This window comes from Melospiza georgiana, chromosome 9, assembly GCF_028018845.1.
Source record: "Melospiza georgiana isolate bMelGeo1 chromosome 9, bMelGeo1.pri, whole genome shotgun sequence".
NCBI classification, from domain to species: Eukaryota; Metazoa; Chordata; class Aves; order Passeriformes; family Passerellidae; genus Melospiza; species Melospiza georgiana.
Genome location: NC_080438.1, coordinates 19,810,065 through 19,882,153, shown reverse-complemented (window position 1 = coordinate 19,882,153; position 72,089 = coordinate 19,810,065). Strand labels below are relative to the sequence as shown.

Sequence of the window (72,089 nt, the reverse complement as noted above, 5' to 3'; positions counted from 1 at the left end):
TCTGTTTTAGCTGCAGGCACAGATCAGAGATAAGTTACAGACTGAAGCTGGAGAGAGTGAACCTGGCAGGATTGGCATCCCCAAAACCTCAGCACTCAAATTCGTTGCTAGAAAGGAGGGAAAGACTTGCAGTTTCTTTTCTTGCCTTGTGAAATAGAGAGGTCGTAAAGATTGTCCCCACAGTGTGGAATTAGAAACAACAAAACATTCTCTAGTGAAATTTATAATGGTTTCTTTCTTTTTTTTTTTCAACTGTTCAACTGTTGTCACCATTTTGGAGCACTGGATGCCCACAGGAAACAGACACACCTGACTAATATGTGAACCATAAGTTGTAGCTACTCTTTTGTTCAAGAGACACATTTGAAGTGTGGTTGCTACCCTGTCCAATTCTGTGACATCCCTGTGCTTTACCAAATCAGCATCACATCATCCTGAGGTTATCCCAGCTCAGCTGGGATAGCCCTGAGACAGGGCTGTCCTTCATCCTGCTGGCACTCCTTGTTGTAGCATTTTACAATTTTGAACACTTTCAGTCAGGAAACTAGTAGGTTTATAGGTGGGAGGATATATATAATTCCTTGTCCTGCTTTGAATTGTCTTGATCTAACCTTTCAGGAAGTTCTCTTATGGAAACTTCCCAATTCTAGACCAGCAGAAACTTAAAAAGAGCTATTCCTGAGCCCTGTCAACACAGCTGGAGGCTCAGAAGGTCCCATGGAAGCCAGAGACTGAAAGAAACAATTTTGTTTCCTTGCTTGACATCACTGAGCCTGATCATGTGGCTTTTGGGCAGAAAACACAGGAAATTAAACAATGCCAGGTCAAATATGCCTGCAGAAGCAATACCAAGAATCCTTGAGAAAACATGACAAGCAAGAGATGCAAAACCTCATGATGGGAGAACAAGGAGGAGCTGTGCTTACCTGGCATCTCACCTGGGGGCAGCCAGCCCTTGTGGTGGGGAAAGGACTTTTCTCCAGGTCTGTCTCCCAGGGGCCAGGGATGTGCAGCAGCTGCACTGAGGGGTGTGTGGCCATGGGGAGGTGGCAGTGTGGGGTGACACCGTGTGCTTGGGGCTGTGCTGGGGCTGGGGTGCTGGGACAGCACAGCCACAAACTCGGTCTGGCTGCCCCAGAGCCTGTGAATTAATCTTACAGATTCAGGATTTTTGCTTTGTCTTCTGCTAACAGAAGGCAGCAGGGAGAAATAGACTATATCCATACATAAATAAAGTGAAATTAGAGTACTGCAAGCTATGCATCATGAATAAGGCAAGGATATTGTATAGCTCAGCACAGACAATATACCATGAGGGCCATCTTGTGGTCAGAGAAAGTTTATTCTCTGTGAGTGTAGGAAAAAAACAACCTATTCCCAGGTTTTTCATTATGTACCTGAAGATACTGGCAGCTACATTGTGATTCTTAGAACCATGGAATGGTTTGGGTTGGGACCTTAAAGATCACCTAGCTCCAACCTCCCTGCCATGGAAAGGGACACCTTCTGCTAGACCAGGGTGCTCAAAGCCCCATCCAGCCTGGCCTCGAACACTTCCAGGGATGGGGCATCCAGAGCTTGTCTGGACAAACAATTCCAGTGCCTCATCACCCTCACGGTAATGAATTTCTAATCTCTAAATCCACTCTTTCCGTTTAAAGCCATCCCCCTTTGTTCCATCACTGCAGGCCCTTGTGAAAAGTCCCTTTCCAGCTCTCTTGTGCTCCCTTTATGAGCTGGAAGCTGGTGTTAAGGTCTCTTCAGCCCCTCCTTCTCTCCAGGCTGAACAACCCCATCTCTCTCAGCCTGTCTTCCTAGGAGTGGTGTTCCAGCCCTCTGAGCATCTTTGTGGGCTCCTCTGGACTGGCTCCAGCAGGTCCCTGTCCTTGTGCTGGGCCCCCAGAGCCAGGTGCAGCCCAGGTGAGGTCTCAGTAGGGCAGGGCAGAGAGGTGCAATCTGCTCCCTCAGCCTGCTGCCCACGCTGCCCTTGGGGCAGCCTGGACACAGCTGGCTTTCTGGGCTGCACATGCACACTGATGGATCATGTGGAGCTTCTCATCTGCCAACAACTCCAAGTTCTTTTCCCAAGGGTGTGCCTGGCCCATTGTCTGCCCCACCGGTATTTGGGCTTGACGTTGCCCGGTCCCAGATGCAGCACCTGGTACTTGGCCTTGCTGAACTTCTTGAAGGTTGCACAGGCTCACCTCTCCAGCTTGTCAGGGTCCCTCTGGATGGCATCCCTTCCCTCCAGTGTCAAAATTAGAAATTCATTCTGATATGCTGTAATGAATGGAGCTGCTCTGCTGCTGGTCATTAATCCTCAAGTGACACGCAGCAGGATTAGCTGTGATCCCATGCCAATAAAAAAAATAAGGTGTTCCATGGGTTGGGAATGGTGTTGTAGATCAATAACTAGAGTCAGAGTTTTCCCCTGATGAATTTTTTATGCCTATTTGCTTTGGAAATTTCTTTCATCCTCTACCTTGTAAGAAAGCTCTTTGAAATCCATGGATTAAATGCCATAACACTGCTAGAGTAAAGAATGCTATTATTTATTGTCAAATAACAGTTCAAACTGAGAATCAACATTCTTTTCATGACTATCATACAATGAACCCACTCTGTGAATCTGAGTTCTCAGCTGCATCCCTCTTTAGTTCTGTACCCCTGTGTTCTTGATGACAGACTAAAAATACTGAATTGAAAGGAGGACTGTCCATTCAAATTAAATGTATTATCCAACACAGATATGGAAAATTGAATAAGATCTTCTCTCTATTACCTGATCTATTCAGCATTACTCAGTTTCCCTTTTTTTGTGTGCTTCCCAGTGAATCCAGATGCCTCCCAAAGAACCCAGAAACTTTTCTTTACTGCTTTCCTAATGGGAACCTTCTGCCAATGGTGCTGGACAGGCACAGCTTTGCTTGGTTTATGGGACCATGATCCATGGTCGATTAACCAGGCTTTTTTGGTTCTAGAAGAGGTGTGTTTACAAAAATCCAGCCCCACCATCTGGTGCCATTGGCTGTGGGTCTGCTGTAGATCACTCACAGTGAACAAATATTTTTCTCATTTGTCAGTCAGCCTTTGTCCACACACAACTGACTTTTCTAATAACATTAAGTGTTCCTTATTGTACTGTTTTACTGCTACTTATGGATTATTTAATTCTTTTAATGGCTCTGCAATGGTTCATTTGCTTTCTAAAATTATTCTTTAAAGTACTTGTGCAGATGGGGATAGATGAAGTTGATTCCTCTTGCAAGGAGCTGTTGATAGATTCAGAGATGCTGGCTGCTGAGCACTGCTGCAAATATTCACTATCTCAGCTCTGCAGGCTCAGCCTCTTTGTAGGGTGTTTGGGAATATCTGACAGCACAGACTATAAAAGCAGAGCAGTGGAGAGCTGCCTTCAGCTTCCAAATGAAAATGACTGATTATAAAACCCCTATTTTAATGGCATTGTCTCTCCCAGGAACATTTGAAAGCCAAGCCAGCAAAGTCTCAAACAGATTTTATGGGCCAGGCATGTCTGTGGGTTGTGCAGGCACGTGTCACTCGCTGGTGGGATGAGTACCAATGCCCGGAGTCACAGATTGACCTGCTCTGCCATCCCTGCCTGGTCTGCAGAGACAAGGAACCAGCCCAGCAGGGACCTCACCTGTGAGCAGCTTTGCCCAGCAGCAGCTCCTCAGTGCAGGCGCAGATGGCCTTGGTGTGAGCATGGTGTGACAGCACAGCCTTGGTGTGAGCGTGGTGTGACAGCACAGCCGTGGTGTGACAGCACAGCCTTGGTGTGAGTGTGGTGTGACAGCACAGCCTTGGTGTGACAGCACAGCCGTGGTGTGACAGCACAGCCTGGCTCCTGGACACGCTCAGGGGAGCAATCCCCACCTGTCCAGCAGGGAAATGAGAGCAGCACCAAGGCACAGAGTCCCTGTGGGGATGTCCCCATCCCTTGCCGGCTCTGCCTGTGCAGGGCTGCAGCTCCGCTGCTTTCACACTGCCCTCTGCTGCAGGAATCGCAGCAGAGCCCTCGGGCTGGCAAAGAAGGCGCAGCTCAGGAAGGCAGACCCCAGCACCGAAATGTGCCCATCTGCAAAGAAATCCCTGACACAGCAGAGGGGTTGTGTGGCATTTAAGTGTATTTAAGAATTTTTGTTTTTTAAAAATGCAGAAAGATTTTTTGCGTCTACTTGTTAGATTACACAAGTATAGAATACTTACTAGAGATATTGTTATTTTTCTCGTAATGCTGAAACACTAAGCGTCTAAGAGAAGGACAACAGACTTATGTAGGAAGTGCCCTGGATGTATGCATATTATTTGTGTGCACAGCAAGCTTTCTTATGTTCTTGAATGGTTTAGTAAGGAATAAAAAAAAAAAAACAAAACCAAAAAACTTTTAAGAAATTCATATTAGAATTGGTTCAAATAAATTAGATTTTTCTTCAGCTGAAAGCACAAATATTGAGATAGATATGCATATATGCAAAGTTGATGGGTTCTCTCTTTACCCCTGTAACAATCAAGATCCTTCAATTGCAAAACACCTGGATCCAAACTTGTTTGGGGCTCTGCCAGCACAGGCATGTGTGAGGAATTGAGGGGGCATTTTGACACATTTCTGCAGCTTTTGGAGGGGTAAAGGTAATTGGCTCCAAGGTCAATTTGCACAACCTGGCTTCAGGATTTTTTTCTATCTAGTTGAGGTTTTCCCCAGAAGATGGAGAAACATGATTTCAGTTTTCTGAGGGAACCTGTGCAGAGGAATGGGGAATCCATGACCCTGCTTAGGGCAGCAGCCACATCTGACACCATTTGTGTTTGGGGGGCTTATTGTGAATGGACTGTGCTGCTGGGCTCTGTGTCCTGGCCAGGAGAGAGTCAAAGCAAGAGTCTGAGGCCCCTTTCTGACCACATCAACAGGATTATTAATTCCCTTCTGCTTCTTCACTGCACTGGAAGGGTGGCAGCACGTGAGTACTTCTCCCACTTGTTCTTTTCAATTTCTGAGAGCATTTGTAGTAAGTGTTGAGCACACAAAATTATAGCTCTGTAGTGGGTGAGAAAGCTGCTTGCTGCAATCAAAGTGAGACAGACTCTTGACAGCAGACTTTGGTGCTTGCACAGAAGTGCAGAATAAATGAGAAATGTCAGGAATTATTCTGGTGACATGCCCAAAGCTTTTGGGTGAATCTTGGCAGAACTCAGACCAGATGTTTAACCCTCCCATCTTCTTATGACATTGCCTCTTGTTAAGAAAGTGTCCCCACATAAAAAATATACAGGGTTTTTCCATCTGGGACTGTGCTGAGACATTTCAGTGTTTGGTCTGTTCTTTGTAGTTGCATTTCCTTCCTCCTTGTAGGGAATAATTGCCCCTTTGCAAAAAAATACAGCTGAACATCTCTGTACTACTATGTGCTACACCCTCTAATGAAAGCCTCAAAATATTTTCATATCAGTAGTAAAGAACAATGAGCATGGACATGTTCCTTCGTATTGAAATGTTGGCAAAGTTAGGAAAAATCAAGACAGTCCAAGTCATGAATGAGGCCTCATCAAATTAATTGCTGAAATCTGGTTAACACTCATTGATATTTTTGATTATGCCACAGCTGGCTCATGTTTTACATAAGGATATTGTTCAGAAAGGGTTAGTGCAACTGATTAATTATTAATAGTTACTTTTGCAAAAGCAGACCATAATGTTATTTGTTACAAATAACATACAGGCAAGCAAATCAGTATTAGCAGTGTATACCTGTACCTGGTGTTTCATATTGGCTTACTTTCAGCTCTCTGGAACTCAAGAGCATTCATGTGTAAAACCTGCTCTTGATATTTTAATTAATTAGTTTATCTAAACCAGTAATAGAAAGTGGAACCCATGGCTTTGGTGCTGTCTGGTTTATTATTATCCTGCTACCTTTTTGGCAAACAAAGCACAAATTTCATGCTGTAATAACTCCCCTTGGATTAGCTAAGGAGCAGAAGGAAGGGAAACAAGAAAAGGTATAGAATGAGTGCTATGTTTGCAATTTGTGTTCACTTTTTTGTCCCCTGTGACAGTACAGATTTGATATAATATTTAAATACAAGCAAAGCAAAGTCATTGATACAATTTCTTTCTTGTGCCATGATCTATTTAGGCTGAATTCTGTTGACAGCTGAGTAACACTGTTACCTGCCAGTGTGATTACAGCAGTGTCCGCCTTCATTTTCAAACCCAATTTGCATTTAATAAAATGAAAGATGAAAGCAACCTGGCTGAAAGTGCATCATCAGCACCAGCTTGCTGAATAATGGATTTGAAAGACTGGAAAGAAGTCACCAAACTAGTTACAACGTTGGAGCGAATCTAGGTCAGAGAAACTTCAGCATGACTTATTGCAAGCCCATGGCATAAATCATCCAGGAGAGGCCAGGGAAGACCAGCTCCTGGGCTTATTTATTGTAGGAAAGATTGGCATTAATGAGCTGGAGGAGCAGGACGCATCCATCTGGGCTCAAAACACCAGCACGTCCTTCAAGGGAGTGTTGGCTGTCCAGAAAACTCTGTAGCCAGCGTGTGCAGCAGGACCCTGAGCTGCAAACCAAGGGGGAGTCTCCTGCTGGCTGCAGTGTCATCCCAAGGTGACACATGCCTGTCCCTCCTGTGCAGCCCTGGAGAGCACCCATGGAGCTGGAGGGGCTGAGCTGTGGCTCAGCTGCTGCCCTGGCTGGGGCTGGTGCCTCAGCTGCTGTCACAGCTGGGCTCCTCTGGCTTCAGCTGCCTTCACCCAGCCTGTCCTGGCTCTGATGGTGGTGCTGTGGAAGCTGGTGTGGCTACAGCTCACTGCCCGTGGCAGTGTTACACATTGTGGTGAACCAAAAACCAGCCCTTTGTGTGGATCAGCCCCTTCTCCTACTGTCGTTCTTCTTTTTGGGCAGAAAAAACCTTTTAGCTTTGGTTGCGTGGGTTGAATTATTGCTGCTTGCTGCCTTTGAGCAGAGAGGATTGAAAGTTTTTGGCCTTGGGACTAGCCTTGACTAAGGCCTTTTTTCTCCTCTGGGTATAAATATTTAGTGCTCAGTTGGACAGGGATGTTTTCCAGTGCAGTTCTGTTTTCAGCATGATTTCCATTTTAGCTTCCATTTCTAAATCACAAAATTTTGCACTAATGATTCTGGATGCACGAGAATGGAACTAGTTGGATTGTGGGAAGATTGGATATCATGACAACATACATATGTTATTTTCTTTCCTTTATCTGCTTTGCTTGTAAGGGCTGTTATCTAACTGTCATTTTCCTGGCTGGATTTCCTGTTTTATGTTCTTGTCCCAGAGTATTTATTTCTCTTTTGTCTGCACCCAGTACTTGTAAGTGTCTTAATTTTGTTTTTTCTTGACATGCTCCTGTGATGCTTTATTTCATAAAAAAGTACACCTGGCAGGGAAGCCTTGTTTAGCCCATCAGTTCTCAAGAGTGTTTGTAGAATAAAAAACTTCCTGATGTTTCTGAAGGCGTAAATGTGTTCAGCCACACCTAACATTCACAATTGCAAGTTATTTTGGTGTTTTTTATTCCAGGAAATGATAATTATACAACAGTAATTTCTTTCAAGTTTTGCTATTACATGTATTGCAAGGCATGGAGGAAACTCTTTGCTTTCAAAAATTTATGTATCTTAAAAGGGCTATGACTTTGCTTGGTTATTATACAGACTGCTGGCATAGTCTGTATAATGCCTGTCATTTTAATAAGATTTTAAAAGTTAAGCTGTATAAAACATTCTTCTGAAGCAAGGAAAGAGGACTTGAATATACCTAACCAGTGAAGATGGGCAGAAAACCTGCATAAATCTTACTGGGGAGCTGATGTAACTGGAACCAGGATGTCAAAACTTTCAAGGGCCTGACAGCTATCAGCAGGACCTAAAGTGAGGAGAAGCTTTTGTTCAGTAGAGCTGATGAACAGCTCACTGATGTTAATAGGACACTTTTCAAGTAGTTTGAATTTTTGGACTTTGAATCAGGTCTAACATTCTCATTGAAAGTGTGATATTGCAATCCTTCTGTTGTCATCAGAATGACACCTTCTTCAGAGGAGATTATTTTCTTTTGGAAAGGGAGGGAGCCATGAAGGAAATAATTGATAGTCTTAAATGCCGTACTTTGAAAATTCAGGTTCTCTTTATAATCCTCACAGAATGAAAAAAATTACTAGCAACTGCACAATACTTACAGCAGACCTGATAATAGAGTAATTATTTTACAGAAGAGCACATTCTTTATTGCAAAGATGAGCATTTAATTCTACCTATACACAGCTTTGCAATAAAGGTAATAATTTCCACCAGAACATGTATGATTAAATGAGCAACCTGGTATAGAGTTGTCAATCTTGAATGTTCTGGTAGCAAGGAAAGAACAAGGACACCTTGTCTGTGATTATTGTTATTGGGGTGGGGGTGGACAGAACGATCTCACAAACAGTGTCTCAACTCACCTTAGGTGTATCCTTTAGATCCACAAAAGAGAATGGGGGATAAAGCGAATAAAAAAGCTAAAATGACTGCCTGCTGCTGAACAAACCAGTCCCTAGGAAAAATGAAGTAGAAGCATAAGATGGGCAAAATGCATTATCTGTGCCTGAGGAGAATAATATGGAAGTAGAGAGAAAAAAATTAGTACAACTTAAAAGTTTAGGAGAATAACATTATCTAAAATTACAGTGCCTTGAAGGAAATAAAAATATTTTAATATATTAATTAATTTTGATATCTTTATTTTCTCCATTTTTAATCTGTGGGATTTTTTTAAATTAGTAAAATTGGAAGAGTGAAGTTCTAATTAATTTTTTTAAATATGCAGGAAATTATGTTGTTATTTCTAAAGGTACGTATGCGTGGATTAGTAACTTAAAATGATTTTATTTTTTGCTTAAACTGATAATTGCATTAGTGGTTCATAATCTATTAATGGGAATGCAACTTTCATGTACTTTGGTTAAAAGACATGCTGCAAAGCAGAAAAAAAGCATTAGAGATGTGCAGTACAATCCTCAGCGTGCTTGCAAAATACGTGAATGTAATGCTGTGGAAGTGAAAGCAAATTTTTAGGAACAATTTGAACTTCACAATTTATACCAAAGCTGTGTCTCTGGAGGGCTGTGGGTCACAGCAGCAGGAACTGCAGACCTGGGAGCACTGGGAAGGTGACCAGGGCAGTGCTTCAGGGTGAGCAGCATTCGTGTGCCCAGCACTGCACCCATCACACACCACAGAGGGGAAAGGAAGCTCATCTTCTCATCCCTTAGATTTACATTGTGTGGCATGAATTCTGATGCACTTTTGCCTGTATGTTGTGTAAGCAGTGGAACTATCTGCAACGTTTCAGTTTGCTGATGTCCTGTGGCATTGAATCCCTTGAATTCCAGAGACTGCTTTTGCATGAATTTTTGGCTTCTAACTTTCCTGTTATTTCTCACCTTGAACATTGCTTTGGGAAGACAAAGGAGTGTGATGTCTGTTTTCTGAGCCTTGTTGCAGCAAGAGTTGTTTTATGGCAACAAAGCACCTGCAGAGGACTAGGACAGGAATGTATTTGTTGGTGAGCACACAACTCCAGGTAGCAAAACACCAGGGGCTGTGAGCACTTTGAATTTGCTCATTTGTTGATCAGTTGTTGTCCATGTGCTGTCCTCTGCTGGGAGAGATGGAGCCTGAAAGAATGAGGCTTTCCATACTCCTGAGGGTCTCTTGACTTTTGAGGGGTTTGTACTTTGCTGTTTATGCTTACCCAGCTACTTACTTGTAAGTGAGGTGCCAATGGACGTGTGAAGGGACTCTGTGATCTGTATATATTGAGTAAGATGATGTTTCTTAGTATCAGGTGTTCTTATGTAAGAACATGTTCTTCTGTTCTTTTCTTGTACAACCTGAGAACATTTGCTGTGATAAAATATGCAATTTTGAGTATTTTATTATAAAATGACTGCACAGATAGTACTGATCTCTACTGAAAAGAACCCAAGCTATGCAATAGCATTGGGCTGGACTGGGCTGTGTGTAAATGTATTATCTCCCAACTACCAAACTGGTGAACCCACGTAATGAATACCTTTGTTCTTTCTTTGCAACTGGTATCAGTGAAAGCCACCTCATTTTGGCATCCTGCTATTCATCCTGTTATTTTCTGCCCCTTAAAGATGCTGGTGTTTTCATTTCTGTATTGAAACTTACAGACCACAGGGAAGTCCAGGATAGAGCCCAGCCCACTCTGACTCCCTCCTGTTCATAGAAATGTATAGATAAATGCTATAGAGCTGTGGATTTGAGGTTTAAGGAGATCTAAGTCTCCACAGTGCAAAAAGTAGCCTCTAACAAGAATATTTACCCCAAATCAGAGTCCAAAACTGCAGACCAGATTGAGAGTGTTCACCCTTAGATGTGTAAATTTTTTTTCAGCACAGAGATGAAAGAAAACAAGTGGCACCCAGAGGAACTTCACAATCCTCTTTTTAATGGGGACTGCAAGGTACATGTGAGAAGAAAGACAAGGGAGTCTCAACAAACCTGATGTCTTTAAAAACAAATTGGGTGAGCCAAGTCTATATAGATGTTATATAGATGTGGAAAGGGTTGCATTTAAATTTCATACTGGCTACGAACCCTTGAATTTTGTTATTTCAGAATCTACTTACATGTTTTAGTGTGTATAAATGCAAAGAATTGGTGATTGGGTCATTAACGTTACTGCTAGACACTTGCAGCCATCTCAGCTTTTCTGCATCCCATTTTCTGATCAGCCAAAATCGTAGTGAAAATCCCATCCTTTCTCCAGTGATGGTTTTAAGAAGTGATGGAACATAATGAAACTGACATCTCCCAGTTTGTGCAGAGTGGGTGAAGACGCTTCTTTAGAAGCAAATATTGCATGAAGAAATACAATTTTCCAAAGAAGTACACCTTATAAGGAACATTTTCAAGAAACACACGATGAGGTCTGTCACTGAATAGCTGAACCCAGTGCTTGTGTTTATGAAATCATGCTTTGTTTGTGAGCACCACAGTGATGGGTTTCAGACAGAGAGCAGGCACAAATCTCCGTGGGGAACACTGGTGAGAGTGTAACCCCAGCCCTTTCTCTCCATCTCTGGGCTAGGGGACACACTTTCAAGTGACAGTAACACAAGAAATTAAAACATTCCCTTGACATCAGAGACAATAATTCAGTCTTTGTTTCCAGATGAAAGCACAGGCACTTGCTTGCCACTGCGACAGAAGTAATTTCAAAACAACAAGTGTTAGGGAGCACTCCGTGGGCTATGATGAACTACAGGTTTATTGCCTTTTATATATTTAGTATCATTTTTATTCTGCCTGGATTTAGGTTACTCAGGGAGTATTGGAAAGATTCTTTTAAACTATCTGGGCCTGAGAGGAGATAATGTTGTATATATTTGATATAAAGTATAAGCATCCCAGCACATGAAGATTTATTTTTAGCATACAGGTAGATGTATTCAAAGAGGCCTTTTGGTAATACAGAGTAAGAGATGTGAAAACAGCCTGACCCACTGGTCAGGATTTAGAAATCTGGGCTGTGCATACCTGGCCAAAAAAGAACAATAACCTTGTTTGTGAGATGTTTTCTTGTATGGCTGAACAGCAAAGATTTATTCTGGCAAAGCTGTCAGTATGGAAAAGAGCAAAGGGCAAATGCAGGATGTGATAGAAAAATAATTCAAACAAGAAAACCAACACCTGGTTTGAGTTGGGTCAACCCATATTCTAGTTTTGACACTCATGCACAAAGAGGAAAAGGCAAGTTGGCTTGAAAAATGCACAGATAAAACTGATGAGCTCCCTAAGGATGAGATTTGCTGAAATTCCACAATTAAAGAGGTTTTTGTAGACATAAAAATGTCAGTGCAACAGTCTGCTGTATGATCAGTCTTTACAGAAACCGTTATTTAAAACATGTCTATAAAATTTTATAAATAACGCAAAATATTAGTGAGGATGTAGATATGATTTTACTCATTCAGGGCTGACTAGTCTAGCAGTTTTTGATGCCTTTTTAATGCTTAATAGATGCAGAAAAAGTCATTCCAAAGAGGAAAAAATCCTTGAGACTAGCTAAAGATTTGTCTTGTGTTTCTTTTCTTTAATCATAAAAACAGAGATAAAGCCAAATGAGTTTCTTTTACTCATTTGCCTTGTTTTTTCCAACTCTGGGCCTTGAATTTCAAGGACCAAGATTTCTTCTCAGGCATCTCCCTGACCTCAGTAGCCCTGACCTCAGGCTGGTGTTTCCAAGCACTGCAGCTAAAATGATAACAATATTAATGTTACTAGTAACAGGCATGGTATCTGACGTAGGAATAGATCTGTAAATATTTTTTTCACTTTCCTGTTCAAGAGAAAAGAAGTATTTCTGAATTACTGGAATGTAATTTTTTATTTCTTCTTAATAAGAACAGTGTCCATGGTTACCCCACTGCTGCCAATCAAGTCAAGTGTTGTTATCAAGGTCTGACTCTTAGCAGTCCTACATAATAAAACTGATGCTGTTTATAGATGTTTTATTAGTCAAAATTATATTCCAGCTGAAAGGTTTGCTAAAGATGAAATTCCATTTCATTTTACATTAAACAGGAAAGAGTGCAAAGGAAAAAATATCCTATTAGAGACAATGCACTGTATGCAGGTTTATAAATTTGACCCTCATTTTGGAAAGGAGTCTCTAATCTTGCTGTGCAAGCAGCACATGCTGCACAATAATAGCACAGCCATAACATCAGGCTTTAAAGCCTGCACATTCAGTGTGACAGACTTCCTTGGAAATGATCTAAATCTTGTGGAATGTGAGTCAAAGGCAGGTTAATGTTAGAAAGCTCTGGTGACCCACTTTGAATGTTGCCCTGCTCTGTCTCCTGGCAGGTGTCTGACATGGACACAAACTGCATGGCAGGGAATCCTTGCAGCAGCTGCTCTGGACTGTGGCTGGGAAAGTGGCTTCTCTTGGGAACTCACTAAAGTAGATCCATGTTCTCTTAGGAAGTCATTTAATTGTCTTTGGTGCTGGAATTTTAGGTTCTTCCCCATTCCGAAGAAGTTCCAAGTGCCTCAAAGGCCCAGTGCATCTATGCCCAAACTGCTACAGTCAGATGGGAAGTTCCATCAGTTAGATGGGATATTGCACAGGCTGAAATGGGGGCTAATTCTCTAAGTTTTGTGCCTCCAGTCAAGGCAGGCAACTCCTGGTTGTCTCTTGGTTGATACCCCAGAAGATCAGTAGGGCTCATGGGTGGGACTCCTGGAAGCTGGTGTGCCCAGAGGTGCTTCAGAAAGCCAGGGGGAAATGTCCTTTCCCCCAGACAGGCATTTGGGTGGGAGGCAGAAAGCTTTGCACACCTTAAACTGCACCCAGGGAGGAAGAATGAAGCAGTGCCTCTTGCATACTCCCTGATTTTGTGGTGCTGGCCTGGAAATGCAGCTCTCCAGAAAATCTCATCCCTGTTCTAGAGAGGGTAAGTGTGTTGGAAGGGACAAGGGCAGATGAATTATAACATCCTATTCCTTTTCAAATCATCTTTACTCTAAAATCCTCAAGGATATTTTTTCTAAAATCCTTTAGGTTATTCACTCCTGGATAGGGGATTCTCAATTTTGCTTTCTTTTTACTACAACTTAATTAAATATTACTTGAAACAGGGGGTATGATGCCCCAATTAAATGGATGACTGCTATAATCACAGAACACATTTGAAATTAAATGGAAAGGTTTCCTGTTCCAGGTGCAGGCAGTGCCATGGATACTAAGGATGTGTACAGTCCCAAGGACTAATGCATAAGGGCAGTGCAGCTGCAGTAGTTACAGCAATGTTACTGTTATGCCTAACTTCTCTCTGACCCAGGGAATGCAATAGCTTGTACTTCAGTGAAAGAGAGAAAGCATGTCTGCACTGTGCCATGGAGGGGCAATGCAGAGACGTCCAAGCTGCTGCAGAACTGAAATAATATCATTGCACTAGCACGTTGCAAATAAGGTCTGCCAAGAGGACTGGCATCATTATCTAACCTAGTGATTATGGAGCTTGGCCAAGAGTGATGTATTCCTGCTCCCAGTCTCACTGTCCTTGATTATTTCTGGCTTGTATTTGTTTTTTAATCCAGATGCCATCTGACATTGGATATTTCAACATCCCAGGGCGCAGAAGCTGAGTCCCAGGTCTCTTCTACTCAAATCCAGATTTGTCCTCCTTTGCAGGCTCTGCATTTTCCCCCAGGAAGCAGAAGCCATAGTTTCAGCCCTCCTCAGCAGGGAAAAGCCTGGAATTCAGGTCTACCACTTCCTGAGCAAATACTCTGTTCGGGTATTATGCAAAAGGCCGTGTCTGTGAATAAAAACTTGGCATACATTAAGATTACTCAAAGCATACCAAATAAATCAGGCTCTTCAGGAGGGACAGCTAGTTTGTAAATCCCAATCAGCCTTTGTTGACAGAGAAGTGCTTAGATTGTCAGCTCAGCTTGGATTTTTCAGAAATCTAGTGCAAAATCCCTTTGTGTCTTCAGTTTTCATTACCCCCTGAGCTGTGAGGCTCAGGGTTCGTGTTTGGCATTCAGGATGAGGTGCTTTGCCTGTCCTGTGCACCTCTAGCAGCTGCACCCAGAGCCCCTTTCCTGTAAAAGGATTTGTGGCCAGAGAGCAGCAGTGCAGTGAGAGCAGGAGCAGAGCTGTTTGAGGGGAAGGCCCCCAGTGCATCAAAATTCAGAACAGGAGACTGGTCAATGTATCAAGAGGGAAAGCACAAACACATGTTCAAAAGCTGCTTTTTTTAAAAAAAAAAAAAAAGAGAAAAAAGGTTATAGATGGAACAAAGAGGTTAATTTAAAAAGAACTGTATAAGCCCAAATTTTAATTCAGTTTTGAAAGGAAACAGCCTTTTACTACACACTTGAGCAGTTAAAGTCTCACCCTTGTTAGCTTCCCAGAAAGTGATGCTTATTGCTTTCAGACTGAGCACTCAGAACAACTGTCCAGAGGCTGTGGGCCATACCTGAGCAGCCAGATAGCTTAATAACAAGAGACAGCAAGTTCTTTTGTGCAGCTATGCTGCACTTGGCTAACTGCTCAGGATGTCCTGGAAGATGATGTCTAATTTCAACAACATTTGTGTCTTGGTTCTTGTCTCAGACATGTGAAATTAGAAAGCCTGAAATGTCTGTCCTGGGTGCTCAGAAACTTCTTACTGCTCTGGCATCTTTTCCCAGACAGGATTCATTCTCCAACTGAGTCACACAATGGTTTATACATACTAAATCTATTTATGTGCTCATAGTATAAGGATTGCCAGGGCTTATTTGCATTTGTGGTTTATAAAACCTGAACATGATTTCCTGAAGGCGTGACAGTGCCCTGTATTGTCTCCTGATATGCTCTGAAAAACAACTTTTAGCCTATTCCTAAGGCTGCTTACATTAAGTTGTTGAGTTACCTCTAACAGAGCCAGCAGCTCACTACTGATTTTTCATTCCCTTGTGAGATGCTAAAGCAACTCTTATTCTCAGTTGTCTCCCTGCAGATAACTCGGCCCAGATTTACATAGGTGTTGGATGTCACAGCTGCACGTCCCAGTGGCAGCAAAAGGCACCCAGGAGTGCTCAGTGCTTGCTGAAAAATGACACTATTCACATTTCAAATTTACCACTGCAAATTAGAGGAGTGGAAAGCATGAGGCAATGAAGGATGGGATTTATTTGCATTCTCCTGATTCCTGTATGCTGGGGTGACTACTAAATATATTTTGAGATCCCCTGAGTCTTAGTGAGAATGTATTTTTTTTTTCTTTGGTCTTAACAAGGAAAGGAAGAAAATGATGGATGAAATTGGATGTCACAAATTTTATTTAAACATGCTGTCATTGATTTGCATTTTATTTCTTGGTCCAACTGAAGCAGGAAAATCCTGCTTTTTCAGCTCTCCAGGTTCTCCAGGAGTACCCCCTAAAGAGCTGATAAAACAAGTGTGACAACTCAAGATAAATAATTGCTCCTGGATAATTGTTTCCAAACTACAGATGCAGTCACATAGTCAAAAATCATCATGGCCAGTTCATGGAACAGCTGTTTCATGTAGAAATGCTGTGATTCATTTTGTATTCCTGTCCATTATGTGCTCTTGGTGAATTTAGTGCAATTATGTGTAGAAAAAGGTTATTACTTTTTTTGAGGAAGGCACTGTAAGCTGCCATTTTCCAGAGCTGTATTTCTGTGCTCTGTATTATTCCTCTCTATGAGAAGCAGCCAGAAGGTGTGTCAGAAAGACATTATCTTCAAAAACACATGAAAGGTGTCAGTCTGATTTTAACACAGCTTTGTGCAATTTATATTTATTTTCTGTCACATTAACTGTTAACTGCCCTGTTTGGTAAAGATGCATGCTGATAGGAAAAAAATCCAAATGAGATATGGCAGAATTTTCTACAGAAAAATGCTTGTGAGAAATTTTGCTGGGCTGTTCCTTCTGTTGCAACAAACAAACAAACTGCCACACCAATAGAAGGGGTTCTGCCCAAATTTGGCTCTCCACCCATGGGAATGGATGTGGAACTGAAGCCACAGTGATCCTGTCTGCTAATTTTCCTGGGTGTTTGCTCTGTTATCTCACTTTCCTTCCTATAAAATGGGATATTAATCCTTCTTTCATTCAGAGAATTAGTTGGGTTTTTGTGCAGTCCTTTGGTACTATTAATGAAGGATTTCCCCTGCAATTTAACTCATCTCTCCCTCTTTGCACAGACAATCCTCACTACACCAGGAACCTTTCTTTGCAGAGTCAGATTTGATGTTTTTCATTAGGAGCTGATGAACGTAAAGCTGAGATTTTCCCTGAGAATCTGGAAGTGAAGCCGAAATCACTTCAGTGAAAAGTGAGCCAGCATGGTGAGTTTTATATTCCTAAATTAGCACTGAAGAGAAGGAAAACTTAAGAAGTAATTTCACAGAAAAGCCTCAGTGTGTTGGTGAGTAGGAAAATAAAGTATTCTTCACCCATGAATCATGCTCACTCCTGGGGAGGAGAGATAGATACTTATTGCTCTTGCCATTTACCCTCTAGCCAGCTGTCTGAGGAAGAGTCATGCACCTATAGCCACATGTTGAAAATATCTTCTCTGCTCTCTCGAGTTGTTACAGTGGTTAGAACAGAGAGGAATTGTGAAGGACTTCATTATTCTTCCCATTTAATTTTGCAGGATGCCCTTTGGTGCTTCTGCTCTGCGGTAGAGCAGAGTCATTCTGATTGATGTGTACATCTGGTGGACACCAAAATAAGGCTACCATTACTAAGAAATACAGACTTTGAAGTCATGAATTACAAAAAGAAGAAAGAAAGCAGTAAGAGCATTTTGAAAATATGAAGTAGCAATGCTTACTAATTTAGCAGACAGAGCACAGAAGGAGAACACCTAAAAGCAAATAACGCCCCCTTAAAGTATGGGACTCTAGTGCTGGCAAGCACCAGTTCAGCCTTATCTCCCATGGATACAGTTGGATGCAGCAGCAGGAGTGTTATTTTCTCCCTGCATGATACGAGTCACTTCCACAGGAGACAATATGCAACCCTGAGAGCCAAGCACTAGGTGTTTCATATTTGCCGAATCTCTTGCTTTGAGTCATTGATTTCTTCACATCGAATCTCATCTCTGGCCCAGTTAGTGAGCCATTAAGTGGGGACTCTACTGCGTTGATGAAATAATAATTCTGTTTACAGAGTGCCTTCTCACCAAGGCACTGTAGGTGCAGCACACTGTCTGCTTAATTCACACTCTTTTAATAATTAAAGCTTTTGTACCTAATGCCTTTGTGAAAAACTGAATTCTTGTGTGAGCTTCAACCAGAAGCAATTGCAGAGAGACTTCCTGGGGAGCAGTTCCTAGGAGGCCGCCCATTTGTTTGGTGCCAGAGCAGACTTTCTTCTAGAATGAGGAAAACATTTCCTTCTTTTGAGGAAGGTGGTCAGGCCTTGTACTCAAGCACATCAGCTGAGGAGAACGCAGATGTACTCAATTTCTGCCATGCTTTTGTCCCATTAGGGATCACCATACTCTGAATGCATAAGTTGTGTGACAACTCAAAGTCTTTTTTCACCTTCTAAGAAGTTAAGATATGCTGAAATGATATTCATATTCATCAAAGAATAAGTTGTCTTCTGTTAGCAGACAGAAAGGCAAACTTAGAAAAAATAAGGGCTAACATGACTTGTTGCATTGAGCCCAATCCAGAACAGCAGAAGTTTACCCACCCAGCTGAGGAGAAGGAAAAAAATCTTGTTCATATGTTTTTGGGCAATCACCTCCTACAAAATTCCCTCTATTTTATTTTTCTTTAATTCTTATGCATAATTAGAGGAAGAAGAAGACAGGAGTGAGGTATGCTGGCTGTTAGATGATGTGCTGTCTCACTCCCTAACACCTGCACACTGCTGGCTTAAATGTGAACAGTTCTACTTAAGATTTCACAGGGGAACTTGCAAAACCTGTCCAGAGCTTTTCTTTCCTGGGCCACAAAAGCACATCTTTGTATGCTTGGTGAATCTAATCCAGGAGGGAATAAGGTTTAGTTACAAAGACAAAAATTTTGCTTTAACCTTAAGCGCTTGTGTCTCCTTTTTTTCCCTACTGTGGACATTCATGAAGTTTTTGTAAAAAGAGCCTTTAGGGCTCTGTACATACCTTGTGTGGGTGTAAAATGACACACAAAAAGAAGGATGTCAAGGATCACAGGTCATAATCCTAAAGTGGCAGTATTTGTGATTTGCATCTGTAGGCCTGCTCTTGGGCTAATGCTGGCTGATTTATTAGATGTAATGGCTGGATATAACTCTGAAGTGACCATCCACAGGGGAATAGTTGAGAAACCAGCCATGAAACATGGTGACTCACACCTGGCTGAAGTGACTTCCCTTAACCTGCGGAAAGGGCTCCCAGAAGCTGGAGCTCTTGTAGCAAAATTTAGACTTCAGGTCACATTACTGCTTGTTTTTGAAGTATGCTTTGAACATGAAGGAAACCTAGCAGGGAACAGATGATAGCCCATGTTGGCAGGAATAAATTAATTTGTTTCTTACACTTGTGTGAACATTGGCTTCAGGAAGCAGTGTCTGTTCCACTGCCATGGCATGTCCTTGGTGGGCGTGTGAGGGAACCACTGACATGCTGAATAGGTTAAGCTCATCAAGCTGAAGCATATTGAAAGTGCCCAGCTTTTTTTTTTTTTTTTTTTTTTTTTTTTTTAATGTTCTTGCATTTCTGTTCTCTCTCCCTATATTTGGGAGGTCTCTGGCTTAGGGATGGTGCAGAGAGAGTAATTTCAATTCCCATTGTGTTGTCCCAAACACTTTCTCTGAAGGCAATAGGCTGCAGCAGTGGATGAGTAGTTCTGGTGGCATTAGCCCACCTGTGAGCTGTTTCCCTGAAGCTGCTGGGTGTCCTGGTGTCTGCTGCTGACAGAGGGCTGGAGCTCATGTGGGAAGGGTCACCAGACCACAGGAAAGGTGTTGTTTGAGAGCAAATGTCATCAGCCAAACTGCACCCACGCGGCCCCATTGCTGGTGTGAAAGCAGGGGAGCAGCCAGCACTTACAGTCTCCTCAAAAAATGCCTTTGGAAATATTTTCCTAAGATTTTTACTTTGTTTCTGTCACAAAAACCAAGGCTAGAAGGTAGTTTGAGAGCTCTTTAAGATAAATCCTTTTGTGCCTTTCCTACAGATGCGGGTAATTGCAGAGAGATTTGGGATCTGTCTAAGTCAGATCCTGCCCATTAAAAAATAGATCTCAGTGCTGGATTTGATGTGCAGTGTTGACATCCTTCTTTTATAGTAAGTCAGATGATACGTTTAGCAGACAGCTACTTTGACAACTTTCCTTCTGAGAAGCTAAAGAAGGAAAATGCTGAAAATTTCCTGTAGCTTTTGACATTTTATGTACTTGCTGAGCTAATCTTTGTAAAATCTTGATGTTGGGAGGTCACTCACTGATACCAGAGGCAAATGCAACTCCAGAGACTTCATTTCATTGCAGTTAGGGAGCTGGACCTCCTGTTAACAAAAAATATTGCCTTGCTTACATTAAAGGGAAAACAGACTCAACACTTCTGAACTTTGATACCAATTCTGCAGGATCTTTCTAAACATTCAATTTCTTTCCATTAGAAAAATCACCTGCACAAATCTTTCAAGAAATTATCAAATGAATACTATTTCCTCTTCATAGTTTAAATGACAACTTGAATGATTCCCTACATGGTTTTCTTTACTTTCTCCTTTCACTTTGCTGCACTACCTTCTCTATCTTGAATAGTTGAATAGCTAAACACCCATATTATGTGATAATGACTAACTCCACCTACAGACCCTGAAGCCATTATGAAGAGTTATTGAACAGGAGTTGAGCTGCCTGTGTGCTCATTGAGAATGAGATGAAAGCCTGACAAGAGCCTTGTAGAGGAAGTCAGTCTGGATGTCTCATTTTATCACCTTCTGCATTAACAGGAAACGCCTAGAGTGGGATCCATAAAGTTTTCTGGAAGCCTTTTGACTGGTTACGGTTAAGAATATTTTTCAAAATAATTATTTTCCATAGGGTGTAAAATATCTAGATTTTTTTCATTTGTATTGGTTTGAAGAACAACAATGCATATACCATATTTTTATTTGAATATCTGAGGAGAGTATTTTACTTGCTTGCAGTTATAAATTGTTTTAGGGACATGTAATAAAGTGTCCATGTATTTTGGGTGGGTTCCCCCTATGAGTATTTTTAGTGTGTCTGACATCTGTGTCTCTGGTAGAAGATACCATCACAGTATCCTTGCTGAAGGTACAGTGGGCAAAGAGGCTTCTTCGCAGAAAAATCAGCCATAATGAAAAGTGATTATGTATTAACGTACAGAGATTTCTTTTGTTAAATGGCTTGGCCATGTTTGCCCTCTAGTGGCAGTGAGTTTGCAGCTGATGGACCCCCAGAAGTGGCCAAGAGGAGCAGAGAGCCTCACTAATGGATTTTATTTACCTCTGTTGTTTGTTTTGTGGTTTTATTTATCAGCTTCTGCTGTGAGCACACAACTGTACAGGGAAGGTTTCGTCTCACCTAGAGGTCAGGGTGAAGTGTGAGCAAACCTATTTCCTGCTGCTCCATTCCCTCAAGGGCAAAACCATTGAGAAGATCCCCAAGTCTCTTATCAAGGAGGTAAATGCAGCAGCAGCAGCTGGTAGGAGCAGAGGGGGCTGCAGTTTGCTTTCCTGAGGGTTTGCTGTAGGAATCTGTTCAGCTTGTTGAGACACACTTGGTTCTGTAGTGCTTTCCTGACAGCCCTGCTTACTGACTAACAAGGGAAAAATAAGCCCTACAAATAGCATAATGCAGAACTCGGGCAAAGAGAAGAACTTAAAGGAGGAAAGGTCTTTTCATAGAAAGGAAATCTTCTGGGGAGGGAAGAGGGTAATGAAACCCAGTAGCTGTGAAATTGCTGTGTGATCACCAAGCAAGAAAAGCGCTTGGTTTGTCATTCAGAAAAATTATTGCAGTTTTCAGTCTTGAGACATTAGAATAGCAAGGCAGATTCTGCCACCGATTTTATTTCTCATATACTGTTTTAAAAGTATCAACATTTTTGCAGCAGAAGAAACTTTTTTTCCTTTCTTCCTTGAGTGCATATTGATGTGGAGGAAAACAGCAAGGCTCATGTTTCCAGTGTTAGTGCAACTATAGAGGAAATGGTTGACATTTAAGGATGATGTAATGAGGAAATTACCAGGTATTTTCCTGAGGGGCTGACCCTGGGTGATCCCACTCCATCTGTATTCCTGTGACTCAGGACCATTGGTTTTTACAAAGCACTATTTATTACATCTTGATTGCCTTAGGATGGAGTGCTTGTAGAATGGTGGAAGTGTAATGAGAGCCTTATTGGATGAGAGACTTCCCAAGCTAAAATATGAGTTTTGGCAGCTTGGCTAAACAAATACATTTCCAGCTAGCAGTTGTGAAAATCTCACACTGTCTCCAGCCCAGAGGTTATGCAAATGTAAGCTGTTGTGGCATTGCTTGTCTCTGCTGCTGCATATGGAACTGCAGTTAAAAGGGGACTTGATGATTGGAACAATGGTGAAGGGATGGACACAATTACAGGAAATATTTCTATTGCTGTTATGGGGCTATTCAGGCATAGAGTCCTGATCACTGATTTCAGAACAAATCAGGTGCATATATAAATAATTAAAAAACCTCCTTTAAAGTGAGATTTTTAAGGAGAAACAAGCTCAGGAAGAGCAAAAACTTACACATTTCAACTACTCTTTGGTGCCATGCTGAAAACATGCAGCAGGTGAGTGCAGGTGACATTCAAATGTTTGTACTATAAAGGAGTTAACCCTAGAATTGATAATGGAAGCTGTGTGAGAAACAAGAAATCCTCCTTAATTATTTTTATATTTGTATTGACATGATATAGAACCATACCATACTCTGAGCTATGATTCTGCTTGGCCAGGTCAGAACCTTTACTCTGTAGGTGCTTATGTAAAGCTGCAGATTTGGTAGGACACAGAGCTTTGCCTGTGCCTATAACCTAAACCATGACCTTTAATTCAGCCAGTTTGTGCTTACTCATTAAGAGAAAGCTGAAACAGGACACCAAATGACGTGCAGAAATTTTGAGCTTCAGGTCCTCTGAGAAATATAAATGAAATGAATTCATCCCAGCGCTTCTGAAAAGCCCCTTTGTCCCCTGCCTGAGTGAAGGATTGGGGCAGGGATCAGCCTGCAGGTGCTGATGGAGAAGCCATCCTGGGGTGGTTTGGGGCCGTCACTCCGCGCCTCGCTCTGCGCAGGGGGGGATTTCAGCCTCCCAGAATTTCTCATGAGTGGAGCAATCCATTTTGTGGATGCACCAGCTGGCCAAGAGGTGTGGGCAGTGCCAGCTTGCCTGTCTGCCTGGTGCTAAGCAGCTGGCCGTGGGCAGGCAGAGGAGCCTGCAGAGCCAGGCCGCAGGCAGGAGGCAGCGCAGGGAGCCGCGGCTGGCTGGGCTGGGGCTGGCACTGGGATCCGTGTGGCTGCAGCTGGGAGCTGAGCGCTTGGCAGAGGGGACAGCCTGCCTGCCAGATTTATTTTGGTCTGTCAGGCAAGGTCACCAATTAATTCCTCTGGAGCATTTCAGTTTGGTTGCATTAGGATTTTCCAATGTGAAGCTGTAGTGCTGTAGAGACTGATGCCCAGCTTCACAGAGGAAAGAAAAAGATTTAGATACAATGCAGGTGCTTATACTCAAGACTGAAATACTTAATACTCCCTTCTATACCTTTAAATGGTGAAGTCTTTCACGGCCTAATTTTCACAAGCTGTAGAGCTCTCCAGCATCCTAAAAAGCAGCCTTGCCTTTGCTCAGAAATGGTGGAAAATACACAGGGCTTAGCCCTTTCTCACACAGATGATATGAAAAGTGTCACACAACTTGCTCTTCCCTCTGTATTACACCTGTGATTATGCTTATGCCTATTTTCATTCCCTGATTTTACAGGTTGAGCAATCATCAGGGATGTGAGCCTCCTTCCCCAGATGTGTTTCAGAACAGGCAATGCATGTGCCAAAACCTAGAAGGTGATTTCAGGTATGGAAACTGTTCCCAGGGAGCCCAGGACCCTGTGAAATAGAGTGTGTATGATGACATCTTCAGCATTTCCTGAGGTCTTGGTAGGGATCGGGCTGGGAATGATGCCTTAGATCCCACCTGAAGTGCTTTATCTCCTTGATAAGGTTATGAGGTGAGTGCATTGCTCTGGGATGAACACTGTGCTCTGGCTCAGACACAGGAAAGGCACAGAGACTCAGAATGCCAGAGGGAACGGGGGCACCATGACTCATGGTGTAGATCAGAAGGAAGTGGTGTTATTTCTCAAAGGTGAAACATTCAGGGATGTGTCTGCATTGAGTCTGCAGTAATGTAGGCAGGTTAATGCCACTGTGAGACAAGCACTTCTCTGCCAGTTCTAGCCCTACCCTGAGCCCCTGTTAATCACTTATGCCCATAGTAAACCTAATCTTATAACATCCCCCAAATCATGAACAGATCTTGAATAGTACTAGTTTTGTTTTGACCACAGAAGCAGGAATCTGAGTAGAATTCTAGCATGTTAGCTTATCCAGCCAAATTCTTGGCTCTTTTTTTCTTCTTTTTTCTTTCCCTTGTAATTATCTTTTTTATCACCTGGCAAAAAACAAAGCATCAAGACAGCTCTAATTAGAGTAAATTCTCAACCACATAGGAGGCAGATATGACCACAGTTGCATTAGGCATTTAAATATTGTTTCATATAATATCCATAAAGAATGTTGGGTTACTTTTTCGGTGTATGTTAAGAAGATACATGAAGGTTAGGTGCCCACATGTGTCCTGACCAGACCACTGGATGCATGAATAGGGAAGGGAAACTGGGACTGCAGGAAGAGACAGGCTACAGATAATGAAGGGAAAGCTCTGTGATCAGATCTGTCAGCATAGATACTTCCTGCTTATCAAACCTGAAATCTGAAAGGCAACTTAAAATTATTAGGCCATGGAAGTGTTTGCTGTGAATTACAGCTAAGTGAACTGCAAGTGAAAAAAAAAGGGATAACTAGATTTTTTCTGTACACGAAGCATTTTCAGGTACCAAAATAACAGCCTTCTCACACTGATTCAGGATGAACTGTAAGTACTATTTTTGAGCAGCTTTGGATTTTCTTAGTAAACTGTTCTTCCAGTACTGCTTACAGGTATAATTATTGCCTATTCAGCAGTACCAGAAATAAGAATGCCTTATGCAATGCCTTTTTCCTCTGGGGACAATGTGAAATGGTATTCAGAATAGTGCCAAACTGTAATGCACTTACAGGAAAAAAAAAATCCCATATTAATCAAGTGTGGAGATAAGAGGGAAAAACAACCCACCCCAAACCTTAAATGGAATTTATGTAAAACTACCTGGAATATACCAGACCTATGAAAAACCTCAAGGAAAAACATTGTAACTAAATAAAAAAAGCCAGTAGATGGCATGAGAGACCTTGAGATTCAACATAGAGCTCAGATGGTCACTAATAGCTACTCCTGCAACCTTCTGAGCTGTCTCTGGTTTTAGCCCTAACTACTGTATTTGCTGGATTCCTGAGGTTTCTTATTCATCAGCTGCACTTAGATCTGCACACTACATTTATTTTTAGGGACAACCGAAGTTCATTTAATAACTCATTCAAACATGCTGAGTAAAAGCCTGGCTCTGTTGAGTTTAACCATTGGTTTCAGTGGCGTTAGAATTGAGGATTTTTTTTTTTAACGCTCATGCTGCAGAGCTGGCATTTTATTTCCAGGAAGGGTCTGGTATAAGTGGTTTTGTCCTTTCCTATCCCACTGCAGCTTCTTTCTCTGGAGCAGAATGATCCTGCTTTCCTGAGATTCACTGTGTCATTTAAAATTAGTGAATCAAAAGAGCCAGGTCTGGTGGACAAAAGGTTTGTTGTCTTTGTCTAGGATACAAAAGGCTGTGTTTCCAATAGCCTTTTTGCCTATTTGTCTGTAATAGCACCATCCAATTCAAGGCTTTTGGGAATAATCCACTAAGGTATAACCAAAGCTGACCATGAACAAATTAAGTGTATTGTTTTGATTTTTTCCAAATGTATAGTTATTTTACAGTTGGATGAATCTGAAAATGAAAACCTTCAACTTAGCAATAAAATATACTCATGTGGTTAGGAGATCTAGTGGAAAAATTTACTTTTCATTTCTAGAATCACTGAAGAACTTGCAAAAGACATATGGGACTATAAATTCATAAGCATTTCTGACTCCATCAAGTAGGTAAGTAGTCATATCTTTCTGATGCAGAAAATGAGACACAGAAGTCCCCAGCCTGATGCAAAACCACATTACAGAGCTGCAAGGGCAGGATTAGGATGCAAGCCTGGCTTATGCTTAAGTCTGCATCTTTTTTTCTGACACTTTTTAGAAAAACAATACTAGAGTACCATAATTGCAAGATTATATTACTTGGTTACTGCAGTGAAGTCCAGAATTCATTAATACATACAATTGAGGAGCACTAGGAATGAAAAGTGGAATGCATAAAAGCTCAGCCTGTGTAGTATGCATTTTAATACTCAGTTGGGTACATAGTTTTAGCTTGCTTTATAAGATAGGACAGGCATGATTTCCAAATGAGGTTTAAATCTGGACTGCAGATATTCTCCCAGATGGGTTGGAAATGTCTGTGTGGTGCATTAGAAATTCCAGAAGGGCTTTTTCACACTTGTACTGCTAATGTTCTTAATTCCTTTGGCGAAATGAGCTGGTTCTAAGTCCTGTTTGCCGTGCACAATACCAACCTCATGCTTTTCTAACGCCCATTGCATTGTGATTTTACAGCTGCAGTGAAGCCTTTCAGGCAGTCAAAGGCATTCAGCTGTCCCAGCAAGAGGGCACTAAGGAACAGGAGCTGGCCAGAAAGGAAAGCTGCCCTTGGAAGTGGAAAGGAGAGCTGCGTCCCATCCATGCTCTGTGCAGAGCAGAGCAAAGTCTGTGCCTGGGCTTCATCAGTGAAGCTTTCCCCCAGGCTGCATTACTGGTGAGGTGATGGTGAGTGAATTCCCTGCCCCAGGAGCAGAATTTCTTCTCTTACTGATGGCTCTTTGCTGTTACTAAACCCTTGTTTTAGTGGTTGAGCATGAAACTTCATTTTTCTTCTCCCCCTACTACCTTTGTCTTATCTGAAGTAGTTGACTGGCAAAAGTTTCTCTTTTGTAAACAAGAGGATTAAAGAGAGAGGTGTTGGATTAAAGATGACAGTCTGATCCTGTGAAAGTCAATGTCAAATCTGCCATAAGCCACAGTGAAAACAATACCAGCAAGAAAAGAACTCTCCAGGTATAAGACTAGTGTGATTTTAAGGGAAAGTGGAATGCAATATTCTTCATCTCCCCTCTTGTTTGAGGCTATCTGTTTTGCAATCTAGCTCTTCTGATGAGTTAGGAAAACACAGCTTTTGTACATTTTGTGAATGCTTTATTAAAAATAAAAACACAGGGCAAGGAATTCATGTTACTGGTCTTACTTTGGAGATCTATGCATGAAGAAAAGCTATTGAATAGAGCACTGGGTATTTGCATACATTCTCAAACATAATACATAGATGAATTAAGGCTGGGGGAGGAAAAAGAGGCAGGTAACTGCCTTTTGCCTTTGTAGGTTATCCCCAGCAGAGGGGCTCAGGGCAGAGGCAAATACCTTTGCCCCAGAGTTTGCATCAGGCATCTGGGCTGAACAAACTGGTAATGGCTTACTTCTGGAAGTAATGATGTTATGGCTGTACATGGAGAAAAACTGGGCCGTTTCTGAAAGTTGGTGGCAAGATGCAACTTGAGAGAGAGTAAAAGGAGTACCTCCTTACACTACTCATGCTTCTGCTCTTGAAACAAAAGCACTGTGAAGTGTTATGCTGTAATTGTTCAACTACTTAGTCTTCAATAATTTTTCTGATAGATTAGTTTTTAGTTAGAAAGAAAAGCATTTTCTTTAATGGCACTTTCCTGCCAGGATTTGGGTTCAGCTGTCCCTTGCCCACGCTAAGGCTTCTCTTGGAAGAGCGTGCTGGCTGCTATTGACTGCTGTGGAAAACATGGCATGGTTCAGTGCACGGCTGATTTGTGACACAGGGTGCAGAGATATTGTGCCATTGCTTGGGGGTTTGAAGGTGCCTCCTATTCCTGGTCCCCTGGGGTGGGAGGGAATTACCTTTCTGCACAGTGAGGGCTAGCAGATTGACTCTTCACTGGTTAAACACAGTCTGACTGTCCTGCTTGTATTTTATTTTAGCTTTGTGGTGCTATTGATCTTACATATCTTTCTATATATTGCTTTTCGGAGTATTTGGAATGCTACTTGATGTATTATTGTTCCCTGAAGTTTTTGAAGCCATCATTTTCATAAATATACAATAGGAGATGGTAAAGCAAAAAAAAAGTTCCTATTCACACTTTTAGTTAGTTCATGAAGCAACAGCACATCCATTGAAATTTAAATGAAAATGGGGACTGTGTCACACACTATAGCTCTCTGGAAAGCTACAGTGGGAGTCTAGCAGTCCAATTCATTCCTTTGTAGAATGTACTAAGGCTAATGGTCTTGCTGGGAGTAAAATATATTTTTTTGCAGAACGGTTCCAGGAACAGACGTTGCTCTTTACCAGAAAACATAAAAGAAAACAAATGCTTACTGTGTCTTTAGTATGCTAAATATGAAATTCTTTGCACAATGGAATGTTAGCTGTAGCCATAATCATGTTTTCCTTTCATCACCTAGTGAACATAATTTTAAGAGCGGGCTGCTGTAATTATATCTCAGATAAAAGGGAGCAGAATTTCTGTATAATATTATAGTTGGCCTGATTGTTTTGTTGATAGGCAAAAATAAAGAGAGACCACATGAATACTTATTTAATGAACATATTTATTAAGCAGTGCAGACTGTACATAATGCATTTGACTTTGCAATAGACTTACTTACTTTCTTCAAGCACCTTTCTTAATATTTTACTACAGCTATTATGTTCCCTTCTTATCTGTCCAGCTATTCAATTATTTGTGTAGTATGTCTATAGCACAATGCCAAAACGTTTAGCTTAACTACAGCTGCCAGTGCAGGTACAATCAATGTCAGCATCCACAGACTCCACAACATCCTCAGATGCAGATTTCTTATCGCTGCTTTTCTGCCATTCCAACAGGCTTACAGCAGATTCTGTCAGAAGAGTGAAGCCATTGTTAACTAGCATCAAGCAAATTAACACATTTCAAAGAAACACTGTTTTGATGGCTGTCAACTCCCTCATCAAGTAAAGAATGAAATCCTGCCCTCACGACTGACATCTAACTGACTCATTGACTTGGAACAGGATTTTCACCCATGATATAATTACTGTAATACTTCCCTAAAACCAAAATGAATTACATTTCACGAAGCACAAAGACAAAAGGAGGCTGTGAAAGTGCTGGAGGTAGCCCCTGTCAGTGTAAGACCACCACGTACCAATCCACATCAGCAATCACTTCTGTTAGTGCTGCATATCACTGGGTATTTCTGCTGACTATTTGTTGAAGTTCATTTCTGAAGGGTAAGCCCTTTGGAGAATTTTCAGAGGTTCATAAACTTCTAATTAAAGTTTCCCATATACTGTGAAATCTGGCAGAGCATTCTCAGTTGCAGTATTAACCTTACCACACTGCTTTATCAACAGCAGCTTGAATAAGCCATATTCCTTAATGCTGAAATAATCTAAATGGAATAATGGTGTTCATCCTCCCAATAAATATTCCTAGCTAGTTGGAGGTTTATCATTGCATTGGAAGAATATTAGGATATCCATTTAGATTAGGTTTGTGTAATGAGAATGCATAAAGCTTTCGTAATTTTACTTCAATTTTTTTTATTCCTTAGTTGGACAGTACATTTATAACATGCCATCCCTCATCACAGGGAAATATGGACACTGCTGTATGAGTTCAGGTTGCATCAGTCACTTATCTTCTGAAAGGTTAACACCCTCCATGGCTAAATTACTGTCCAATATTAAGCACAGATTTTGCATAATAAACTGGATAATGAATATTTCCCAGAAAGATGCTGGAGATGCTTTTAAAAATGTATATTATATTTTCAGGCTGTGAAACGAGAAATGCTGTAAAATGTCTGAATTCTGGTTTTTTTTGTATACATTATATCTCTTACTCTTGGCCCATTGTGGGTCTGAGCACATTCTTATCCATGTAGGAAATGGTTTCCTTGCAAACTGGATTGAGGGTGAGTAACTGATCCTCATGTAACTGATCCACTTGTGGCATGTTTGAAATATAAACCAATATGTGGATTTAAACTTGGAGTGATGCCTGCCTCAGTCAAGTTCCTAAGGCCACAGTCTTGCTGATTTGAGGGCAACAGGAGAAATTCTGCATTCTTGTACTTCATTTTATCCTTGCTCCACTGCAAGTGGGGTGCTTAACTGTGACGGGGTCCTTGAATTTTGAAACAGCAAATTATCATGTCTGAATTCTCATATAAAGAGTTGAGAAAAGTTCTTTCTCCTGTGCAGGTGTGTTCCTAGATTGAGAAAGATGAAGATTTCTACTGCTTCTACTGCTTCTCCAAGTCATTAGACAAAGAAAGAAAAAGAATAGTTTTAAAGTGCTGGCCTTGTATTCCTATTGATCTTTAGCCTAAGAAAAAACAATCAATTTAGCAAGCTAAAGAATAATAAATGGAATCTTTTTCTTCCTCCTTCCTTTCCGCCTCTTTTTCTGCTTCCTCTTCAGGACAAATAAATAATCATATAAACAAATAAATAAATAAGTAAATAAAATTAAGGTCTTGATTAAAAGAATTGCAAGCGGGCTCCCCAGTCTCTGCTTCAGTAAATGAACAAGAGAAGCCTGCAGTTGCTCTGAAAGCAGCACTGGCTGCAACAACTAAATTCTTTTTTTTTTTCTGATTTTCCTCTTTTCTCAAACATTTTTGTGAGAGGATGCTTTATTATAGTCTAATATTCTAAGGCAGTGAGTGGTCTGGGGTTGTGACACTTCAGAGATACAGACTTGGATACACAATAGAAATCTGTGAAACAGGGATATAACAAGATTTTGGAAGGATTTTTTGTTGAGGGTGGGTTTTTCTATTTATGAAAGAATGCATCCATTCTCATCTCAGGGAGCCACCAAAACTATTAACACTCTCTCTGTGCTACTTGTTGAATAGGCTGTGGCAGATATTTGACTATTGTAGAGAGGGATCCTCTCCTCTTTTCTAGGCTGATTCAGCACACTTCAGATATTAAGAACACAAGCAAAGTGCAAAGTTCTACACAGACATTTAAATTCAGACATAAAATACCCTGTCCTTTCCAACCCTACTCAACACAGGGGTGCATTGGCTCCAGTGAAACTACACTGGATTATCTCAGCTAACAATGGATTTGGCCAGCAATGGTTAACAGAGAACAAAACACTTCAATAGATTCTTCCTAATGTTATGGTTCCCTGTAAGCTATATAGGTAATTAATTAAAAGACTTAGGAAGGAATGCTCCAGAAATATCTGTGGGTTCCAGGTTGGATTCTCCTTTCATGATTACATAACTTCAGTGTGAAACTGTATAAGACAATGCCTGGCATCCTGGTATAAATGAAATGAGAAAAAGGATTGTGTTTTTTTTTAATCTGGGGCATGAGTATGTGTGTATAAAATACCTTTAAAACCAAACCATTTTCTGGGACAATCTAGAGAAACTTCCAGCAATGTGGTTTTGCTGATGAATTGCACAGTGGTATAGCATGGCAGTCTAACTACAGCACTCATGTCACACTACCTGACTGACTTTCAATTGCCTTGCCTGCCCTGGTCTACACAAAATTGCAGGCTGTAATGTACATAAAAGGACTCAGTGTTGCTTAGCTCAACTTTATGGAGATCCTGAAGACATGACAAATTTTATTTTGTGATTTTATTGATTGCTGCTGCCCCTTTTACCTCCTGAAATGTTTTTCTCAGATGATGCTACCTGCCATCACCTAACCTAGCTTTTAATTGGCCAGCATTGTCAGCAGTTATAGCAAATACTAATGGGATTAAAAACAGCAGCTCAGAGAGGAGCCAGAGCAGCACAGGTCTGTGCATGGCTGTGCTGTGTTTTGTTCTTTCGAGTGCTCTGACAGCTCCTGCAGTACGTGACACACAGAGGGAGAAAAACACTGTACCTTTGGGGAAGCAGTGGAAGCCAACCTTTACTGAAGCCTTTTCACTTGCAGTACAGTCTTTCATACATTTCAGTACTGGGTCAACAGAGTAGCAGGTAGATTCCTCACCATCAACAGTAGGGTTTCGATTCAGCTTCACATAACTGCGCTGCAGCTTGCACCCTGAGAGGAAAAGGAAAGGTAGTTAAAATTGTGGAAATAAATCCCAATCGATCCCTGCAATAATAAAGGTCCATATTTTCTCTTCAGCTTTTATTAAAACACAGGTACCTGACAAACCATTTTCACAGTAGCGAGGTTATCAAGATAGGACAATAATAAGTTGAGGAAAGAGTCTGAAAGGGGAGCTATTTTTAAAATCTAATTGCACAATAGAACCCAAATGGAATCATGTATATTCAGTTTTTAGAACTACATAATACACAGAAAATAACCTCTCATGTCTGAAAGCTATTAAGAATAGATACTGCAAGCACAATGGCTACTTCATTGCATTAGGAAAAATGTCAACCGTAGTGAATGGATAAAAAAGGGCAGCATTTATTTAATAACAACAAGGATAATTCTTGTATTGGATGATTTTTATAATGCTGCAATTATCTCACTAGAAAGGTATAATGTAACTTAACAGGATCCCAGCTACAACTCAGTTTCCTGACACACAGATAAGAATAATTCTGCTGCCACTGAAGTCAAGGAGAAAGCAACCATTAGCTTCAATAAAATTATTTCAGGTCCAAGGTAAATGGAGACCTACCAAACAAAACTGTATTGATATTTTGGGAGTCTAACATTGTTTTCCAGCTGCATGTGAGATGAAGCTCTTTAGGAGTAGCTCTAAATATTTTCCTGAGATTGCGCTCTCATGTGGTGCAGAACAATAATGAATTTTTTTTGCACTTTGGAAATTTACATGAGTGTAGGATCTGACACTGTATTCATGGTCTGCACCTTGTGTGGTGAAATTAAGTCTGCAGACAACAGCTGAAACTGTTGTGATACAATGGTGAAAATCACAATTTATTTTCCAGTAAGAGCAAGATTAGGGCTGATTTTGCCTCTCAAGAAAAAAACCTACTCAGTGTAAGAAATGAAAACCAATTATTTAACATTGAATTACACATGAGACAAAGACTTTTGCTGGAGTATATATTCTCTATATTCACAAGCAGTGTTTTAAACAGTCAGTGGTCAATAAAGTTAAAATACATACATATGGCTATTGAAATTTCTAAGTAAAAGGCATCTACTGCTTTAAAAAAAAAAATTTCTAGGTCCTGGCAGAGGAAAAGTGAAATCATATTCTATCCAAGCATAGAGTTTTTCCATATCCACTCACCACCAGAGCAGGTTTCTTCTAGCAGTACCCACGAATGAATAAACGCAGAACAGCTGTGTGCCAGCCGATGGTTTGGCATGAGCAGCTCATTTTCCTTTTCTCTGTCATTGTTACCACAAACTCCGCAGGTCTTTCCTCTCATCCACGAAGCAACCGTAACCTGCAAAGCAGCACATCTTTGTAGTGAATGCTGAAGTGTTGGTCTGTCACACTGGCAAGGCACCAGGCAGAAAGAAAGCAGTAACCTTGAAAGTAAGTCCTGTACCTTAAGATTTACACCATCAAAAGTCACCTTCTGCAGTCCAAGTTCTGGAACTTCCACGGTAACTGTTTTTCCATTTTTATAAATTTTAACATTGCCTGTAAAAAGATGGTGAATCATACCCTGATCATCTTAAATTAATGGAGAAACTGTGTAACACAAAACTCACCACAATGCATTTTCCTTCACAATGATAATTTTGCTGCTACAGTTAAATATGTATATTTAAGTGGAGAGGAAAAACACAAATAGAAGAAATAATATATTTTCAAAAATATTCTACTGCTGTTACCTATAGTGGGAACTGACTTCTGTAGCTAGTATGCTAAATTTTGAAATGATAATGACAGTGGTGGTGCTCCAGCTAAATGTCTGAATAAAAGTATGTCTCTGTGACTATATCGTGAACCTTTTTTCTGAATAATCACCAAGCTGGGTAAATGATAAGAAAGGGCTTTATTCACCTGTCATTGATGCTGGAGGAGTAGAAGTAAGAGTATATATACTATAGGAAACATGAACATAAGTCACTACAAAACTTAAGAAAGTAGTCCTTAGTTTTCTCTTTTAATTAATTCCACTTATGTTTTCTTTACACTGAGATTTTTTCTGTGAAATTTATAAAATCTTGATATTTAGCTCCCAGGTCAGTCCTGGAAAACTGGCTATCACAGCTTACCTTTTGCATACTCAGAACCTCCACTCTGTGATAGAACTCGCTGTTCATTGTATGCCACAAGGAGAGACCAATTTGAGGCAGGACTGATTGTGATGTTCCTTAAGAAAAACCAAAAATAAAAGAGAATAAATTAGTGGTCAAATATGAAAAGTATAGATATTTGTGACTATCTGAATTTGAATGAATGAACAAGCAGTTTTCTTTCCAAGGTGCAAAATTCATTGGGACTGTGGGTTTTAGTAGTCAGCCTTTAAAGAAAAGACAGCATGGTTACTTAGTGAGCAAGTTATCAGATATTGGTGGCTGTGGAATTCAAGACAAGAGCAACTACACCACAGAGCCTCAGACAAGGATTCCTTCTAGAAATTCTTTCTTTCCCATATGTCTTATTGAGAACCAGTTTCAGCTAGAAAGTAGATATCTCTTACTCCTAGAGTGACTCCCTGAGAAACTTTGTACCTAATTTCTAAGCCTCAGTATAAATCACACTTACGCTGATGTTGTATTTATGTGAACCTCTCTTGAGAAAGATTGAGGATCAACCTTTCTTGTAGAAATGATGAACTTTGGGTATTCCTTACAGTCTTGAACCACAACCAGGTTGCAGCTTTTATTGAAAGAATATGAATGGCTCACACGATCAAATGTTTTGAAATCTCTCTCCCCGATTTCACACGTGGCTGAAAGACAAAACCATAAAGAAATGGCAGATGTGACCACTGTAGGTGTTGCTGTGAGATTGAACACTATGAGATTGAACCACCCAGCATACATGAAGAAAACTTCACTTCCTTGGCAGAAGCCAGAGTCTGTAAGGACATGAGAACACTACAAAATAGCTACCTGCTGTAGATTATACCAGTATTGATTTTGATGACGCGCCAAGCACAAAACTCAAGCTAACAGGGAATAAAATGTACAAAATTCTTGAGAAACTGAATGCCATAACAAACTGTGATAAAAATTCCCCATTTCCCACAGAAGTGCTAGACGCCAACCAGGAGAAACTTATGTGGCTCCTTTTTGAATAAAATAAACTGGACAGAAAATATGTGGACTCTCCTGTGCCCATCACCTGATGCTTCTCAATGCAGAGCTGGCACCTTCTCAGGAGGGGCAAAAGACAACCTCTAGTCCTTGAAGACATGAGTGATTCCCAAACTCTGAATGTTTACAGCAGTTTGAAACCTCTTCATTCACCTGCCAATAAACCTGCTTCTCTGTGAGGGAACGAGCTGCTGGAAGCAGGGCTACAGATGCATGCTATACTTCCCTGTAAGACCATTAGAAGGAAAGGCAGGGCCCAGCCATGGCAGAGTATGATCTACACACATTGCTTATTCATGAGACAAACATATAAGTAACATTTACATTGATCTTCTTGTGCTATTTGTGAAGCTATTGCAGGCAATAAATTCCAGGCAGTGATATCTTGAGTCTCGTAAGCTGGAGACGGGCCTAAGGGCAGAGTGAATGGCAATCGGAATCCCTGACAATAAAGTGTTACCTGAAAAAGCAGAAATGAAAATACATTAAGATAAATTGAACCATATGCTCAAGATATGACTGCAAAAAAACCCTCTCTCTTATCTTGGGAAAAAAAAACCCTTGAAGATGCATTTCTACAATTGCAGTTGTGTTAGTCTCAGCAGAACGTACCCTGACCTTCAGCTTTTGTGAGAAATCATCATCATCTCTTCTAGTCATACTTGACTTTTTAAGAAATTTTTAAGAACATTGAAAAGTAACTGATAGAGATGAGTTTAAATGATATGTGAATGACTTAAAAAATAGGCTAACAAATTGAGTAACTGAGATGATGGATGTGTTTGGAAAAATGAATCTCATCCATTAAGGGCTGAAAACTGGCATGTTCAGCGGTGGGGTAAGATCCTCCACTGTAGCTACAAATTATATTTGCCAAGAGAATCAAATGAATGCCTAATGCACAGACTTCCTCAGGATCACATATTTAAGATCCTGCAGTACTGAAGCACTGTGGTGGGTTAAAGACACACAAGTTTCTGTGTATGAATTGCTAGCTGTTATTAATTTGCCAGAGATCCATAGGGGAAATTATTCAAAGAGGTGCATAGGAATTTAGTGGACAAGGACCAATTAATTAGTGGGACTCTGCAGACCAGGCCTGTGCAGGCTCCTGTCACAGGGTGACTAACTGCTGCAGTTTGGTTATGGCAGAGTTGCCTTTGTGGCTGCTCAGACCAGTCACATCAAGCATGGTTACTGCAGGTGTGGGACTGCAGTGCCAACACACAGAGGAGCTGCTTGTGGCTGCAGCAGTGTGCAAAGTGCTCTCAAGGCCCCCTCCATCTGAGACCCTCGTTCAAGAACTAGTCAAACTGGGTAAAAATGCATAAAGGTGTGAGTGCAGAGCAGTTATACCTGAGACAATTTGGCCTCGCTGCTGTTCTCCAAATGCAAATAAAATATTGGACTACAGAGCCTGATTTTCAACTTACTCCTGCACTGGGCCAAAGCAGCACAAAATCAAGGGAGCTGTTGTATGTATTTGAATACCCACCTCATACTGTGAGGTATGTAGCAGATTCTCTAACAGGGAATGTTTTGTTTTTTGTTTCTTTACGTTAAGTGTCAAAACATTCTAAGTTGAAAATCATTTCAATGTAAGGAATATGAAAATAAAAATTTAATGTACCTCAGGAGCTTTAATGACTGTATCAATTGTTCGTGGAGATGTTGCAGCTGCTCTTACTATAAATTCATGAGATGGATTTTTCTGATGTACTTCTGAGAAGCCCAACACGAGCGCTGCACCAGGAATGTATTGCATGAATCTAGAGATAAACAAGGTGTGACAAACTCAGGTGCATGAACAAAAGCACACATGGGATGGTGAGCGCTACTGCAGATCCAAAACCTCAGGAAAAAATGGAAGAACTGAAAAGTTGAGGAAATATTACTTTGAGTCAAATTAAATGGTTGATTTTATCAAGAAGAAACACATTGGTTTTATTTTGCCTATTTAAAATGGTTATTTTTTGAGATTGAATAGAAGAATATTTTAAAACATAAAGGCATTTTGAAAATAAATAGAAAATAATTTAATATGGAGAATGAAATCAAACATAATTTTAATATATTTGGAGGCTATCATTTAATATGAAACATGTGGAAAAAATAGAACATATCATAAAATACTTGTCAACCACTGAACTTGTGGTTACCAACCAAGCACCACCCAGACAAGTATTTTGAGTTGAAAAATTTCATCCATTCTTTCAGTGTTTTTCAAAAGCCAAGTAGGGTAAAAAAGTAAAATAAAAATTTAGGAAATAATGAATTACATACTCTGTGCTTGTCTTTTTTATCCAGGATGGAAGCTTTCCCCATTGCACCTTCAGCTGTGCAGCTGGCTTCTTTGCTAGTTGTCCTGTGGTAGTCACTGCTTCTATCCTGTAATCCTGGCACTCCTTGCCCCATCTCAGTCTGGCCTTTGTAAACAGGGAAACAGTCACCCAAAGTTCAGAAAAGAATCCCAGAATGAACTTTGACCATTTCAAAATGTAAAATTTTCTTTCACCAATTTGTGCATTGATCCTTCATATTTCCAATCTTTAAACAGGCTCACAGAGAAATGTTGACTCGTTCATGCAAAAGCTGAGGCATAGTAGGAAAAAAGTTTTCTGGTCTGTGCCAAACTACATACACATGCTCCTGTCTCAAAGCAGCTGCAAAAAGCATGTTGAGATTTCCTTAGATGTGGTAACTTCTTAATAAATATGTATTTTTTCTAGAAGAGGACTGCACTATAATTTCTCTTTTTTTTTCCCCAAGACTTCTTGATTTGAACCCACCCCACTTTCTTCAATAGTGAATATCATGCTGAATTTGTTAATTGCAGCTGCAAAAAGCAGAGATTTATAAATTGTTGCACAAACATCTCTTGTTCTAAAAAACTCATGGGAAGCACAGCACAGGGATATGCAAAAACAGTAAGGACCTTTTCCTTCATTTATGATGCTCTCTTTGGCATCAACCCGTTACCCAACTTTGCTTTTTCCATCTTTTCATATAAATCCTAGGAAATACAATGTAAATATATTTGAGTTATGAGTCTTTTGAAATCACACAACAGTCTGACTTGGAAGGGACCGAGAAGGATCATCCAACTCCTTCCAGAAAGAGTTCAGCTCCTGAGTGAATGGCCCATACAGGGATCAAATCCAGTGTCCTTAGTGTTATCTACACACTGCTCTAACCAGCTGAGCTAAACTTGGGGTCAATAAATTATATACAGAAAAATCAGGCAGATTCCCAGACAAGAAAACTCATAGTAGAGCAGATAATAAATAGTGATGAAGAAGTGAATTTTTCAATTTTTTAAAATGCTTCTACTGGTTATATTTTGATTTATCTTGAAAATCAATACTTTTTTTGCCAGAGTTTGAAGTGTGCGAGTATTTCTTTATACTATTTTCTATATTAATGGGGAAATATTTTCTGAAACTTCCCCAGCTTTAGGAAACATTTAAAAATAAGTATGCCTTTCCTGTTTAATACTCATAATCAGCAGATTCTCTGTGCCTGCTCTGGGCTTTGTGGATGTCCCTCTGTGCGAAGCCGCCTGGGCACTTACCTGTGCTTTCAGAGGCAGTATCACAGCATCAGCACACGCTTTCCAATTGGTTTCAGCCAGCTGAACCACAACTAGTTGCACATCAACTTTGGCAGCATCAGAACGAACATATGCTGTGGCTTGATAACCTTGATTTCTGCTGTCACTCCTCACTGCCTGCGCCACAATCGTGATGCCAGGTGGAATTACGTCTCCCAGGAAGTTGCGCTGAAAAAGAGCCCCCGACCATCTGTGTTTAAGGATTCCTGTGTGCTCACCAGAGAGCCTGCAGCCCAGTTATTGTGCGCTGATAGCAGGCAGCAGCCCTTGTCCTTCACCACTTTAGTTTGCAGTACACATTTCTATATCCACAATAGTTAAAGATGAATTTGGTTGGAAACTTACTTATTCAAAGACATGATTATTTTGATGAGGGATCCAAGATGCTTCCAAGCTATCTTTGTGCATACAGCAAGGTTTTGTTCATTATGGTAATGTTCCAAATAGTTGCCTACAATGTGTGCTAGAGACATTCAGAATAATATACACATTCACAACTTATTTTGCTATACTACAGTTTCTTCAAGCCAATCAAATATTTTGAAGTCCTGCTTAGTAGCAGAATTTCCCATGACATTGCCTGCATTTGCAGAGCTATTTGTTCTATTATTATGTAGATACCTTTATGCAGGACAATTATAGAATACTGTGTGCACAATAAAGGTAAAAGCAATCTGTGCTTAATGGGCCTTCACATTTACCAATCAGTAAAGTCCATGGAAAGTCTGATTTTAGTTATACTCTGCGTACACTCATGACCTCCAGTCTACATTTAAAAATGATTAGGCAGACTTATTTATTTCTTCCTCATTTTTACCTAAAGCAACTGATTTTGTATTCTGGGCTTTCACAGGATAAAGAAAATTATTTCCTCTTTAACTCACAGCTACATTCCCTTCAACATGTATAATTTCCAAATCCAGGCTTTCACATACTGCAAATACCTTCAGAAATGAAGGAAAGGAAACAGACAAACCTGAAGACAAGGGGATAAAAAAAAAAAAATAGTTTTTTTTTGGGGGAAATATCTCAATGAACTTTGGCTTTCAATTTTAGTGGCACCACATCTACAGCTCCTGCTCAGCAGCCAGCTAAGCCTGGCTGCTCTGGGTACCACACGCAGTTGTACCTCACGTGTCAGACTGGAGCTGTGGCTGTGGTGGTGGATGCTGACTCTTTTGCTCCGCCTGGAGTTGTGGGCAGAATTTTCTCCATGGTGGTGGTGGTGGCTGCTGCTGCTGCTGTCACTGCTGCTGCTGCTGCTGCTGTTTCTGTGGCTGCTTCCCAGCTCAGAGGAAGATGATGATGAGCTGCTTGATCCTTTATGATCTGGATGCTATGAAATAAAAATAGGTTAAAAATCTATGAGGTAGCTCCAGTTTTACAGTGTAAATATCAAAATCAGAGCTATCAGCCTTCCTTTATAGGTAATTGACTTGGACATATCTAGAGTGTTATTTTTATTTCCATTTATAGACATGAATTTTGTGGGTTTGGAATGTGCCTTGCATACACCTGAACATCTATTGAAAAAAAGACTGCACAGATACTGATTGCAAATAGCAACATCACACCGTTAGGATCTAATGCTAGGGAAAATGAAAAGTGGCATTTCATAAGTGGTCAAATACATCCATATCCAGAAAAAAAAAGATAATACAATTTTATGAATAACACTATAAATCATCTTCCTTTTTCACATGCAAGGTGAAACACCTACAAAAGCCACTCCATTATCACCCTTCTAATATATGCTAAAAATACCTCTGAGCCATAATGTGTACTGAACCTGGTTTCTGGAAAAAAATCTGTGTAATGATTTTGCCATGGCTGCCTAAGAACTGTGAACATAACTATTCCCATTGGAAGGTCCCACTGTTTTATCATTTCCCCCATGGTCTTTGTTAACCTAGCTTTGGCTGCATTTTTGTGTCCTGACCCAAGTGCTGCAACACCAAAAGGATGACATGTAATAGCATATTAGTAATAAATCTGCTTTTTTTGTTCATCGTAAATATTGTTATTGAGGGTTATGGAATAGTCAAGGGAAATGGCCCAAATAAAGCCCTTCAGTAACAGGTTTGATCACATCAGCTGCAGCTACCATGGCAATGTGCACTTGAATTAGGCACCTACCCAATGGACGTGAGCAGACTTGAAGCGGAGACTGTATACTTTTGGAAGGTGATATTCCTGCAAAATTCACAAAGAAGTTATCACCTACAGGTCAGTCAAGATGGCCTCCTAGCAGAAGTCAAAGTATTAGACATTTTACCCATTCTGTGGAAGTGTGACTACTGCCACTGTGAACTCGGGACTTGGCGTGGTTTGTCTCAACTCCTTGGTCAGATTTGCTGCGCCAATGGGAAGCACCAGTGCTCTCACTGCTGCTGCTGCTGCTGCTGCTCTGTGTTTTAGGCTTCTGCTCACGGCCACTTCTCTCTCCTTCAGCAGCACTGGCAAGTGGAAATGATGTGGTCTTGGACTGCTTCTTAGCCTTATGCTTTATACCAGATGCTTTGCTACTGCTGCTGCTACCTGCGCTGCCTCTGGTACTGCCTTTGCTGCTGCTGCTCTGGCTGCTGATACCACTGCTTCTGCTGCTCCTGCTGCTGCTGCTGTCCTTGCTGCTGCTGCTCTTACTACTACTGCTTTTGCTACTGCTACTATTGCTCTTGCTACTGCTACTACTGCTCTTGCTACTGCTACTACTGCTCTTACTACTACTGCTGTTCTTGCTGCTACTACTGCTGCTGCTCTTGCTACTGCTACTCTTACTGCTACTACTGCTGCTCTTACTGCTACTACTGCTGCTGCTCTTGCTACTACTGCTGCTGCTCTTACTGCTGCTACTACTGCTCTTACTGCTACTACTGCTGCTGCTCTTACTACTGCTACTACTACTGCTGCTGCTCTTACTACTGCTACTGCTGCTCTTGCTGCTACTACTATCACTGCTACTGCTATCACTACTAGTGCTTTTGCTGCTGCTGCTACTGCCCCCAAATGGGTAGAACTTCTTTCCTTTGGCTTTGGACTGCCCTGCTTTCAGATTTATCTGGGTGCCTCCCTGTGATGCTCTGTCATCGGAGTCGCTGCTGGAGGGGCTGCTCGTTGTACTCTCGGCACTTCCACTGGCGCTGCTGGCACTGGATGATGAGCTCCTGTGTTTTCTTGTCCCCTAGTCAAGGGTAACAATGGAAAAAAATTATTTTTCTGTGTTCCTGCAGAATGGTATAAGTAAAATCAGATGCAGACATCTCTGAATCTCTGCTGCCTTAGAAGACAAGGTGTATGCTTGATAACATCTTTGCAACACATCACAATAATTCAAAGGCAATTTCATAATAATGTGTTAAACCCACACATAAGCAGAACACCCCAAACACTTTTGTGATAAGGAGTGTGTGCAGCAGTTGTTGGCCTCACAATGACATGTAACTGGTATCAGTAATGACAATGCTGTAGCTGTCACTGTCTCAGGGCAGGTTGTCTAGCTGGTGTCAGAGCATTTTGCTGCAGTTGCAGTAGCTGTAAATAACAGACTACTTTTTGGCCACACAACAGCTATTTTATCTCTTACAAGAGATTTTCAAAAAAGCATGCAAAACCAACCTGCTCCTTCTAATGTCTTTCACTTGCAGAAAGGATGAGTGCAAACAAAAGACCTGCTGAAAGACTTGTGTATCCAAAAGTCTGTCTTTATTTTCCACTTTGGCATAATATCTAAACAAAGGAAGCTACTTAGTAGAAGGAATAAAAATAAGCTTTGTGTAATGTCTCCCACAAATTCAGAAGTGGAATTTTGCAGCAGTACCTGATCATCAGTGTCAGCAAGGATTTTCTTCACTTTTTTAATTGCTTCTTTTCTGGAAGATGCTTGTGCCTTTGGATCTTCAAATGTTACTAGACGTATCATTTTTGTAGGAGCTTGGTCTCCTGCTTGAATTGTGACTTGTATTTTTTCAATAGGTGCCTCAGTGGAAACTGAAATTGCATGACAATTAGTATTATTGTTACTATTAGCAACTGAATGAGAAAATAAGCCAATTTCACCATAATTTATTCAGCCATTTTTTCTCAAATATAAATGTTCAGTGATTATTATTGGTATTGAGAAATTTTATTAAAAAATTTCTCTAATAGCTGAAGCATTTATAAATGGCAAATAAATTTTATAATATTACCATGATACTAGATTCTTTTCAAGTCAATAAACAGAATGATCAGCAGATTTAAGTCAAGTGAATTGGATTGTTTAAAGAGATAAAACATGGGTTAGAGAATTAAATGTCAGACAGGAATGGAGGCTTAACTCTTGAATGCTAAAGAATGGCCCAATGGTTAGGCCATTAGTTTGATACTTAGGAGACCTAGATTCAGTGGCCTGCTGTGCTTTTATTTCTTATGATCATGGATTAAGACATTAAGGACTAGATCCTGGCAGGGTTAATCCATAATTCCCTTTTAGAGTCTGGGTTTTAGAATGTAGCTACAGGACACTGCATCAGATCTGTTGCCCATGTCCAATTGCTTCGTGCTTGCATCCCAAATCCAATGATTCAGGATGCATCAGACACACTCTGCAGGCACAGATCAGCTCTGCTTGACGCTGGCCACACTGAGTGGCATTGCTGGGAGAGCTGGGAAATTGCTGCTCAGGCGGCTGGGGGAGAAATGGATTCCTGCTGTGAGCACAGACTGCTGCCAATACTGGCTGGCCTGGTTCTTCTAACTGTAGATTTAGTGGTACTTAAGATGCAAAAAATACATATGCACATATACATCTGTATCTATCTATATGTGTGAGTGTGTGTATATACACACCTCCACCCACTATTTTCTCTTTTGTGCCCACTTGCATTTACCTGGCTTGAAGCTGATTCTCAGGGCGTGCTCTCCAACCAAGTAATAAAGAGGCAGGTTTTTGATAAATGCTGCGTGCACGCTTTTCTTCTCAATGCACACTTGAACTCCAAACGTGCTCGCATTGAAGCACACGGACTGAACAAATGGCTCTTTTTGGGAAGAGGAGCGTCCAGAAGAAAAGGGATTTCCAGATGAAACATCCTCTGCAGACTGTCTACCCTATGAGACAGCACACACATCAAGGGAACTCAGACAAAAATGAGAGAAATTACCTGCACGTTATGCATCATATTTTGGTAACAGTACCTGTGCTCTGCAGGGGAAATTAACCAGTTTATTTTGGATAGCAAAGCAGAGATATAGAACAACTTGGTTTTAAAGTGGAAAAAATTATCATCTGAATGGGTTGATTTGACTACCTACTGTAAAAAGAGCTTCAGGTTGTAAGAATGGGAAATTATATCAAAAATTAATTTTAAATATTTAATTTTGTTTCCCTGGAATATTAGACAGTGTTTAGAGGTTCTTGACAAAACTGACTGTGTTTTAGACTGACTGGAGTTTTTTCTTTTGATTTTTGACATGTCAGACAACAGAACTTTCAACTATGTTCACAAAAATTCTGAGTCAGATGAGGTCTAACATGAATGTGACACTATATCAATTAAATAGTCAAAATATATAATGTATTAGAAATTTCCACTAAAAACTATGTAATTTACATGTGATAAGCAATGCTTAGAGAAGAACAAATTAAAATTAATTAAAACTGGAATCAAATCCATGAAATGAAAACTATGATTTCCTGAAGCAATGAAGCAAATACCTAAAGACACAATAATCACAAGATTTAGCTTCACATACAATTCATGCTTGCAATTAGCTTTTTTATGCAGTTTATCATGTCTCACAAGATTCCAGCCTTGCATGAACCCTACCAAAAAACCCGGAATTTCTGGTGATGCTGAGAAATGCTCCATTCAGTGCCATTTTTCAGCTGCTGTTCATTTAAGAATAACTGTGGAGTGCTGAGTTTTCAGGAAGGGAAGCACAGAGGCACAAAGCAGAAGGAAGCTTGTTCCAGGATATCGGAAAGTGCTCTCACTGATAGCACGTTTGTCTATTGACTTCTCCACAGGAAAGTGCTGCTCTTGTCCTCTGTTCATCTCTTATTTTATCTGAAAACCCTTCAGAGTTGCAGGATAACAATGAAACCAGAACAGGACAGTGTATTCCTGCCTCTGTCGGTCTGAATGAATCCTCACAGCGATGCCTTCACAGCACTGCCTGGATTAGAAAGCCTATCCTGGCTTTAAGGAAACCTGGCTCAGGAAGTCATGACACAAACTGCACTCCGTGCTCGAATCAGGATGCTTATAGGCATTAAGTTTGGCTCTCTAAGTCGAGCAGTGGAGCATCTTGTGGAACATTTGTGATTGCCCCAGGAACATGGTGCTTCCATAATGGTTGCGAAGTATTTTAAAGATTGTGGGCCTGTAGATGGCAGTGCAAAATTAATTACCAAAGAAAATGCTTTTGCTTTAGACAAAGTGTTGCAAGTTTGATGTATTACACTCCAGATTTTAAAATAATGTTACTATAGGGCTATTTGTGTTATTAGATTGAGCCTGGCTTATTTGAGTGAATCAGCATTGGTCAGAGATGAATTGTAGCCTTTCCTATAGAGAAAAGAAATGGTTCCCTACTGTTTAAAAGCCCAAAAAAGAATAGTCAGACACTACATCATTTACCCCGATGTTATCAGTCTCTCCTGATGCAGAATCTGAATTGAAGGACGTCTTCATTAAGTCAGGCACTGCTTCAGGTAAAAGAACTGGAGTCATCTTACTAGCAGCCAAATCTCCAATATTTCGTGTAACAGCAAATGTCTTAGACCTGCAGAATAAACATTAGAGGAAACCTGTATTGATAAAGCACTGCTGAGGAACAGACCTGAATAATGCCTTGTAGCCTGCACTCAGCAACAAGTATCATACCTTGCAAATTGCTTTACAGATACTTACAGCATCCTTCCTGTTGTGTTTTCAAGGACTGCTAAGAGTCAATAAAGACAATCTCAGGGGCAGATAGCCCAGTTAGAATTTTAGAACCATGCGAACAGGTTAAAAACCTTTCAGTTGATTGGATCTTCATACTCTAATACCATGAAAAACAGCATGCTTAGAAGCCTGGCTGCGGATTATATTATTACATTTTTGAGTTTCCTATTTTGAGCTCGTGGACTTTTAAATTTTTATATTCATCTTCTCTGTCTTCACTGCAGTAGCCTTAGTTCTAACTTCTTTTGACATTGTATTTGGAAAAATACTGCCATAACTTCAAAAAACAGCCTGGGGACTTGTGGCTACTGAATGCTGTTTCCTGTGCAATTTTTATTAGAGCAGAATTGAGGAAAGGAGTGTGAAATCATGAAACTAAGTGTCTCCAGCTTGATTTAAATTCACTAATACTCATGCCTTGGCCATGACTTGGCAAGAGGTCAAGAGAGTTGAGCAGGAGGGTTAAGAGCCTATTTATGTAAATCTGTCTGGTACATTGTTTCCAGTGTTGTGAATTCTAAGTGTATTAGTCAGGATCCCAGATAAGAGATAGAAGGTGCAGCATCAGGCTGAGGCTCTCATGGCAAAATATCCTGAACCCCTGGCTTCATACCCCACATTCTTCGTGGAACTTGTTATGGTGCTGTGAACTATGAGTTTTGTTTTGGGTCAGAGCAACATCTCGAATGCTGAAACACTTTTGAGAGACACAAACCTATTTCCCTCAGCTATTAACACGGTGTTAGCTCTACCTTATTAGCCATTTATCAGCTAACATCCGTCTCAAAATTCCCCATGTGCTCTTTCTCAAGGATGAAGCTGATCTCTTTGCCCTGGGGCTTTTGTGGTCTGCCAATGGAGGTGGCTGCTGTGACAGTGAATGGAGATGGTCTCAAAATGGTCTCTATTTTAATACGGTCCACACTGTACTAGCCTGAGCAATTCCAATCTAATCTATTTGAAAGATGAATTTGTATTCATTTGATAGCCCTCTCTTCCTCTTGAAGGCTCCTACCGTGCTGTGTGCAATGTAAAGCACACAATTGCTCTTCATGTGGAACACCTCAATAAAACATGTGTCACCTGTGGGCTTTGTTTTCTTTTCCATCTCTCTCTTTTTTTAGATAAGGACATGACAGCAACGCTCCACGCTGGGTGATAGGAGAACCTTGAAGAATGGAATCTGAAATAAAATATTCTCCCTAACAAGCTGAGGGGATAAAAGAAAATACAAATCAACTTGCATTTCAGATAGCTCATCTGGGTAAAGAGACAAAAAGGGAAATGGTTTTATTTTAATCCCATTCAATAATTCAAATGACCACTGAACTGCAGGCTGGATCTCCAAGCAGAAAGCCCTGGGGTTTCTTTTCCAATTTTTTAAGTATTTTTATGCCAATAGTCTACTCCTGCCACCTAATGAAAGCGAAGGATCGATTCCTCCCTGTTGAGCACAGAGAGCCGACAAATGTAGCTGCATCACAGGTGACACATGTCAATGTCTGCAGAATCACACGGCACAGTAAAAATAGGCTACAAGAGCCAGCTCTGGTGCTTTAACAAGAAAAAACAGTCACAAAGAAGGCCTAAAGCTATGGTATGAAAGAATCTGTTCTCTCTGATCCCACACAAGGGAGGAAAAATAAAAAGGAGATTTTCCAATATGTATTAGTGCATTTTTTTGGATGAGAGAAGAAGCTGTGCTATAATATAAGGCAAACTCACTGCATGGGTAGGGGACAAGCAACTGAGCTGTGTTGGACACACTGATGTTTCAGAGAGTGTGGCCTTTGAGCTCTCCTGTCCCCCCTAGGATGGGGACAGGAGAGCTCAAATGTCTGTTTAAAACAAAAAACAATCAACAAAAACCTATTTTTCCAGGTTTTGAAGCACAGTGTGACAACACATGTAAATAAATGAGCAGTGCTCCCCAAACACGCCTTGCTGCCTCAACAAGATCACTCTCTGCATTCTCTGCTATATGTGGTATACTATGTTGGACAAAGAGATTTACAATTACCTGGCTCATCTTGCAAATAAGATGCCTATGTGAAGCAATTTCTACTTATCCTACAGCTAAAATAAGCAAAAAACCTTATGATACAAGTTCTATTCATGATTATGCATATACTTCAGTAGGCTGTCATTATGAATGTGTGGTATATTAGCAAAGTGCATTCTCTGGCAGCTCTCCATATTTATACTTTAATCACAGAGCTCTAATTTCCCCTGAAATTTATTTGATTTTTACTTCTTGTAAATTTTGTTTAAAAGTATGTTGAAGTAGCCATCTGTAGTATACTAAATAATTATGTGAAAAGAGCCTTAAAAATAACCATTATTTTAATTAAATTTTGATAGGATTGAATTGAAACACATGCTATATATTCTCTCCATAGTACGATTAATTACTGAGCTCTGATTTTTGCTATAGAGAGAGTTGAGCCCATAATGTGCTGATTTGTCTTGGGAATGCAACATCTCTATCACCAAAGTTTTCTATTTTTTTTTTTCTTCTTTTGAGCCTGTGATTACTAACCTGAATTTCTTTTTGGCTCTTGAAAATTTATATAAGTCCCACTGCTGTGACAGGTTATAACCTTTATGGTGTGTAGGATATAAATGAACCTAATACTATTGAAAACTGTTTGCTTCCTGTGTCTGAATACCAGAGATGATGGGGAAAATAATACCATGTCCTGTCTAACTTTAATGTCATGGGACTGTAGAAAGTAACCTGCTGACCATCAAGACAGTGCCCAATATGAAAATATTTTGAACAGAGCTTACAAACACATGAAAGATCAATAGCTCTCTAGGACTATTTCTTTAAATGGGGTATTTAAAGCTAACAAGGGAAGGTGTCACAATATCCCTAAAACATTGACTTCAATTGGATCTTTATTATTTGGTAGGTCTATGTAAAAGGAAGAAAAAGGCTATGTTGAATTAAATTTTTAACTCAGTCTATATAGCTATATATATCTCTATATATTTATACATCTATATATCTATCTCCTTTCTGTCTACTGTGCCTGCTTGTTTTTCTTCATGCCTCTAAGATTTTACTTTGCTTGGTCTTTGACCTCCTCAGTGATGTGGTTCAATGTTACATTCTCTAGTTATTGCTTTGCCTTCTCTTGCACTCATTGCTGTTTCATTGCTCCGTGTGGTTTCCACTGGCCATTTGTTTTGTAACAGAGAATGGGAATGCTTTTTGGAGAGAAATTGATGGTGCTAGAAGTCATCTAGTGAGTATTAGCTTTCTCATATACTTGGCATTATGGAGCTATTTCCAAGTGACTACTTCACTTTATAAATGGTAATGCTGCAGGGTCTAGAGCAGGGCTTGTGCTGGAACTCATGGGCTTCTCTGCTGTAATACCTTGTTTCTGATACTGACTTGCTTTGTGCTTAATGGCAATGCATTTAACCCTTTTTCTGTCTCATTTGATCTCCCCTTAAGTCAAAGGAGGAAAATATTTTTTATCTATTTGCAGGGAGGATCCTTCTGCTAATATTTCTCTCTGCTTGAGGCTCTAAACTCCCCATCAGTATTCAATATTCTCATTTCAGTTCAGTGTGCTTATTGAGTTCATTAATATCTGCCTCCCTCTCTCTACCAGTGGGAACTGGTGAGAGCTGTTGCCTGCTGTCCCTGATGACCTTAGGAGCAGGCTGTCCTGGCCTCCATAAGAAACTGAACCAAAAAAACCCATGCAGCTAACTTTTCATCTCTGAAATGCTGAGACCCTCCCTACCTCTGCATGGAGAGGACCTTATTACAACCACACTTGATGGAGAGGAGGAATTGTCTTAGGGAGGAGGATGAGATGTCAAATGCATGTCAAATGGTCTGTGACTATTGAAGGACAAGGGAAAATAATGATTAGCCTAACTGGTGGCTAAATGGAGGAGACCTGCAGAGCATCTCTGGGCCAGCAGCCATGAATGCTAATTGCAGCTGGATCAAGCAACTGATCTCTTTTGTTACGGCTGTATTCCTGGAGCAGAAACTTGTTAACATTTCAGTGGTTTGTATAATCGCTGATTTCTGTTGTCAGTGAAGCCTTTTCCTTTGTGAAGAATTTTCAGCTTCTCTTTCTCAGGCGTTTTTTTTTCATGTGTGTGCGTGAGAAGGTTTTCTAAGTTTGGTCTACTGCTTTGATTCCTTGGACATATTCTTTCTGTTTCCTCCTGCTCTTTGCATTTGTATTTCCATCTGTTTTCATTTGTTTGGCATCTGGCTACAACAGTTTTCCAGAGTGTATTGTAATTGCATGCACTGATAATAAATCAAGGAGACCTAACAGGTAAGAAAACCAAATGGCAGCCACAGGGGAACAAAGTAAAAACATAAGAAACACCAATCACTCTATGCTTCAAGGCATCTAATGCAAATATAGATGGGTTAACTGTTCTAACTGATAAGATTCATCTGGCTTATATCTTACCTAGTGTTTCCAGTTCAAATATTTGTATCAAGATAGAAATTTTATGTAATTTGTGTTTCAGATAGCTTATGGATCTCAACAACTGAGATATAGTCCTAAGGAGGATTTTCAGGTGAAGGCCACAGAAAGTAACACAGAAAGTAAATATTTTCAAGCAAAGCTTTAGTGCATATCACTTCATTTAAAATGAACATTAACTATACCAATCACCACCACTTATCCAAGCTGTAAGTCTTGGAGACAAGAGACAAGATTCCTGGATGTATTTGGGTGACTCTGCTTTGCTACATATAAAGATAATAAGTACTGTGTCTTACCTTATGGTAACTACATCAGTCTCATCTTTACATGGCGGGATTTCAATTTTGATATTTTTTTCCTTCATCTGGATACTGGCAACAACATTCACAGGCACACGAGCATTCATTTTGGTGCGTGCTTCCAGCCCTGCCTGGACTGTGTGTGTATTAATTCCCATTACAAAGGTCACCTCCTTGGCCATGCTGAAAAGGTAGAAGGAGGATATAATTATGTTCATGCAGCAATCAGCTGTTGAATATTTATGGTCTCTGTCACTTGAAAATATTATTATTTTATTTTATACTAAATACTTACCTTAGACTTGTTTTGGATCTCAACTTAATGTTGGCATTTAGTAAGTCAGGCAATCTGAAATCAGACTTTGGAGAAGGTGTAATCTGTGCTTGAACTATTAAAAAGAAAGCAAGGAAATGGTTAAAAACGCCCTCCAGTCCTAGCAAGAATGTTTGTATGGCTAAAGCAAAGAGCTATGTTACCATTTCCTGCCACTTTTGTGATGGAAGAGTAATAGAAGCTGGTCTCTGTCGGGAAGCCAGTGCAGGTGGGCACAATGCGGCGGATCTCAGAGGACAGGAGAGCCTTGGTCCACTGCCTCCCTACACCACTTTGAAGGCTACTGATTATTCTCCTTAGTGAAGGGATTTTTTCATCAGATCCATACCATGCCTGCAATTACAGAGTTCAACATGTCTAAATAAGCAGAACTTGAATATCATGATCCGTGTCATTAAGTATGCCTCAGGGGAAATTCTGCTAGCAATGATTATAAATAATCCTGATCAAAGCTTGACCTTATTTGCCTTGATTAATACTACAGACAAAAACCCCAATCATGGATTTATAAAAGGGAGAGAATGCAGGAAAGTAACAGTATTTTAGAGATTTTGATGCTTGGGTAGTAGTGCTTTAAAAATGATACCTGCAGTGCATTTTGAATGGCGTTTTTATCAAGTCCACCAAAAAACAGCTCTTGGCCAAACATCTTCAAGTAGCCTGATGCAAAAGGTTTGTCACTGGAGAATGCCTTCCAGTCAGAGAGCTGTGTGAGAAGATTAAAAAAGCCTGATTCTTCATAACATCTGAGAAAGCAATATCAGAGATTTTCTTTTCCCCCAGAATTTACCGTTTTCAGGATTTTCTTGAAGTCATAGTCAGCCTCCCAGTCCCTGTCAGGAGCGTAACCTTTGGCAAACAACTCCTGCAGTCCTTCAGCTGCTATTCCTACCTGTGGGAAGGAAAAGTGCAGGTGCCAGTGGATGATGGTTATAAGAAGGGATTAGAGGGCAAACTGTGGGTAGACCCAATTACCTCCAAGGGATCAGCCACTCTTCCAAGGAAATATGCCCGTAGCTGGGACATTGCTACAGTTGGAATTAAGCTACCTGCATCATTCAATACCAAATATTTAGCTGCCAGCCCGCTCATAAGGGACTCTGCAGAGAAATAGGCAGTAAGACACAGCACAGTTAGTTTTTAGGTCAGAATGTGCAGATTATATCTATTTACTAATTTAATAATCAATATCATATGAGCAAGACCAGAAAACTTAGCTATAACACTGATGTTCTGAAACAGTTATAAACAGAATATTCTGAATTTTTTTAAGTAATAATGGGCAAAGCTATAAGCTCACTGGTCACTGCATGGTGGTTATGCCATTTTTCCAGTTGCTTTTGCTATGTCATAGAATCATAGTATGGTTTGGGTTGAAAGCAATCTCAAGGATCATCCAGTTCCAGCCTCCTTCCATGGGCACGGGCACTCTCCAGTAGACCAGTTTGCTGAAATCTGCATCCAACCTGGCCTTGAATACTTCCAGAATTGGGGCATTCACACCTTCTCTGAGCGAGCTGTGCCAGTCTCATCACCCTCACACTAAAGGATTTCTTTGTAATATCTAATATAAACCGATTCCCTTTCAGTTTGAATACATTCCCCTTATCCTGTCACTCCATGTCTTGTGTAAAGCTGCTCTCCAGGTCCTTTGCACGCTCCCCTCATGTGCTGGAAGGCCACAATTAAGTCACCCCAGAGCCACCTCCTTTCCAGACTGAACAGTCCCTATTTTCTTAGCCTTTCCTCATGGGAGAGGCGTTCAACCCATCTGATCATCTCACTAGTCCTCCTCAACACTTGCTGCAACAGGTCCAAATCTTTCCTGTGCTGAGGGCCCCAGAGCTGGATGCAGCCCTGCAGGTGGGGCTCACAAGAACAGAGGAGAGGTGCAGAAATTCCCCCTTGTCCTGCTGGTCTGGCTTCTTGTGCTGCAGCCCAGGACACAATTGGCTTTCTGGGCTGCAAGTGCACGTGGCTGGCTCATGTCCAGGCTCTCCTTCTGCAGCACCCTGAGTTCTTCTTGGCAGGACTTCTTTTGATCTGTTCATTCCCCAGCCTGGATTGATATGGAGGGTTGCCCTGACCCACTTGCAGCATCTGGCATTTGGTCTTGTTAAAACTCCTGAAATTCCTATGGGCCCACCTCGTGAACTTCTCCAAGTATGGAAAATATGCCTGTCCATATCATTTACATCCAGTCACACTCTGTAACATCAGCTTATGAAATGCTTTTACGAGATGTCATTTAGGGCACCTTGACTAAGGAGATGAGATGAAAACAGATTTGCCATCCTTTGCTAATAGTTCAGGGAAAGTGATACAGATGTCCTGTAAGGACAGATGGTGAGCTATAGATTGGTCTCTCAAATGACTCAAAAACTATTTAATAAATCTAGTCCCAAATGCTGTAACTCCCACATGTAATGCACCAGTTGTTAAATTATTGATAACTACTGAGTGAACTTTGAGGAAACAATTAGTTTCTATTTATTTCTCTACTTAGATATATCATCCATAATGTTTTTAGGTACAGATAATCAGTGCAGAGCACAGTCAGGAATTCTTCCCAGTTCTGGCATGTTAGATTCTGTACTGTTTTATGAGTTGAAGTAATCCCTCTGCTTTTCTAAGTTTCCTTAGGTTTTAAGAAGAACAAGGCTGACAGGATATGTCAGCATCCTTGTTGTGCTTCCTTCTAGCCCTCCTCTCCTGTTCCTACACCTTTTGGAGAATAGGGAAATATGTATGAACTGTAATTTTGCCAAATTGCCTTCATTGTTTAGCTGCATGAATGTACTGTGCTATCCAAAGTGCTGGGCACTATCTACCTACAGCATATGAGATTCAGAAACAGCCCCTGCAAACAAGACACAGGCATTTATGCCACCCCACTTTTGACAGAGGAATAAGTGGAGAACATTCAGTAGATAGTAATGATGATCCTATTAAAAAAAACCAAACAAACAACCAAGTGGTGCCACACCGGGACATTACTAGTGAGTTGACAGAAAACAGAAATGTGAAGACTTGTTTTTCTCTGCATGAGCTTAGCCAAGGCAATGCCAGGTGTTTTCTGGACAGGACACTAAAACTGAGGCACAGTACTTAAGTGAATTTGTTAAATTTTTTATGTTCTTACCACAAAACCAATAAGTTAAAAAGTCCATGGTACTTCCTGATACTCAATAAGAAGTATTGCTTAAAAATTAATAAATGATTATATAGAATTCATTGACTTGAAGAGAGCAGGAATATTTTCCACACCTCAGGCATTACATAGTGCTAATGCTCCAAGAATATATTTGCCATTTCACCATAAGAGTTTGATGACACCTGCATATATTTGATTAATGTCTTACCCCAAAGATGGGGGAAAGAAAACTTAGTGAGCAAAGAAAGCAGTCTTTGGTACATATAAACATCAGCATACATTTAACTATATGAATCTGTGCATATTAAGAGTCAGATTCTCACAGTCCTCACACTGAGCCACCCCTTTGATTTCAGCAGCAATGTGTAGAGCATGAAGCACTATTTGTGGTGGTCATGTGTGACAAATTCCAGAGCAGAGATAGATTCAGCTGACATTATTTCTTGTCATTAAAAATTCAGCATCTAGCACCACAAAGATCTGCAATGCTGGGGGCAGATTTTTGTTTTTATCAAGGAAATAGGTACTGCATTACAGCCGTCACTATGGTAACTCTTCCAGAATGGACTCACAGAAAAATATTTTACCTGTGGCTAGTGGAGACAAATCAAATTAGAAATCCTCTTCCCATCCTAGTGTAGTACAAGATTGACTTAATTTAACTGAGTTATGCAAGTCCAAGGTTAGCATGTGTGAGAAAAGGATCTTGGTTTTTATTTTTCAGGATGAGGACCTACCTATCCATGGTAGCCAAATTACTGACAATGGTCTTCACTAGGAAGTAACAGCAATTCCCTGATGTACTGCATTTCCAGGCTACAGCCAAAATAAAGTATTCCATTTCACATAGCCTCCCTCATACATATTGCACCCTTCTTTCTCACTGTGTGAAAAATTAGATGGCTTAATTTTAAAAGCAAAAATTAGAAGACAAAATGTTTGTCTAAACAAAGAAACACATATCTTCATATTAACAGAAAATGTATCTATCCCTGAATGTATTTTAAGTAGTACAAATGTTCACCTGGTGTATATTAGTGACTGTGTTTCTTTGGACAGTTGCTGTCTCCATGATTGAGGCAGCAAGGACATGTATAAAAATATATGACTGTGATTCTTACAGAATGTATCATATTTATTTCTATTATAGCCCACATTAAATGGCCATGTAAAACCCACAAAACTGGGGCAAGACAACAATAAGATTTACCAGTCTTTCAAACCACACCCTTGTTTCCAAAAAGGAGGCAGCAGCACTTGTACACTCAGCACTGTGGATTTCAGATGTTTCAGAGTCTCTTAATATTGATTGCTTTGAGATACCAGTGAACGACAAAAGTTCTAAAAACATCCAACTCCTGATAGATAAACAGCATGCATAAGGAGACTGTGTTTGGAGATATAATCTCCCAAGTCTACCAGCTACATATGCCAAATCACTGAGGCTGTCATGGTCATTTACATAGAGGAGTTGCTTAAAAAATCTACTGAGAAAAGTAACATACATGGAAAATAGGAAAAGCTACAATGTGGCCCAATAAAACATCTCTTCTAATCTGGTCCTTCCCTACTTTAACTACATTTTTATTTGTAACTCTGATGTAACTGGCCAGTCTCCAGATACCATACATGGATCTGCTCATTGTAGTAAAGGATCCTGGTAGGAAGATGCAAGAAAAATCTTTAGACAATAAACCTGATGTAGGTGCTCCTGGGTGCAATAAATTGTCACATCTGAATGTTTTCAGAGTTTTCTGTTTCACTGGGCACAATTGTTGGGGTGAAGAGTATTTAGCATCACATTTGGATGCAGCAGGAGTTGTAGGTGTTCAACACTGGTGGAAATTAATCCACTTCAGCAGCAATTTAGGTCCCTTCTGTTTGTTTGGTGCTGAACAATGGTATGAAATTGTTAAGCACCACTGAGAATACAGCATTTGATACAGGAGCATGTGCCTCCCTGACTAATGAAAACGGAGGGTTAGAGCCCCACAAGCCCTCTGGTAATTTCATGCTGGCAGTGTACAAAGCAAAACACACAGGGACATAAAAACTCTTCAAATGGAGGATCCAAGATTCTCATATTTTTTTCACTGAAGATCAGAAAACATGGAGGAACAACAAGCAGCCTAACAGCTGGCTAGGAGAATTTTGCTCTCATACTGTACAAATTTTTCCCCCACATATTCACCAGTGTACATTTTCTACAAAACCTTCTGGATCTTACCTTTAAAGATGCTGAAGCGGAAAACCTTGCTGAACTGATATCCAGACCTGTCAAACTTGGGACTTAGAGCTCTGACAGCCATCCTGCAGGCAGAACCCCTGGAAAAGTTCAGTGAGCACATTAACATTCCAACCAGCTTGCAACAAGTGCTTCTCCTAGGAAGGGAATTTTCCTTACAGCACTTGAAGATCTGGATCTGTGCTTCTGCCCAGGGCCCTCAAGTGAGAGTAGATGAAACTTGCCACTTGCATGCTGGGCTCCCTCAGCACAGCATCAGCTAATGTCATCACGACTGGGAGACCTGGCTTGGTTTCAAGTAAAACCGCTGCAGCCAACATTCGGATTCGAGGATGAAGCTTTTGATTCAGGAAAATCTCAAGGGTAATAGCCTGGACCTGAAAATAATAGATATATCCAGATTTACTGTATGTTTGAACATTTTGCTAATAACCATCCAACAGCAGTGAATTATCTGTTTCATCAACAGCACAGTAAAAATTTGGATTAATTAATTATAATGGCAAGAGTGTGGTTTCATAGTCCATGGGCTGGAAGGGGCATTATGGTAATGTAGTCTGACTTCCTACACAATCAAAGCCAAGGAACTTCACTGAATAACTTCTACATCAAGTCTTTCATCCTTTTTTGAGCTATCCCACTCTAGGTAAAAGAGATTTCATGAATCCATTACATACCTGAGAAGCGATTTCAGTAATCATTTATCCCTCTATATAAAGGTACAACTTATTTCTAATAATGTGATCTTCTGTGGTACTTTCTGCTAAACAATAGAATAAAAATGAAACAAATAAAACCTAATTTATTACCATAAATCTCTACGCCATATAGGCAGCTTAAACCAAAATTCAAGGCAATGAATGTAGTAGTACTTGTGGTTGATGTGTTTGCCCTCAGCACTATTCACTACCAAGAACAATTTTGTGCTGGAACCTTTGCAGTTTCCAGGGGGGCACAGGAGCCTTTGGCCCTAACTTTGAAATGGATGTGGGTGATGTGCCCCTGTTCTGGCAGCCCTTCTGCACAGCCCTGTCCTGCCTGGGAGAGAGCACATCCATGAGCTCTAATGAGGAATGACCCAGGAAACTTCAGCAAACTTTGGAAAAACCCTGACTGGTTTTATGAATTTGGATATATTGACTATCAGATGTCAATGTAGATGAGGTGACAAAGATGCAGTAGGCCTAAATTTTCAAATTAAACAATAAAAAAGGCCGTGAATTATGTACATTTAATCCAAATATGGGTGTGTGCCTAACTGCAAGCCAGGAATTGAACTGTTTTTGGAACAAAAAAAAAAAGTGGCCACAATCATTAACTTGTTCCAGATCAATTTTCCCCAAACAAAATGCATAGGAAATGAAACTGAATGGTCTGGGGCACCTGTGGAAAGCCAGGCCAAAGAATAATCAGAGATGCAGTGTTGGTCTCAAACATCAAATTGACTTTTTTTTTTTCCCAGAAAATACTTTAACTTCTACCCTTGCAATTCTCTCCCCTCCCTCCCCTGCATTTCCCCATCCAGCTCCTGCACTCCACTAAATTGTTTCTTTATTCTTTTGGTTAAAAGCATACCCTGGCTCACTATTGTCTGTGGATCAATATACGCACTCAAACTGGGAGGCACATGCAAAAAATGAGTACAATGGAAACACTGATACTGATTAGTAGGTGAATAGTTAATGAAAGCTTTTATTTTACCTTTTAATATTAAGAATTTACTTATATAAAACAAGAAATTTCAACATCAGGAAAAAGATCTTGAAAAGCTTGAAAAGGTTTCCATTTAAAAGCAGATTGCTTCCAAATGAAAATGATTGTAAAGAGATGTCTGTGGTACACGAGAGTGTGCTGGGGTAGGCATTGTATGTGAGATCTAATAATTATCTCAGTCAGGGACAAAAGTCACATTTAGTAAATGCTCTGTTTATGACTTAAGCCCACACAATGTCTGTAAATTTGTAATTAGGATGCAAACCCCTGGTATCTATTTACAATAAAATCTGGTCTTGAATTACGATTAGATGTGACACTCAGTATTAAATGTCAATTCTCTGAAAACCTTGTTTTGTGGTTCTCTCACATACCAAAGGTGAAGTAGTACTAAACACATTTGGGTCAATAATTTAGTTTTCTGTCTAATGTCCTTGGAAATGAAATGTTTGCAATGGAAATACCGATTTGTCTTCAACAACAATGAATGTGTCCTTTTAATGGGATTTTTTTGTTGCAGTCTGAAATACTGGAGGTTAATGTCAAAAGAAATAAGACATGCCTAGCGAGGAATGACTAAGTATTTTTTTTTAAATAACGTTATCTTTAAAGAAAATAGATCTTTTTTTCCCTCATCACCCATTATCTGTTAGCAGCTTTGTAAGTAGAAGTCAGAAGGGCAAAGGAGGCATTTTCTTACCATTTTGGGGTCTTTCAGGCCTATGTTTTTCAGGGCCATCACAGCAGTCACATGGACCCTGAGTGGCAAATCCGAGGCACCAGCTGCATATCCTGGCAAAAACTTCTTGATGTGCTTGATGCTGGCTGGATGTCCTACATTCCCAAGGGCTTTCAAAGCCAGGGAAATTTCTTCTGTGCTAGACTTGCTCAGTGCCTCTCCTGCAAAGCCATGAAGAAGCTGAAAAAAGAAAAACAGATCTGTTGAGTTCAATTCCAGCTCTTATCTATATTCCATCCACCAGCCTCTTCTGGGGTTTGACTTCTATAATTTCAGTTTGTTCAATTCATTTATTTTAAATGTTTTCAAATTCTTATTTTTCCTCATGAATAGAACATTTTATTCATAGAACGAGTGTAGCTGTACTGAACAGCTTCTTCTCACTACACCTTAAAGTTACCAAGTAAGATTTTTAAAGGAAAAAATAACAGCTTGGACCTAGCGTCCACTGCCTTTTAAGGTAAGCTGGTAACCCTGAAATAATGCTGCTTGAGCATATCTCTCTCTCATGGTTGAAGACAGGACAGATATGGTTAAACCTTCACACCCTTAAAAAAGATTCCTGAAGATATGGATAGTGGTGGTGCCCTTAACCGGTTATGACAGCCTCTTTTCAGTGTGGGTTAATAGATGAAAAATGAGTTCCCTGCCAACAATTAGGTAATTTTACAGCCTTCATTGTAAGCAACTGGATCACACTTCCTTTAGTATGGCAAGATTAGAAGTAGTTGTCTGAAGGCTGAATAAAAGCAAATAACTAAATCCTAATAGATAAGTTTTAAATTATAAGAAATGGCTCTAAAAAAGCAACTGAGATGTTAGAGAATAATTTCAATACCGACTGTGCAGTTTAAAATAACACATTTGAGATCCCTTCATGGTGCAGAAATAGTCTACTTGGTATTACTGATCAAATGAAAGGACACTGGAAATGCATTGAATAAGCCTAAACAATCATTTGCTTTGGGAAAGAATTTTCATTCTTTGCCACAGGGTTTCTCAGATTTAATTAGCTCAAGAGCATTGGTGGCAATTGTAACACAGGAGACCAATGCAGGAATGTTGGCCATGCCTATGTACTGCAGGAAAAACATCGTGTCAGGCATGCAGTGTAATTGGCACACCCTGCTCTCACTGGGGATGGTGGATTGATGGGTGCCAAAGACTAAACACATATTTCTCTTTCCTTTGCTGTTACTGGCTGAGCGGTTGGCTCCACGAAACTTGACACGCATTTTTAGAACCGGGAAATGCTATTCAATTACTACTCAAATTGTTTTGAGGCCTGCTGATTAAAAGCAGTGTAGAGCAGGGAGGGTATTACTGCTGTTATAACAACCTTATAGCATATATTGATGACTGGGCTCTGCTTCTGGCTAGGATACATTAATTCTGACAAAAAACCTCGGCTTTTGTATCACTTAGTTAATTTATAAATATACATAATGCCTATAGTTAAAGTATTTTTGAGCAATGTCATGGGACTTCATTAATAATTGGCAACAAAGCACTCAGAGACACTCAGATAGAAAGTGTTATAAATTGTTTGCTCCTTCCTCTCACTCTCTTTTGTGTGCTAATCTAAAGATAAAAATGCTGTATTTAACCAACTGGGGTTCCTTTCCCCAAAGGAAGTGCTGTAGTGAAGCGAAATACAGCTTTCTGAATAATGAAGAAAGAACTCAAGGCTTAATTTTTCCTTTTAAATGATAAATAACCCCGTGGTTACCTGGAGACACTCGGAGCAGGAGTCTGAGGAGGAGCACTGCTTGTGGCACAGGGACGCGTAGCTGAGGTGGCAAACCTTCCCAAGCACGGAGCTCGAGCGTGGGCAGTGCTTCTTTACTATGAGCTGGGGAGAAGGCAGCTGGTTGTTACTACCATTAATGAAGAGGAACATTATTGAAAAATATGGTTCTGCCTCATGGAAGACAAAATCGGGCTTTTGATATTGTTTTTGTTGATGGATTTTCAGTTAATCTGTGGATAGTGCTGTATTTGACATTGTAATTGTAAAGTAACACCAAGTAACATCTGGAAGGCAGATCTGTCTCTTTTACAGTGTTTCACATTTAAATTTGGCATAGCCTATAATCCAAAGGGAAGAAATCACCCAGTCATGGAATGGAAAAATGCACATTATTGAAGAAACATTCATCATGTTTTGTGATTGCCTCAGCTATAGGTACAATGAATTTGAGATTTGTTGTGAATGGACCTCACTGCTTGGGCAGAGAGGAATATCTTTTAAAAATGTAGGAGCTGACAGGAGGCACCAGCTGGTTTCCCACTGGTTTCTTGTGTGGGATGCAGAGCACCAGCACAAAGCAACAGTTGGGCTGTCAGGGCTTTCACTGGGGGAAAAAATCTAGTCTGGGGTTCATCATCTCTACTTAGGGTAGGCAGAGATAAATTCTTGCATCTGAGACTGGATTAAAGCCTGCGTATACAGAAAAAATTGCAAAAATAATTAGACTTCCTCCTACATGGCCTACACATTGACATAATTTCCTTGGTTTTGACAGATTTTCTCAAATTCATAGTCATCCTTCTAGGAAAATTAGGACAAATACGTGGCTATAACAAATATGTATTTTTTGCTCCCTTGTCTTTGTAAACAGTCAGAGAACTAATCTGATGTAACTATAAAGTACTTTTGGAAAAAGAAAGACTAAAGCCACTGTTTGCAGCAATAACCTCTGTCCCTGTGGGGTATTTTAGTCTTTATTCCCCGTTTCATTCCGGACTCATTTTCGCCCTTTTGATTTGCATTCTCCTCCCCTTAAGACACGCAGGAAACAAAGCCCTTTCAACCTCGCTAGAGGATATAAAACCTTTGTAATTTCAAAGCCTTTGCTATCTTGTGAAAGGAATAAATACAACAGATGCTAGAATCAGGAGGGTGGTTTGAGAGTGTTTAGAGAATCCCACCGTTGCTTCCTCCATCACATCCTGAGTTGGAGGGCTGGAGTGCAGAGCTACCAGCACTGTTTGAGTCACTTCCCAGCTGGTGAGCTCCTGCCTTTCCATTTTGTGCCGCAGGAACCTGAGCGCTCGGTGACTGGCCACTGCAGGGATTATATCCAAAATGTGGCGCCTGCAATGGGAAAGGCAAGCAGCATTTTCCAAGTCTGCCTCTGAACACAGGGATCCCAGAGGGTCTCCACAGAAGCAGCACCACCTTTACTGCCTGTACCTGTAGGCTGGCCGACTGGAGAATCGCTTCCACACCGATTCGTAATTCTCCTCGTTTGCTGCACGGAAGAGCTGCAGGAGCTTGAGAGCTTTTGCTGGTGCATCATTGGGAAGCTGGTCAGAGGTGGCCTCTACTAATTCTTGGAGGCTTTCCTCTATCTGCAGAAAGATGAAAATGCAGAAAGATCACATGCATTGTTTCCCATAGGTAGGGATTTAAATCTCCAACAAAGAATCTGTCCAGTTGCTGGGCTTTACCTCATTTTCCACATCTTTTATTTTGAATAAGTGGACAGGAAGCTGAAGCAGTTCACTGCCAAACTGATACTGAAGAGATCCACGATTCTGGTACTCTTTTGATGGGACCTCTGCCCTCTGCTTCTGCACCTCAGTCAAAACAAGTTTCTGCCTGGAATGGAGAACCCCAGGAAGAAAACATCACAAGATTCAAGGTACAAACGAAAAAAAACCCAACAAACAGTAATCCTGCTTCCCCGTACTGCAATGCAGCTACAAAAGGTTTTGCTATTGAGGGTATTTGCAGCCAGATGCAAATACCCTCAATGACATGCTGCTCAGAACCAGGCTCTGAGGAGGTGTGCACTTGCCCAACAGGGCTCAGAACAGAGCCAGCCTTTGCCTTCCTTTGGGAAAAACTGGGCTTGAGAATTTATGGAAGAAGAGGGAGGTGAGAGGTTGTGGCCTGAAGAATATCACAGGAAATACTTGCTGTGTCTTAAGGAGTAAAAGATGGACTCTAGAAAAACACAGATGGGAAACTTGCTCAGAAATTACAATTTAATTTAAACATTTTAAGAAGTTCATAAAAGCTGTTATGTGTCTGTGTCTCTCCTGGAAGCTTCAAATGAAATTGAAAGTTATTAGATACAATAAGAAATGCTACAATCTTTTTACTTGAACTATTACAATTCCCTCCCCATTTTGTTTGGTAAGCTGAATATCCTGGGGACTACAAAAGAAGGTTCTCATGAAGCTTTAAATTGGATTTTAAAAGAAAAGGGCCACATAAATTCAGGATTAGTCTTTGGAAAAGTGCTCGACCTTTTGAAAACTTTTTAAGAATCAACAAACCTTCATCATTTGTTATTAAGAATAATTCCAATGAGAGACTGTCTTTGTAAATATTTGCTATCTTTTTACATTTTCAGCTAAAGAGATGCAGCCTATCCTACCAATTATGTTTAAAATGGGTCATTTAGGACACTATAATAAAGTTAGGTATTTGTACTGAACAACTGAAAACATTCCAAAAGCAATATTGCTGTACTACAGAGTCTCTCGAAATCTCTGTAGAAAATTGGTGTGTTTATTTTGGAATCTCTATGATCTTCTGTATCATTTCTATTCACTCCTTCCATATGGATTGCAGAGAACTGCTGCAGAAAAATAGCATATAACTGCTTTACAGACAAGTCACTGGAATTTGAATAGAAACTGCTACAGAATGAGTAGAGAATTTTTCTCTCTTGAAATTTTATACAATATTATTGAAAGGGCATTTGGGTCACAAAGTATAACATCAGGTACACTCAGGCACATTTAACTCCCCCTTTCAAATCTTGATGAATCTATTATGTCTTCATTTTCATTGTTTTGGGAAGAGATATATCTGCCTAGAATAGATGAGAAAATGCTGTATTCTGAAGAGAAGAGCAAATGAATGCTAAAGATAGGATGAAAATGGTGAAACAGTAGTGAAATCTCTCTTGGCCTTGAAAGGTGCTGCAAGAGTCTTATGCTGAGCAGGTCTGAAAGCTCAGCTCCAAGTGCCTTGATGGATTACTTTTTTTTAACAGAGAATGCATTGTGGAAATAACTTCTGAAGACTTGAGTGAGATAGTCACATCCTCCCAACTATCCTATATTTGTCCCCTTCAGCTGGATAATGATAAAAATGCAGAGAAAATGGGAAAAGTAAAGGTACTACCCTTCAGAGAGCTGAGAAAGACCTTACTGAAGACAATCTCTACAGGCTGCACAGGGAGAGTGTAATGCACCATAAATCCATTGTCTCCAGACTAATGCAGACTCAAAAATCCCTATAATTTAATAAGAACTGCAGATGTGTCTATCTACACCTCGATTTTTGTAAGACATTAAAGCCACTTTCACTATTTTTTTGGGTTTAGTTTTGTTTGGTTAGCCAAATGGAACAGGTTCATTATATACATGAAGTTAATCAGTCAGCTACTGACACAAAAGTTCTGATTCTGCTGTTTCCAACAGATCCTTGCAGAAGCTAATGGAGCAATGAAGATTACAGCAGCTGTAGAGTGGGATCAAAGAACACCTTCTGCACTGAGACATTTATGCAAAAAGCCTCTCCCTTCAGTAGGGCACTCCTATTTCCAGAGCCCATAATTAAAGTAAATTTAAGTAACTGAAAATTTTTCCAAAAAAATGAATTTGATAGATGAAAAAAATTTCAAATACTGAAAGTTTGAGTGCTTGGTCTAGGGACACAATTTCATAGAAAAACTTATTTGTGTTCTGCCCTAAATTTCTTTAAGAAATATGCAAAATTTGCTGTGAAAAAGCAAATGCATTTAACATGTCTTGTGCCCAATTGTTTTGCAATAAATTTTGCAATTTCCTATCAAGAAACAGTTTTGGAGGGAGATTTGCAAGCTGCCCATGGTATTTAGGAATCCAGAGTCCTATCTAGGTTTTTTGTGAACTAGTCTCCAAGGATCTCTTACTGCATTATTATTTTCCAGGGAACTCTTTTTCCTGAGTAACTGTCTTTCAGAGTATTTTGCTTCAAATATATTAGTTCACAGTTTCTCAGATGGAATTACATTTGTTTTGGCTTTTATGGCATAAATCAAATATCCCTGAGAAATAAAATAGTCAAGTCCTGCCAAGTTTAGCTAACAAAATTTGGATAGGGATGTGCATGTTTCAGATTTACAACTAACAGTGACGGTTGTTTTTATGAGCTGTTTGGGATTTTATGTAATTAAATACTGGCAAACAATAGGCTGTGGAAGTAAAGGATTTATTTCTCTTATAGACCTTCACTCAGGTTACTGGATTGCTGAATTAAAGCAATATGTACAGTACCTTGCTTCTACAATAGCATTTCCTCCTGTTATCTCGTTGAAGGGGGAAAACTGGTGAATTTCCTCGACATCAGCTTGTGTAATTACAGCTTCACTACGTGAATATTTAATTTTGTAATTGTAAGTAGCAGTTGCACGAGAATTCTTGTTCCTCTTTATAATACAAAAAAAAAAAAAAAAAAAAAAAAAAAAAGAAACAAAGAAAATAAAAAGTCATTGAACTTTGAAATTCTGTAACTAGAGGCTATTACATCACCCACTTCAACTCATTTCTTTTCCAGGGCTGTTTTGTTCATTGGCCATAAGAGCAATCAATGTGAATTCTGTGCACTCACTTCCATGGGAGAGGTCAGGCACGCTGCCTGTCTCCATTACTTTTACTGCTAAGACGTGTTAGCTGCTTTTTCCTTTTCCCAAATCTAAGTAATTGGTCATTCCCTCGAGAAGCAGACACATTTTTCTGAGGAGAGCAGCTGCATAAACCACTCTATTTCAAAGACAGGATTATAATAAAGTTCAGCAGTACCTGTCTTGAATAGCAGAAAATGGACATCGTGACTATTTTTTTCACTCAACAGAGTAGGTGAACTAACTCATGCTGATAATTAATGGTTTCCAAGCCAGCTAGCTGGAGCTAGCTCAAGTGTGCTTGCAGTACATTACAGTGGGCAGCCCAGACCTCTGCTTCTCTGTGGCATCATTTTCATACAGAAAGAAAATATTGACAACTGGATACAGCAGATCTGATTTTCCTCTCATTTTTAGTATTTAAAATGGTGTTTAATTTAGTATTTAAAAGGATATCAAATGGTGTTCTGCATAAGAATTTAAAATACTTTTGCACAATACCACTCTGATTTACCTGCTGGCAGGTCTTGCATGGATGAGTGTATGCTGATCCTGTGACAAATTGAACTTTCTCTTCACAGCTGTCCAGGTCCTTGGATTTGCCCACATAGACTACGCTTGCTCTCTTGTTTTCCTGGATTGTATATGTTGTGTTACAAATACCTCCAATCCCAGCCTGGCAAAAATGAGAACAGGATCAGAGAAGGTCACTATTATGCAAAACTTTTCCTCACCTCATGAAATTTCCTGTTTAATTCTGCATTTTCAAAATTACTAATGGAAGTGAATGCTTTATTTTTCCTTATATTCTTCAGAAGCAGAATTGCAATGATCATTACTTTCTTCTCTTTTTCACAAGTATCATTTCCAGTAAGCCAAATCAGAGTTACACTGAGAGAACCAAATGTCCCAAAAGTTTCACTCAGAGCCTCAGGAAACGGGAGTAATAATTTTCAGCTAGAGCTGTTGATTATGAAATATGTTTTGAGAAAATATTAATAAAAAAAGTCAAAACAATTTGATCAGTCAGCATGAAATCTTAACGGTAAAAGTATTTCAAGGTTGGAGATTGCATTCTGCCCTCAAACTTGCTTTTACAGAGAGCTTACAAATGCCTATGGACCAGGCCTTGCAGTATCAGGTGATCTGTCACAATATGACCAGCAATAATTAAAAAAAATTTCAGGATAAGAGTTTTGATTGTGGGTCTTCTTGAGTTCACAGTTTTAGCGGAGCTCTTAAATAATATTTTGAGCATTTACATTTATAAGAGCTTTTAAGTCTCCACAGTCAGTGAGATTTTTGTAGAGGAAAAATGCTTGATTGCATTTCAGGAGGAAGAGTTATTTTCCTGATTTTTTTATTATTGTTATTTATAGCATAGCTGGTGCAGAGTCCAGCTTTGGGCTATGTGAGAGCAGAGAAATGCTCACGTGGTGTTTAGGAAAGAAGATGTACCCACTTCATCTTCAGCTTAACAGAATTCCCTGAGACACTGTGTCTTTGGTAAAGGCTAGAAATAGGAATTGTCCAATATTTCTGGAAGCCTTGCACTCTGCAAATACAGGTGTGGGTCTCTGCACTCTGCAGGGTATGGTAGAGACATCCAGACTTTAAATGGGAGAATCCAACCCAGAGAATTCAGTGGGATGGAGCAGACTGCTGCCCAGCTGAGCTTCACAGCTGTGTGCAGTTTATGGCCAGCTCAGACACCCTGAACCCACAGGATGGGATGTACACCTTCCCAGGTTAGTCCTTTAAACCTCTCTGCAGCTCAGATTTTGGGACTAATAATGTTTATCTTCCTTTGCAGAGTGACTCAAGATTGTCAAGCATGGGTGCCAAAGCTCATTAATCAGTTGCTGTCTGAGAGAAGCAAAGAAAACTTGGAAATTATTCCAGAAGGTGAAGTCACATCTATTGCCTAGCGGTGAGAGTAGAACATATTGCTAACTGAATTAGAAAGAATTAAGATGTGAAACTTGATATGAGGAAATAGCGTTGCAGAATATCCAACAACACCACACGGATTTTTATGTGCAGCAAACAGTGTGCAAAAAATTAATTCATCTAACTCCTTTCCCAGAAACAACTCTACTTATGTAAAAATAAATTTAAAAAACATTACTCTTGTCCATAGTTCCAATAAAAATAACATGAAAGTATAATAATTTAGGTTTTTGCCAATCTCTGAATTGAATGTAGTGTAATCAATGTAAATATGGTTTCACAAAAACTAAACACATTGCAATTTCTGTGGTGAATAGCAATATCAGATGATTGACCTTGACTAATATATTAAAACTTGAAAAACAGTGGAAATTTCAACAGAGCATCAACTGCAACTGTCAAAGCTGTTATGGTAATGTTATGACATATATACTATTTTCTTCCTAAAAGAGGAGCTTAACGTATATACGATTGGTAGAAAAAGTCAAATTACTGTTATTTTGACTTTAATATGAAACTGTATTTTCAAGCATGTTTTATACAGTGTTCCCATTTTATGTAGGCTTCATCTTTCACGGTTTACTTTCTCTGGAATCACAAGTCAGATTTTCCAAGAGTTTAATTCTGCAAATGTATTTTTTTAAATACTTTCATCAACCAGCTTAAAAATATGCTCTTCTGTTGTTCTGTTTAAGTACATTGCCACCAAATGTTGTCCCATATGAAACTTAATCATGATGTCCCAAGTTTAGGTCTTTCTTATAAGTGAATTTTATGTCAAGGATGAATACGGAAAATGCAGTAGAAGACTCTGAAGTGAAAGTTTATTTATTTACAAAGGCACCACAATGGCCAAATCCAAAACTCACCTCCTGCAGACTGTATGAATTCTGCGCCTTCTTTAAGCTCAGCTCCAGCACGTTCACAATCCCTCTGTAGATGTTCAGAGCATCATCCGAGACAGAATCAGGAGCCATAATGTTCCCAACGTGGCCATTGCTGTACTCAAACTTGATGGGGCTGCTGAGCTGCCCAGTGAGGACCTGGGTCAGTTTCAGGGATCGGGAGAACGAGCTCTCGGGCCAGGCACCGTTGTACTCTGCGGCTTCGATCGAGTGAATCTGGAACAAAGGGGGAATAAATCTCCTCTTTCAGTTTTTTTCTCCCCAGTTAACTTTTTTTTTTTAATACACTCAAGCATCTAAAGCTTCAATCACATCAAAAATAAGCTTTTAAATAACGCAAAGCTTCTTCAAAGGCAAAATTTAGAAGTTGTCATTTAGCATAACTAGTGTTGATACACACATTTCTGTATATAAAGTGAAAGAGAGCACTACAAATGGCTGATATTTCCACAGCCACTGCACTCTGTTCTGTTTCACAGACAATCCATATTGCCAAAGGTTGACTTGTGCAAAGAAATGAGCCAGAGAAGAGCCACATGCAGCAGGTTGCTACCCGAAAATAGTGTGGAAGAACTGCAGGAAATTGCAGGAGAAAGTTAATGTTGCATAAAGCATCATTAACTCCTGTTGTGAACTCTGTCATTTCCCTCACTGGGGTCACAGAGCGCAGGCAGCAATCTGAAACGAATAAACACATGGCCTCTAGGTCAGCCAGACATGCAGAATTAGTTTGAGCGGTGGACAGCAGGTTACAGAAATTGTCCTTCCCTACACGTTGTGCCATGGAACCAAAGGCTGAGGCACTGGCTCCAGCCCCACTCTGCACTTCACACTCCAGCCTCAACACAGGGCACATCCAAACAAGTAGAAACCTGTGCTAAACTATGCATTACTTGAAAAATTCCTACCCCAGAGAATGGGCATGTTTAGCTTAGTTTCTCAGAGGACCCTTCCCTTCTATATATTTTGACAACTTAAAGAGACTTTTCTCTGACACCTCAGGCTGGTGATGTGGCGCAAGACACGGATTAATTTCTCAAAAAGCCACACAAACTAAATCCTCATGCAGCAAATCACTGGAGACTGCGCTTTCATATTTATTTTTGTTATTGTTGGTGGAGATCACTGCCAGCCCCAGTAACTGAAGCTTACAGGGAAGGCTGTTAGAGAGTAAATCCCTCATGCTGCCTCTTGGACATGCTTCTGGCATATTGCACACAGGCAGGTTTGGGACTGCTCTGCAGGGTCAGGGCGAGGTAGTTTTCCCCAGCCCTTGGGGCCCAGGCAGGACTTAGGCTGTCTGCTTGGTTTTGAACACAGCTGGCAATTCTTACTTGTTGGTTTGTGATGAAAAAATTGTCAGCTGGAAACCGGCAAGGGAGCACAGCTTTTTGTTTAGGCTGAATGTGAACTAGTAGGCTGCAGATGAAAGTTTAATTCCCTGAACCATCCCTCCAAACTCTCTAATTTAAATATAACAGCAGCAAAATAAACTTTTCCCAGAGAAGAAGGGAATAAATATACTATTTCCTTTAGCTTAGAACTTGCCCAAAAAGTTATGATTTTTTTCCTCTTCTCCTTTCCTTGCCTGAAATTATTTCTGAAATGGAAACTTTTCAAAAATGCAGTAACACTAGTAAAATTATGTTAGAAAGTTTTGGAGAACAGGAGTCAATTTTTGGTGAAGACTCACCCTGGCACACCAAGAGCCATTTAGGCAGGAATGAAGGAGATTCTGGGATAAGGACAAGACTTCTTCTGCCTCTTTTCTGGTAGGGAAGCTTTTACTCACCACTCCAGATGTGTGACTCTTATTTCCTTGGCTTTTTTTGTTTTGTAATCCATCCCCTTACAAATATCATGGAAAAGCAATATTTCCCATCTAGATCTATTATAATTTGAACTTACAAAAATACCAAATAACAGCAGGATAATTCAGGGTGGAAGGCTACAACATTTACTAGACAGCCACCAGTCTTTTTGACCTAAAGTTTTCAATATGCCAAATTAAAGATTTTAAAATAACATTTTTCTTCCCTGCATGCACAAGGCTAAGTTTGTGTAAAGCAATTGAGGTGTGCATTTCTTTACAACCATTATAAGCACATATAGGCTTCTGTTAAAGACAAAAGTGTATTTCACATAATCAAACCCCTCAGTAATTACTCAGCAAGCAGTAAAAACATACAATTGAGGATGACAAAGAATGTCACTCAGAACCCTTCAGAAAAAAGAAAGATGACATTAATTATGCTAAATATTGAATCACATGCAACTACTGTTGCATGTTTTATTGCCTTTTGTCTGCTGGTTATGAAATCAGTTGATTAAATAATCCTAGGTTGTACAGTTTGAAACAATTGGATTGATCTAGTAATAAATAATTGTGCATTTCAAATTACATTCCATTGTTTCCCTGACCACAAAGCGGAAGAAATCCTTCAAGCCCAAGGCTGGCTTGAGCTGAGAATTACCTTGCAAAGTGCAAATAGAATTTTAGGGCACTGTATAAAAAATAACAGTGTTAGTTACATTATCCCTGAGTAAGCACAACACATGAGGAAAGCTAGTAACTTCACAAAAGCTTAAAAAAGAAGCTAAGTATGATGACAATTTTACCTTTCAAATTGAACATATTTTCTTACCCTAATGAGACAAAGTTTTGGCCCAATACCACTAATTTCCACTTTACTTTTTATTCTTATTCCAGCTTTTGCAAGTCCTTTCTCTGGAAGTCCACTGAGAAGCGTTGTTTCATAATCAAATGTATAAACCTTGTTTTCGCTGAAATCGGGTTCTGCAAAGAAATGATTCCCATAAAATATTATACACAATGTACAGAATGTATTAAAGCACCTGCATTAGAATGTTTGGAACAAAAAAAGACAAATTTGTTCATTTTGCATTGCACCTGAACTAAATTAGCTGTTGTAAAGCTATATTAAACATTGATACACTTTTCAGATTCTATTTTTAATTTCACTTATTATAATTATATTAGTTGATAGGAAAATTACTTACGGTAATTAAGATGCTGGCTCCCTGAAAGAGAAGAAAAAATAGAGGAATGAAATGACAAAGAAAAAAAAAAACAACCCTAAAATGTGAATGTACTGTAGTATAAAAGGCTATATCTCATCTTGCACATATAGCATAACCCTTTCTAATTAACTTTACTTCCATTTCAGCACCAGCCAAATGCCTTTTTTTTCTTTAAACAACAAAAGAATTAATGAAATATTTTTTCTACAACATGTTAAAGTTCACGTCTGCCTGTGAACTATATTTAGGTTCTGAAACCTTTTCCTGAATATACAATTTTAAATTGATCAAAGCACATAAGTTAGATACTTACCCACCAGGGTTAAAACCAGGGCTAATATCAAGCCCCTCATGATGGGGATAGAGTAAAGGTGAATGTGATGGGTTTCTCTTTTATAAAGGCATGTGATATCACATGTTTCTTTTGGCACATTAGTTTGACAAATAAGTGCATTCTAGAATGCATATTGATCAATCAAAAAATAAACATTTCTGAGGCCATGAATGCTGACAACTTCAAATCCCCTCATGAGTTCAGCTACCTTACATTCTATATAATTCACCATGTTTGTGAGCCTTTTGAAATTCAGCAGGACACCTTAGCAGCTATATGCTGGAAAAGATTTAATTTTAAAAATATCCTGCTTTCTATTTTCCTCCATTTCTCTACATTTTATTTATGCAGTAAAAACCCCACTAAAATTTAAATTATCCAAATATAGTTCCTCCATCATAACTGAAATAATTTAGCTTTCTTCTGGTCATGTCTTCAATCTCCTGCTAATTTATTCTTCATAAGGGTCACTGCTTTGGAGATAAACCTTGCTCACATAGAAATTCTCCCTTTAGAGGAGAATTTGTGGTTGATTTTACAGATTTAGGCTCGAGACACCTTACAGATCATGG

General features: G+C 40.0%; 1 protein-coding gene across 1 annotated transcript; it reads right to left on the bottom strand.

Moving 5' to 3' along the window:
- Positions 1-28,712: 28,712 nt before the first annotated feature.
- LOC131087092 (vitellogenin-1-like) lies at positions 28,713-71,536 on the bottom strand. Its single transcript, XM_058030489.1, has 36 exons — positions 71,497-71,536; positions 71,163-71,183; positions 70,787-70,938; positions 68,106-68,357; positions 65,801-65,962; positions 64,940-65,091; positions 62,114-62,264; positions 61,857-62,014; positions 61,592-61,757; positions 60,390-60,512; positions 58,622-58,840; positions 56,368-56,585; positions 56,191-56,288; positions 51,785-51,909; positions 51,600-51,701; positions 51,396-51,515; positions 50,953-51,142; positions 50,771-50,864; positions 50,473-50,658; positions 45,393-45,537; positions 43,641-43,860; positions 42,590-42,759; positions 41,527-41,953; positions 41,048-41,310; positions 40,909-40,965; positions 39,902-40,108; positions 38,734-38,940; positions 37,446-37,588; positions 36,793-36,931; positions 35,487-35,622; positions 34,609-34,795; positions 34,116-34,213; positions 33,440-33,534; positions 33,175-33,334; positions 31,836-31,997; positions 28,713-28,831 (listed from the first exon to the last, which is right to left on the bottom strand). Exons 1-36 carry the CDS (start codon positions 71,534-71,536, stop codon positions 28,713-28,715), a joined length of 5,664 nt encoding a protein of 1,887 aa, XP_057886472.1.
- Positions 71,537-72,089: the final 553 nt, after the last annotated feature.

Excerpts from the sequence above, each read along its gene's own strand:
- LOC131087092 (XM_058030489.1), bottom strand. The coding sequence starts at position 71,536 with ATGAGGGGCTTGATATTAGCCCTGGTTTTAACCCTGGTGG. Across the intron at positions 41,311-41,526 it reads GAGTAGCAGTAGCAAGAGCA|GTAGCAGCAGCAGTAGCAAA; the intron begins GCAGCAGTAGTA and ends GAGGCAGCGCAG. Across the intron at positions 33,535-34,115 it reads AGGTTCTGAGTATGCAAAAG|GCAATGTTAAAATTTATAAA; the intron begins GTAAGCTGTGAT and ends ATCTTTTTACAG.